This window comes from Chenopodium album, chromosome 3 (assembly GCF_948465745.1).
Source record: "Chenopodium album chromosome 3, dcCheAlbu1.1, whole genome shotgun sequence".
Classification (NCBI taxonomy): Eukaryota; Viridiplantae; Streptophyta; class Magnoliopsida; order Caryophyllales; family Amaranthaceae; genus Chenopodium; species Chenopodium album.
This window is the reverse complement of record NC_137836.1, coordinates 75,844,001-75,916,089: the sequence shown is the minus strand read 5'-3', so window position 1 is coordinate 75,916,089 and position 72,089 is coordinate 75,844,001. Positions and strand designations below refer to the sequence as shown.

The following is a 72,089-nucleotide window of genomic DNA, read 5'->3' as shown; positions in this document are numbered from 1 at the left end:
ACTTACTCTGCTTCTTCATAAGGGTAGTCATGGGTCTAGCTATCTTCGAAAAATCCTTAACAAACCTTCTATAATACCCAGCTAATCCCAAGAAACTACGAACATCAGTCACATTCTTAGGTGTTGGCCACTCACTTACTGCCTTAATCTTCGCAGGATCCACAGATACACCCTCTTTCGAAATGTAATGCCCCAAAAATGCAACCTTCTCCAACCAAAAATCACACTTAGAAAACTTAGCATACAACTTGTTCTTTCTAAGAGTTTCAAGGGTAGTTCTCAAGTGCTCAGCATGTTCTTCCTCATTTTTCGAATACACCAAAATGTCATCAATGAATACAACCACAAACTTATCCAAATACTCATGAAACACTCGGTTCATCAAGTCCATGAATATGGCTGGTGCATTGGTTAACCCAAAAGGCATGACAGTAAACTCATAATGCCCATATCGAGTTCTAAAGGCTGTTTTGGGAATGTCTTTATCTGCAACCTTCAGCTGATGATACCCCGACCTCAAATCAATCTTCGAAAACACACTTGCCCCCTTTAGCTGGTCAAACAAGTCATCTATCCTAGGTAAAGGGTACTTATTCTTCACAGTCACATTATTCAGCTCTCTGTAATCAATACATAGCCTCAAGCTTCCATCCTTCTTTTTCACAAATAACACAGGTGCTCCCCAAGGTGATGCACTAGGCCTAATGAACCCCTTGTCTAACAACTCCTGTAATTGAGCCTTTAGCTCACTCATCTCAGCTGGTGCCATCCTATAAGGTGCTTTTGAGATAGGTGCAGCTCCTGGGACTAAATCAATGGTAAACTCAAGTTCCCTCTTAGGTGGAATTCTGAAATCTCTTCTGGAAAAACATCTAAAAACTCATTCACAATGGGTACATCCTCCATCCGCCTACTCTCACTCATACTCAAATCTTGGACACAGCAAAAGTACAATGGACATCCCTTACTCACTAGCTTCTTGACTTTCAAAGCAGAAATGATCCCAAAACCCTTAGGCTTCCCTAAACGTCTATATGACACCGTCTTGCCCAAAGGATCTCTCAACTGCACCCTCTGCATCTCACAATCTATCTTGGCCTTGTATGAGCTCAGCCAATCCATCCCCAGAATTACATCCAAATCCCCTAGATTAAACTCAATAAGGTTCGAAGGGAAGATAGCTTCTCCTATTTTCAAAGGCAAGCCTTTGAATACTCTATTACAATGGACAAGTTTGCCAGTAGGCAGACTAACCGACACATCAACATGACTGGACTCAGTTAAGTTTAATTTGCGCACAACAGAAGTAGAAATGAAAGAGTAAGCTGCTCCAGAGTCAAACAAGGTGTTGACAGAGGCAGAATGAATAGAAAAAGTACCAGTAACTACATCTGAGGACCTCTCAGCTTCTCCCTTGCTCATCACAGTCAAGCGTCCGGGAGTGTTGTTTCTTGCCTGGTAACCATTGTTGTTGTTGCCTGAGTTGTTGCTGTTGTTGCCAGATCTGTTGTTGTTGTTGCCTCCATTGCCGAACTTCCCATTCTGACCATTTCCAAACTTCCCATTCTGACCGTTTCCCCTGTTCCCCTGGTTGTTGAAGTTGTTAGGCCTCTGTTGAGTGTTCCCACCATTCCCACCATTTCCCTGTTGTTTCTGTTTGGTGTAACACTCATATTCCCTGTGCCCCTTCTTGTTACAGAACCGACAAGTCACTAAATTCCCATCACAATCTCTCCCAGGGTGGTTTCTCCTACACCTCTTACAATGGTAGGTTCTCTCTCCATTGCTAACAGTAGAAGAGTTGCTAGCAGTTTGGTCACCTCTATCAAATGAGTTCCCATTCCTAGGCCTCTTATAGCTACTTTGGTGCTCTGGTCTCCCAAAGTCCTTCCTCTTTTCCCCGGCCTTGGCAGTCTCTCCCACACTCTTAGAATTTAGGTGGTACATGTGGGCAGCTCTTTCATATACCTTGTCTAGGGTTTTAAATACCTTCCCCGCTAGGTCTTTTTGCAGTTGGTTAGTTAACCCTTGCTCAAACCTCTGAGCCTTCAGCTCCTCAGTGGGTACTACTTCAGGGGCAAACCTAGCAAGTGCCATAAACTTGTTATAATACTCAGAGATTGTCATCTGCCCCATTTCCAGGTTTATGAACTCTTGGGCTTTTTGTTTCTTTAGGAAAGGAGGGTAGAATTTGTCTCTCAAAGCGGTTTTGAATACCTCCCACCCAAAGTTAGGTTTGGCTTTCACTAGCTCACAGTTATCTCTCCACCAAATGTCAGCTTCATCCTTAAGATACATGGCTGCTTGATCCACCTTCAAATTATCAGGGCAGTTCAGTGCCACAAACAATTTGTCAAACTCACGTATCCAGTTCTCTAAGAAGGTGGGGTCAGCACCTCCCTTGAACACTGGGGGTCTCACTTGTGCTAGCTTCTTGAACATTTCTGCCTGGGGGTCAAGTTGATCCCCTCGGTTTTGGTTCAGATTCTCTGCCAACATTCGGATGGCTTCAGCAAGGGCGGCGTTATTGGCCATTGTAGTTTTACGCCTGTAAATATAGGGACATCATACTCTAGTTCAAATACCATACGCATATACTCACAGAATCATCATAATAAATATCACGTATATTGGTTCAAAAGGGCACCTTGCTTTGCACCCCTTTGTCCCAAGTAGAATCATACAAATATAAACACAATTCACACCCAAATTCAAGTAAAGTTAAGAAAAATAATCCCCATACCACGTCACTCTTACTAGCTTGATAATAACCAAAGGAAATATCTTAAAATCTTTATTTAACTAACTTTAACTTTCTTTGGCTCACAAATATTAGTAAAATGAAACTTCTAATATAAAATAATGACTTTATTATAACTTAAATAAAAGTATGAATCCCAAAGAACAATAACTCTATAGCTTTAGCTACTTATTCAAATTAATCATCTAAAGCATACTATAATGAAGTTCTAATAACTATTATTAATGGCAAGTTGCCTTATTCATGCTAACTATACTCTAAAAAAAAAAATATCTCAAGGTATCACATTGTTGTTCCTATTCTTCTTTTCATCATAGTTATTGATATCAAAGTCGGGATCCTTTTCATCATCTGAATCTTCAATAGTTATGTACTTGTGAAGCGGATTAGGATTCCTAGTAGCTCTTTTTCCCGCATTTGGATCTTCCAGTGGTGGTTGTAGCCATTCAAGGTCATCCTCATCTGGAAAGTCAATAAGGGTATAGTCCTTGAACATTCTGTCATAAGTGTTAATCTTATGCTTCTTATTCTTCGCAGTTTTAAACTCATGTAAATATTGGTAGTCTTCCTCATCAGGATTATCTAGCGTCATAGTCCTTTCGTACCTCTCTAAGGTATCTTCACTTCGCACATCATTCTCATCCTCAGACATAACAATAGGGTTGTTCCTAGTAGCATTATTCGTGCTTCCAGACGTGCTTACTGAATCACTCATCTCCTTTCTACGTCATCCCAACGCAACCAACATACAAAAGCATAACACAAGCACATCACAAAAAAAACATCAATTAAGACATTAATTACTAAATGTTAGATAAATAAGGAAAATGACACTCCAAATGACAATAAAATGTAAAGGTATGTATGGAATATGCATGCATTCCCTTCTTAAGTCTACCCAAAGCTCACCAAGTAGACAAAATAAACTTCAAAATCATTTTAGATAAAACATTTCAAACATACCAAGTTTCGAAAAATCACTTTAGCCTTTGAACTTAAATCCTCAATGTTAGTTAGTTAGTTAGGCGCCTAAGACATGTTAAGCTAATTGGCTTTTAGTGGTAATTAAATCTAAACCTAAGCTCCCAGATACCACTTTGTAACACCCCAATAATTCTCTCTTTAAACCTGTGAGAAACCTGTAAATAACCTGTACAAATCCAAGAGAATTACTGGAGTGCTACCGCCACGTGTTCAAACGTTAAGGCTATTACAAAAGTTAGCAGCGGAAAACCAAAACAGTTTAAATAAACCTCAAAGCAAAGTATTACAAGTTGGAACCTTTAAGGCCCTTATTCAAAACCCAAAAGCATAAGTAAGTAATTAAAATTCAGTGTTAAAACAAACTTAAACCAAAAGAAATGGTGTCAAGTGGAAACGAGTTAAATAAAATCAAACTTGCAAGAAATGCGAAAATAAGCAACCAACTCTCTACTCAAGATCCCACAACCCTGATGAATGCTGCATGTGAGAGAACCTGTGGTTATTCTGCTCCCCAATATTACAAGTGTAAAAATTGGATCGTCACAGGGTCATTTGAAGGCGAAGGCCATGACCAAGAAGGACACACACAAAAGCACGCAATCAGCAAAGCTGAGTACATACAAGCTGCAAGTAAAATAAGGAAATACTTAACATGCTACTAATAAACAATCATACGCATAAGTAGATCACAAACTCAACACACGACTCGATTATTTAATTTATTAAGACTCCACTAGCTAATAGTAGCTAACTCATTTCAATTTATTCATTGGATTTAGCAACAGACAAGGTTGTCCAACCCATGTCCCATTTGGAACATCAATAAAGAAAAACCCCATGCCTCCTTTCGGAAACATCAATAAACATCCAACGACCACGGGCGCGACTCCGTGACCGTAGTTAGTATGAGATCTCACCTAACTCCTAGTTTTATAAAAAAAAAGTATTTGAAATAAGAGACTCGTAGATCAGACGGCCTCGAGAAAAGTACACGGCTAATACCCCATGTACCCCAACCCCTGATTGTCATTACTCCAGAAGTGCACCAATCCAGAGTTTTATTGCTCATCCATCTTGCACTTTACGTGATTTACAGGTTTAGACTTGGTGATGACTCACATGCATAACAATTCAATCAATCCAATGTCAATTCAATCAAGTAAAACAACTTTTCAATTTCAATTCTTGATTTATTAGTGGCAAGCAACATTTATTATTCATTCCTTTACTACCTCGGTGTATAAACACCTTGAGTGCATAAGGCACCCCAAACTTACTCATCCTATTTCATTAAATCATGAATGAGTAATGATTGAATCATTTCACCAATCACATACCTTTGCCTCTAAGCACACCTTGCATAATTAGTACATAACCAATAATTGCAATAATAAATAATGCACATCAAATGAAATTCACAATGTATAACCATACAATTTAACCCAGTCATCCCTAGACATGGTACTAAGTTCTCGATCCATCCTTAAACATGCACCTAAAAGCAAGGTTTTGTAACTTGTACGTACCTTGAGTAAACGATTCGATTGGCCACTTTAAAGACTAAAAATCGCCTTCTACAAAGTCCTCTCCTAAACCAAATAATAAGGAATAAATCAATACCAAAGCAATTAAAATTACAGCAATACTAAAGTATTTAAAAACCCCTCAAACCATTAAGATAAAGTCCTTAAATTAATCCAATTAGCCAAAATTAATAGTACAACATCCCAACTACAAGTTTAGGTGTTAAAATCATGAAAATATAGTGTTTAATAATAAATTACAGCAACTTTAGAGTGGTAAAATAAATCTGAAAATTTGGTTTAAGCATATGAAATAATCCCATAAGCATAATTATTTGAAATAGTCATTATGTAGCAAATTAGTGTGTTAAAAACCCAAGAATATATCAATTCAATGCAATTAGAGGCTTCAAAATAAAAAACATAAAATCTGAAAATTATTTTTAAGGTTAGAATATAAAGTTCAAAGCTTTTTCAATCACAAAATACTCACAATAATTATTTTATAGGTTTAGAAGCATAAAAACATGAAATTAACACTACTTGTTCATAAAAATTGAAACTTTAATAAATCTGAAAATTTATATACAACCAAAATAATCATACTTTGACATACTTTGAACATAGAAAAATTAAGTAACTTGTTTAGTACGTTAATAAGCCTTTAAACATGAAAAATCAACACTTTAATACCCTAAATTCATACATAACCAAATCTGAAAATTTATATAATAATTTAAACGTACAAAAACCCATAAATTTATAATCTTTTATAATCTAAACATACTATCAAACTATAATAATAAGAATTCATAAACAAAATTTAATAAAGATCAAAACTTTAATTAAATAAAACAAGAATAAGAGAAGGAGAAATAAGGGAAGGAGAAGGGAAGAAGGCAACTGTTGGCTGGGCTGCTGGTGGTCGGCAGCAGGCAGGCGGCGGCGGCAGTGGCGGCAGTCCGGTGGTGCTGCTGGCGGCAGCACTGTAGCAGCAGGTAAGAGTTTTTTTTTTTTTTTTTTTTCTTCTTCTCTTCGTGAAAGGCAGTAGGAAGTAGGAGAGTGTTTCTTTTTTTTTTTTTACGTGAGATTTGAGGGAGGAGAGCTATAAGGGTTTTTATTTTGGGCTTTTTAATCTCCTAATTAAATTAGGATTGGTATTCCTAAATAGGCTAGGATTATTAATAAATATAAAAAAAAACACTACTTTATTTTAAAAAAAACTTCCATAAAATAATTTATTTAATAAAATTACCATAAATATAATTATAAGAGTAACATATAATTAAATTATAATTAAATTATAATTTGGGGGATTACAACACCGCGTAGTCATATTAAAATTTGTGAAATGCTAAAGGTCACAATATATGACAATTTAAAAAAATACTCTTGTAATTTTATGTGGATGTGTTAAGTAATTAAAGATGATAAAGTGGTGGTCATAATATTGGCCGAAGGCCCGAAGCCTATAACATAAAGGCTAATCCGAAGACGTACATTTAACATGACAACATAGGTTTTTCATATATCAATGAAAAGTATAGTAAAAGTAAGCTTATAAATAGTACAAAAGTCAAACTATTGCAATTGTAATTACTAGTATTATGAAAGATAAGAAGTAAGTTAATAGAAACCCTAGCCTCTCTTTCCTCTCTTCTCTCTCAAAAACCCTAGCCTCCATTATTAAATATTGGAGGGGCTTTAATTCCATCGATTTTTATCGGTGGAAAGCCCCAATCGTATGTTTTTGTATGCTTTTTCTATTGTTTTAGATTTACAATAACTCTTCCTCTTTTAGGAGGAATTTTTCTTCCTCGAAAGAAAGGGTTTTTCTTCTTTTTTAGGAGGATTTGACTCCTTTAAAAGACCGGGTTTTTCTTCTCTCTTTTGAGGGAGGATTTGTTTTTTTATTTCATGGATTCCTATAGAGTTGTTTCATGGGTAAAAATTTGTGCGGGATCAAAAAAGAGGTTATTATTTCGATTACAATCTAGCGAATCAGACGAAAAATTTCTGCACGGCTACAACAGATCAATAGACCCCCTCGCCGATGAAGGCTTTAAATCACAACGATATAAAAGAGGGTATAAAGAATGTACGATTTGCAACAACGATCGTAGCTTTGCTTTTGGAATGTTTTTATTTGATTTAATTATTATGTATTTATTAGATCTAAATCTCTTTGTAGATGTCGTATGACTTTATTTATGAATCAATTTTATAAAAAAAAAAAAAAAAAAAAAAAAAAAAAAAAAAAAAAAAAAAAGTAAGTTACTAACCATAGACCATTGAGTTGGGCTTTGGGTCAAAAAGAAGGCTACACTTGGGCCGAGATTTAGAGGCCGTGACAAACTGTAGTATATTAAATCACCCTTTAATTATGCTGTTGAACTTTTATCTTGACTTGAGTTGGAGTGTGAATAATGCTTGGTGAATATCGACTATATTTCATACCTAAAAAATGAAAATGCTAAGAATCATGAAGAACAATTAGTCTAAGGTGCACCCTTATGCACCTTAAATAGGTGTAACAACGTAGCCCAAAAGCCTAATTACACACAACCCAATTAAAAAAAAAGCCTAAAAACTAAAAAACACGGAAACTGCAATACACCCACCCACACCCAATACATCCACCCACACCCAATAAATATAACGTCATTTTCAAACTCAAAAATCTTTTTCTTCTATATGATTTTCTCTCTCCTCTTTTTCACTTTCTCTCTCCTCTATTTCATTCTTTCACTAAAAAATTGCAAAAACTTCAATGGACATTAGGAAAGAGATGCAAAATCAAAAGGATCCTTCCCAAAAAGGCAATTTTATATAAATTTCACTTAATTTTGTTTGAATTTATATGATTATCACTTAATTTTGTTTGAATATTGTTCGAAATTTATTATTGGAATTGTCAAATTAATTAGTGAAATCAAACGGATATTTTATGTTCACATTTCGATATGCATATGTTTATATTTTGAATTCTTATGTTCATATTTTGAATCCGTTTGTAAACTTTTTGAAATGCTTATATTCACTTTCTAAATTCATATGTTCATATTTTTTTATGTATGTGTTCACCTTATGTAATGCTTAATTATGTACATACGCATTAAAAAATGAACCAATGCATATGCTCATATTTTGAATCCATATGTTCATATTTTTAATACTTATGAATTATGATGCATATGTTTCATAATCATATTATTTTTATTTCTTCAATTTTTTATGTTCATAATAAAATGCCTTAAATTCATAATAATATTTTATATGTTCATAATGTAAATATTCATAGTAAATATTTGTTGTTTTCATTAAGTCTATTTATGCATATCTTCTCTCTCTTAAATGCATATGATCATATTTTTTAAGCATATGTTCACCTTTTAATTTGTTATATTCACTTTAAGGAAACCAATGCTTACGTTCATATTTTGAATTGTTATGTTTATTTTCTGAAATGCATATGTTCATATGTTTTATGCTTATGTTCACTTTCTAAAAAGCTAATGTTCACATTTAAGGGAACATATGCATATGTTCATATTTTGCATGATTATGTTCATTGATTAAAAAAAATGCAGAAAATCAAATGAAATTCATACACAAATGAAATTGATCGAAGCCAAAAAAAAAAAAAAAAAAAAAAAATTCAATTCATATGAATTCAAAAAATCAAATAAACAACCAATTCCATATTGTAAGTAACATATTCAATCGTTAAATCGAAAAAACGAGAAAAATAGGAAAAAAAAAAGAGGAAAAAGGAAATAAAGAAGGAAAGAGAAAAAATAGAGTATAATTTGTGAATTCAAAAATCAAATAAACTACTTTCATGTTGTAAGAAACAAATTCAATAAAAAAAGTGTAAAAAAGGGGGAAAATTAAAAAAAAAACAGAGGAGAGAGAAAATAAAAAATGAAGGAGAAAAATAAAAGAGAAGAAACCTAATGTTCACTTTCTGAAAAGCTAATGTTCATATTGTGCTGTTGTTACACCTATTTCTAGGTGCATGTAGGGGTGAAAGTTCGGTGTTCGGTTTGGTTTTTGGCCCAAACCGAAACCGAACCACCTTAATTCGGTTTTTTGATTTTAGAAACCACACCGCACCACTTTACTTTAGAAACCGAACCAAACCGAACCATATTTATTTCGGTTTCAGAATAAAAACCAAACCAAACCGATTTTTTTGGGCCTCTTTTATTTGGGCCAATAATCTGCAAATTGGGCCTCTTTTATTTGGGCCAATAATCTGCAAATTGGGCCTCATTAATCAACACACTAAGTCGCTATTCTCACTAACACAGCAAGCAGTGCAAATTAACAAAATAACAGCAAACAAATTTAGTCCAATTCATACAAAGTACAAACCAATCCAAATCAAACAAACTTAAGTTTTCAGTTTAAACAACAAACTAACAAAGTATCAAATCAAACCAATCAATCCATACAAACTTAAATTAAACAAGTTTTAACAGAACTACTTAAGTTAAACATAACATGATCAACATTCAACAACATTACAGCCAGCAGAACAGCAGAACAATAGCAGCAGCCAGTAGAACAGATCGATCCAGCAGGCAGCAAAGCAGTAGCAACAAAACAGCAGAACAGTAGCAACAGAACAACAAAATAGTAGCAGCAGCCAGCAAAACATCAAAGCAGTAGCAGCAGAACAGCAACACAGTAGGCCAGTAGCAGCAGATCAACACAGCAGTGGCAGCAGATCAACACAGCAGTAGCAGCACAGAGCAGTTACTCAAGTATTTCGACCACTTCATCAATTTTAGCATCACCAATTGCCATATTCTTCATTTCTATCATAATTCAATAAAATTCACAAGATAAGAAACCAAAATAAATATATATACATAATGAAAAATAATTAACTTTGATTAAATGTTCTTATATTTTACCTTCTTCAAGATGCTCAACTTCCTCTAAACACTCTTCAATACTTGGGAATGGTGCAGCACGTAACCAATTTTGAGCACATACCAAACCTTCCACAACTCGAGGAGTTAATGAACTCCTAAACTGATCTAGAACTCTGCCTCCAGTGCTGAAAGCACTCTCGGAAGCTACTGTCGACACAGGGACGGCAAGAACATCTCGTGCAATTTTAGCAACAGTAGGAAACCTTGAACTATTGAACTTCCACTAGCTCAAAATGTCAAAATCATCCACATCTTCAGCCGTATCCTCCTCCAAATATTTGTCTAATTCTATTTTTGCATCTCCATCTCTCTCACATTTGTGTTTCTTATACTTATTCTTCAAGACCTCTATCTTCTTATGTTTGGGAGACATTGGAATTTTTTCATCACTACTTGAAGCCGTTTCCACCTTATTCCCATCACCATTTGAAGAAACACAATAATCCTCATATAAAGCATTCATAACTTCTTTCACATTTTTAACCAACTTAGATGCAACAATAGAATCATAGATTTCATTTATCATCCATTCAACATAATCAAGTTTATAACGAGGATCAAGGACAACGGCAATAAAAATCAAGAGGTTTATTTTTTCTGGATCACCCCAATACTTTTCATATTTATCTTTCATTCTACAAGCCATAAGACACATATCCGGATCATCACTTGACACCAAATCATTCAAAAGTATACTAACACTCACCAATTCATGAAAAAACAGATTCGAAGTGACATATAAAGAGCCAGAGATATGCATGGTCAAATCATAAAAAGCTTGCAGAAATTCAGAAAATCTTCTCACATTGTTCCAGTCATCGGCATCAGGGTTGCCCTTACCATCCCTCTCACTCAAATCAAGTAAATAGTGAGGGTCTTCCTCAGAATACCTCTCAAAAGCATCCTCAAGTTCAATAGCAGCAGATAACATCAAATAGGTGGAGTTCCACCTAGTGGGCACATCGAGGCACAATCCCTTTTTAGTGTTGATTTTTTCATCTACAACACATTTTTTAAACCTTTGCAACCTAGCAGGAGATTGTTTTATAAACCTAACAGCATGCCTTACACGTTGAATAGACTCATTAACAGTTTTCAACCCATCAGAAACAACCAAGTTGACAATGTGTGCAACACAACGCATGTGAATGAAACGACCCTTAAGAACCCCAGTTTTCCATCCATTCATTTTCCTTCTCAAATACCCAATTGCAGTATCATTTGAGCTAGCATTATCAACAGTTATACACATGACTTTTTCAAGCCCCCAATCAAGCAAACATTTTTCAATTTCTTTGCCAATATCATCACCCTTGTGACTAGAAATAGGACAAAAATTCAGAATTCTTTTGTGTAATTTCCAGTCATTATCAATGAAGTGGACAGTCAAGCACATGTAATTGATTTGTTGTATAGAGGTCCAAGTATCAGTGGTTAAAGAAACTCTTGAATTACATTTCTTTAATTGATTTTTCAGCTTTCTTTTCTCAGTTAAATAAGTTTCAAAACAATCTTTTGCTACTGTAATTTGAGAAGGAACATTAAATTTAGGTTCCATTACACCACAAAAGTGTCTAAAACCTACACCTTCAACAAACTTAAATGGAAGTTCATCAACAATTACCATATACGACAAAGCTTTTCTAATACAACCAGCATCAAATTTGTGGTATGTCAACCCACTAGTACCACCAGCAGCACTTGTTACTTTAGCACTTTTGAATGAAAGCAAACTTTGTTTTGAATCTTTAGGGGTGTTATAGGGATACTTACGACAACGGTTAATATGAGCCCATAACACACTAGTGCCGTTTTTCTTTGCCCCGCACTTGTAGCTCATCCCACAATACTTGCAAGTTGCCTGCCTTCTAGAAGGTAAGTCTTCTTTCACAAAATGCTCCCAAACTTCAGACCGCTCTTTCATCCTCTTCCTTTTTACACCTTCTTCTTTTTTGTTACAGTCAGATTGGTCAGTCTCAGGTTCGAGTTCAGGGTGGTCATTGACACCCACATTGGTTGCCATTGGCCTAGGAGTCTAGGACATAAAAAACAGCAACATAAGAGCAGAAAGTTAATAAAGGAAGAGGATGAACATGCAATAGCAATCTAGCAGTCTAGCAGAGTAATAGCAAAGCAGAGTAATAGCAAAGCAATAGCACAACAACAGAGTAATAGGCTAATAGCAAAGCAGTAGCACTGTAGCAGTCTAGCAGAACAGCAGAAAGTTAATTCCCACAAATTGAACATGCAGTAGCAGACTAGCAGAGAAATTAAACAAACTAAAATTCCCACAAATTAATTCCCACAAATTAGTACAAACTAAAATTCCCACAAATTAGCACAAACTAAAATCGCAATTCACAAATTAAAATCGCAGTAGCAAGTAAAATCGCAAGTTAAAATCGCAAATTAAAATCGCAATTCACAATTGAACATGCAGTAGCAACGATTAGTAGAAGACAGGAGAGACTAGAGAGCAAGTAAGTAGAGCAACGATTAGCACTTTAGCAGAGCCTTAATTAGTAGAGCAACGATTAAAATCGCAAATTGAATTCGCAAATTGCATACCTTAATTAGTAGGAGAAGACAGGAGAGAGAGAAGCAGGTGGACCGTTGACGGTGGTCGCCTGGTGCCCTGGTGTACTGGACGGTGGTCGGAGACTCAGAAGAGAGGAGAGGGGACGAAAGAGTGGAGAAAGGCTGAGAGGATTAGAGGAATTAGGGTTTTTTATTTTTCATTATATAGGGTATTTAGTTTTGGGCCAGGAAGGGGTTTTGTAGGATTGGGCTTATAATTCGGTTTGGTTCGGTTTTGTTCGGTTTTTCAATTTCCCGAACCGAAACCGAACCGAAAACCGAATTTTTTTTATTTTTGATACCGAAATCGAACCACCCTCCCAAAAAATCGAACCACATTCCTTATTCGGTTCGGTTTTTCGGTTCGGTTCGGTTTTACACCGATTCACTTTCACCCCTAGGTGCATGAGTGTGCACCTAAGAATATGTACATGAAGAAATTAGTAAAACGCAATAATATTAAACAGACGATGAAGATCTAAACAAGCAAGCCCAAAACAACTACGGAGTAATTAGCTTTTAAATAGTAAGCAAATTACAGCCCAATACTATCAAAGCTAATGATCATTTTGTAGTCATTTTGTAGTGGACTTTGCCATCTACTCATGAATGAAGTTTGTTTTCATAGGAAAATTTAGGGGGAACTTAAAAAACAGTAAAACACTCGTAAGGACAAAACTCTTACAAAAACTGCTAGAGGATTAACTCAACCAAAGGCTTAATCTGATAGTTGAGGCCCAATATTGATTTATATTCTGTATCGCGACCCTCACACATAAGAGGTCATTGGGCTTGAAATGTGGATGTAGCATGGGCCCTATCATTTCTGGTGTGAAATATTCCACTTGAAAGTGGGTTGATGAAATTTGAACTTGTGACCTTTGAGTCACAATAATTTTGAATTCTGATACTATATTAATGGACCATATAATATGTTATTACTCTATAATAAACTTTAGTTGAAGCCTAATAATATGTTTATATACTCCATCAAAAACCATATAATCTTTTGTTATTCTACTAGGTTAACTGTGCGATGCACGGTTTAAATAATTAAAAACTTACTTGTATGTGTGTAATATAAATATTTTAAGCAAAACATAATAAATCGTGATCGATCCCTTTAGTTAGATTAATTAAGATAAAAAATATTCTAATTGCCTTCATAGTTATAATAGAATTTGTAAAATAGCATTCGTTTTTGATTCATTATAAAAAATTTGAAGAATTGATATAGAGGGAAAAAAATCCAAACTCTTCTATCACTAATAAATTGTATAATTAGTCATTTTTAGTCATAAAGTCTTTTAAAAAAATGTATAATTAATCAATAATTTTCAAATATTAGCTTTAATTTGAAAAGGAAAAAAAAGAGGAAGAGAGAGAGAGAGAGAGAGATGTCACAAATAGTTTAGGAGGGAAATTTTTTTATAAGAAGGTGACACATATACAATGGTGATGTCAGCGGTAATTACTTTAGTATTAGTTAGTTATAGATTATAGATACTCGTATTAACCTTCGATATATATACACTATTTTAGAGGGTGAGCTATAATTTAATTGGTTAAAACTTTCCTCCAATCGTCTACCCTTATAGCAATATAAACACTAAAAAAATACATCAAAGCATAGAATTGTGTATAACCGGTTTACAATAATGTTGTATATCCGACTATTTTTACTCACTAATACGAAGTATATATCAATGTATATTTTTAATATTTTATATTTACTCATTTATAACTTTATTCATATCGGGCAACATTTATGTTTTTCCAAGTGCTGAATATTATTATTCATTGTTCCCTACTAGATAATTTAGATGTCTCACAAGTCACAACTTCATAAGTCATAAGTCATAAGTCATAACACTCATAAGTCACTGTTACTCGTAACATGCATAATAAGATGGGAAATCACATTGCGTATAATATAAAATGGAGTTGAATGCCCGGCAGTCCGGCGTCACATGGGTTATTTTGAATCATTTTTGTTCGTCAACTTCATTTCACATTCTTAAGTTATGGAATAATAATTCTTCAAAAAAAAAAAATAAAATTATGGAATAATAACATACTTTCTGAATAATTAGGCATGTGATGATTTTCATTGGATGGATCAGAGGTTTTTCAGTGCGGCAAGCCACATGGTGCGGCAGGGTTACTTGTATTTTAGGGTTACTTGTATTTTGGGGTTACTTGTATGGGTTACTTGTAGGGTGTTACTTGTATTATGAGGTTACTTGTATCGTGGGGTTACTTGTATGTGTTACTTGTATTATGAGTAACTTCAGACCAAAATCCCATACCAAACCAGTAACACCCTATAAGTATCCCCTGATTAAAACCAATAACAGCCATACAAGTAACCAGTAACACCTACAAGTCACCCCTGACAAAACCAGTAACACCCTACAAGTCACCCCTGACAAAACCAGTAACACCTACAAGTCACCCCTGACAAAACCAGTAACACCTACAAGTCACCCCTGACAAAACAAGTAACACCCTACAAGTAACCCTTGACCAAAGCCAGTAACACCCATACAAGTAACCCCATAATACAAGTAAAATCCCATACCAAACCAGTAACACTTACAAGTCACCCCTGACAAAACCAGTAACACCCTACAAGTAACCCTTGACCAAAACCAGTAACACCCATACAAGTAACCCCATAATACAAGTAACATCTACAAGTAACTCCTAACAAAACCAGTAACACCTTACAAGTAACCCCTGCCGCACCATGTGGCCAGTCGTATACAAAAATTTGTATGGATATATAGTTTTGAAGGTTATATGTTTCTAGAAAAATTATGATCGATTTACTTTATATTATTTCATTGTTTATGCTCTTATTAGGTGTGAATCTCTTCATTTGATTTTTGCTAAATTAAAATTATTTATACTGTAGACAATATTTCATATAAACTTTGTATGTTATTAAATAAGGTGATTGCTTTTCTCTATCTTATATATATGTTCTATTTTTCACAACATCTAGCTAGGGATGTCAATGGGGCGGGGCGGGGCGGATGTTGGCCTTCCCATCCCCATCCCCACCTATCATTTTCATCCCCATCCCCATCCCCATCCCCGCGGCGGGTCTAATATTCATCCCCATCCCCGCCCCGGCGGGTACAACTCCAAAACCATCCCCGCCCCACCCCCCACTTGGATATCCATCCCCGCCTAATCCCCACCAAATACCCGCCTAATCCCCACCCAAGACCCACCAAATTTCCGTGTCTCAAATACACAATCCTACATAATTAATACGGATTATAATATTAAAAAAAATATTCTTAATATTACACACATTTTTGTTTATAACATAAGTGTAGTACAAAATATTATAATTAATATTTATTTCACGTAATTATTTTTATAAAATAATATAAAAGTATATGTGGGTATGAGGTGGGGATGGGGCGGGTACGAAGTGGGGCGGGTGGGGCGGGTACAACTTAAAATCCACCCCCGCCCCATCACCCATGGCGGGTATCGTTTTCATCCCCATCCCCGCCCCACCACCCACCAAACCAAGACCCATCCCCGCCCCACTGGGGCGGGGATGGGGCGGGTCTCCTACTTGACCCGCCCCACTGACATCCCTACATCTAGCATGAACAAGCTGATTAAAATTTCATTTTTTTTTTTTGGTGAAGTGATTAAAATTTCATAAATGAATGTAAGTTAGTTGATTAAAAAAGTTTTAAGGGTGGTATTCAATATACTATAATAAATACTAGTACTACGTATATGAATTTAAGACATAGTAGCTGTGACAAATAGTATGTGTAATAATAAAATTGTAAGGCACGTACAAAAAAAAATGTCAATTTTCAAGTATATATCCAAATTGAACTTGTCAATTTTTGAACAAATTTTCCTGGTCACAAATTCACAATATAATTCTTTTTGAAAGCAATTCGAAATATAATTGTCGTATTAGAATTGGTTGATGATAATTTTTTTTTGAAAGCAATTCAAACAACGAAATTGGCATTAATTTTGGCAATAACTGGCGGAAGTGTTTTATTTTATTTTATTTTATTTTATTTTATAAGGTCTTGTACAATTACTCGCTCAAATAATTAAGGCACAATTCTTTCAAAAAAAGAAAAATAATTTTTTTTTTTAAAGCACAATAACTCACTAGAACTCCGTATTGTTGACGAATGAAGACTTGAAGGTATTGTCAACATTGTCGTCCGTGACTAATACACTGAAACATATTGCAGAAATTCTTAGTATGACGTACCAACTACTCCGTATGTATAAAATTTTTCATTGAGTTAATGAATTGTTGATCACAATTCTCATCATGCAAAAATAGGGCAAAATATCTAAGTTAAATATGAATATTTTATACGGAGTATTAGAAAAATGTTTATGTATTTTGTGTAACGGTATCAATGTGTCATCGATACTTTAAAATTATACTCGTATTTGTTAGACATAATCAACCGTTCGTCATTAAACATCTCTTACTAGGTATAAAAACTTGATTGATTGAGTTTTGTTTAGACACTAAAATATTACAATGAATGCATCGTTCACTTTCGTGTGTTTTGTGTGCGGCTGACCACATCATGCATGTAGCAGCTTGTAAAATAGCAAAGTAACACCTGTAACACTAATTACCAAGTTCCCCTGTAATCATGACCGAATAATTAACCTCTATAACACTAATTACTAAGTTCCCCTGTAATCATGACCGAATAATTAACCTCTATAACACTAATTACTAAGTTCCCCTGTAATCATGACCGAATAATTAACCTCTATAACACTAATCAAGTAATCCCTATAACACTGATGAAATAACTCCTGTAACACTAACCAAGTAATCCCTATAAAAATTGGCCAGCCACATGAAGTAACCTTCATAACTTCATGATGATGACCGTCGCATATTAAAGTTGGTGTTTTTCCTTTATGGGAGACCAACATGTAGATTTTTTTTTTGACTAGAACATGTAGAATTTTATAAGCCTTAATATAATTCCCCCCTGTATATACTTTTTTTTTGTTAGGGAAATTCCCTGTATAAACTTAATTGACTGCTGACTTATGAAATCATTAATTAAGTAGTAATTGGTGCAAGCTTAGCTAATTATGTTCAATACTTCATGCTAACATGTGCTTATAACTATATTTGTCTAACTGCTAATCAATATCTAGCTTATTAACCTTCACACCAACTAATTAATTCACGTTAATATATACGCCGACTTTTTATAACTTATAAGTTTATTTTCATAAATCACAAGTCTTAGAGCAACTCCAATGACAAGCTAATTGTCAAATTAGCTTGTCATACCACATAAGCTTTTAAGCTAATTGTCATTTTAGCTCCAATGGCTAGCTAATATCTTACTATTAAAATGGACCAAACCTCCTTAATTTTTGTTGTTAAATTTCATTTTATTTATTCTAATTTGTTATATTTTAGAAGTTTTTTCCCAAGCAAATTAGCTTGACACTAGCTAATTGCATTTTCTAGCTCCAATGGTTAATCGAGTAGTTAGGGATTAATATGTTGCAAGCAAGTCCCTAGCTAAGTAGCTAGTACAACCATTGGAGTTTCTCCTTGATTAATGCATTAAATGAAGAAGATTTGGTGAGTTTACTACAGGAAAATATAAGGTAGTAAGGGTTGTGAAATTATGCAAGACAAAATTATGTGAAATTGTGAATTACAAGTACTTCGTGATATTTTGTTTGACTTGTCTTGTCTAAACTTATTTTATTATAACCTTATGAAATTACGGAAACAATTTAAATTCATTTAATTAGTAACAATTTATTTATGTATGCAATAGTCTTTAAAAATCTACTTCAATTTGTATGTTTTTAAACTGTATGAAATAATTATGTGCAAGGGCTTGGGAAAAAATGACAATTTATAACTTATTTAGATGAAGAAGGTACTTTATGTTTGCTATGAAAAAGCAACCATGTTCTATGTTTTAGTTTACTAAGAGATTGGAACATTCATCAGCATTTTGTGGACCTCTCATGTGGAACAATCTCATCTACTAAAATTCATAGAACTTGTTCTAATAATTTATGCCGAAGACTTAGTCATTAGTGTACGTTCATGCATCAATCATCTAAATATCATTATTTCAGATCTAATCACAAACTCTTTTTTTTTTTTTTTTTTTTTTTTTTTTTTGAGGGGTCTAATCACATACTTAATTAAGTACACACAAAGGCAAATATTCAATTATTTTCCCTTACTTCAAGATTTAAAAAGACTAAAATCCAACATCTCAATTTACCCTTGCACCAAAAACAATTCACCCTATATATTCATCATTCGTATTATGAAAAAAAAAAAAAAAAATTATATTTTTGCATTATTCACAATATCTTTTTCTCCTCTAGAAATTGGGGAATTAAAAAAAATCCGTCTTTTATACTTCTTTTAGCAACTAACAAGAGAAGAAATGTCCTAAATTTCCCTTCAATGACAAATATAGTTATATTGGTAATGACACAATAGATACATTGTTTCTTGATAGAATTATTAAAAAATTAGCCGGACTCTTTTCCTTCTTGATTTATTGGTAACATATCAAATATGGAACAAAAAGATCAAAAGTTTCTGTAAAGAAGATAAAGAACTACTTAAAAAAACATGATATGGAGTACATTCTAATTTGTATAGTATACCCAAATTTTAATTGTGAAAAGACAAATGAGGAAATAGACAACAAAGTTTTATTAAACAACCATGGAAACTACAATAGCCCCCAAGGCCAAAACTCCTGAAACCAGTCTCTCCCCTGCACCCGTCCCCGGTGGCGGAGCCGAATCACCGAAACTTGAACCCGATGGCGAACCGGCAGGAGATCCTCCAGGAGCTCCAGCACCAGTCAAGCTAAGCTTCAACACGGCATTACGATTGGCCGGCTCCATTGCATGCTTTCCTATGCCATCTTTCATCATAGGTCCGACCTGCCACACCGTGTTGACCGTTGACTCACCCTTGGGTATGACCCACGTGCCGAACACGGTGATCTTGCCGGAAGTCTCCTCGGCAGAGAGGGAGCTAACGTTGTAAGAAATAGGTCCCTTCTTGATGTCATGATAATCACGTAGGTCATATGTGTCTACGGTTACTGAGTCCTTTCCCTTGTGAGCTACGAGTACTTGGGCACCTTTCATGCCCGGGGCCGTAGGGTTCAAGCCCCATCCAACCCAACCATCGGGTTGCGGGGGCGAGGCCGTGAAGGCCATGGAGAGGGAGGACTTGGAGGTGTCATAAGTCCAATGTAGGACTGCATCTAGGGTGGGGAGATCATTGCAATTTTCAAAGGTAACGTTGGAGGAGAGTTTAAGGGATTTACATGTGGTTTGAGAGAATGCAGGGTGGATGAAGAGAGAGAATAGAGAAAGTGAGAAAATAATGTAGATTGAGGAAGACATTTTGTGATAGAATTGCAAGGAAAAACTAGGATAGTTTTTGGGGGTTTATATAGAAGAAAAGAATGTTAGGTACAGTTTATTTCATATGATTTTTATTACTATACAAGAAGATTGACTCTGAATAAAATAAGGAAATCATGGAATTTTACTTAATTTAGAGATTTTGTGAATTATTACAAGGATGGTCCGTTAATTTTGGGCTTAATTAACAAACAGAATAGTAATAAAAACGATTTGTATTACCTTATATATTATTGCCTTATTGGATAACCAAGTATACATTGGTGTCAAACGTGTAAATCTTTTATTTCAATGGCTAAAGTTGATTTGTAGCTAAAGAAAGCAAAATGATTCATGCAAAAATTTTATTCTCTTTATAGTGTTTTATGTATAATACGGAGTAATAAATTACATAATTATTTGTTCAAAAAAAAAAAAAATACTAATAATTATATACATTATTTGAGATTTTTCTTTTAGTACCCCACATGTGCTAACACTTCCTTCCATTATTCCTTGTTCCTTCCTAGAATCCTAGTTGAAAATTAAAAAATGTCACAATGTCCTACAAAAAAGCTACACTTTGCTTGTTTTTCTCTCGAAAGATACTCCGTCCCTCATACTACATACTTCGTATAACATTAAGGCAGAGAGAACCACAAAGGCCAAATATTGTAGATGACATTTGATCCTAAATCTAGAAGAGTACCACGGAATGACATAAAATTTGCAATAATAGTTATGATTCACAAATCACAATACATAACTTCGTAATAATTTATCAACTGATCATTGCCTTCAAAAGACATCAACCAAATTCAAACCATAAATTATATACTTAACTATGCTTTAATTTCTCTTTCCACCCTTACTATGAAGGCAATCTTTTTTAAGCTTTTTTTCAGTTTTTTGGATATTGCTTTACTGCTAAATTAGGGTGGCCGTCTTTATGTATGTTACCAGTATAGCCGGTTTAATACGAAGTATGTATTATAGAATTGCCATATCTCTAACAAAACCCAAATACATTATTGTATCTACACGAATCCATCGCTAAGGTAAAAAAAAAATAAAATTACAGCAACGAAAAAAAAGGTTAATTTAATGAAATCAAAACACATTCAGCCACAAAAGGCTTGATATATTTCTGATATGTTGCAATTGATCAATATATCTTGATATATTTCTGATATATCAATCATTCAGCAACAAAAGGCTTGATATATTCAATCATTCTTGATATATTTCTAAATATGTTGCAATTGATCAATATATCTTGAAGATTTATTCATCCAACAACATTACAATCAGTCATTCTTGATACATTGATACTGGTCAATATCCTGATGATTACAATCCAGTTATTCCTGATATGTTGTGATTAATCTACATCTCGAAGATTATACGAGTAAATTCCCACTAGATGGCCACATCAAAACATATTCAGCCACAAAAGGCTTTAGTCTTCCCAACTTATAGCTAAAATAAACCACTTACTGGACGTCTGGACAACCATATCAGACTCAATAAAATGGTGTGTTCAGGAATGGAAAACACTAAACAATGTACTACAACCAGTGAATTAAGTCAATATTCATAAATGTGGAAGTATGAAAGCGCCAACCCTTGCAGTAACCATCTCACTTTACCAAAAACATGGGAAAATTCACTTTTCAGTCTTCACTAATTAAGTACATGGCTACTGTAACAATTCTTAGAAGCTGAAGTTAGCCAAATATTTATACTTTTCTTCAGGCACTACTAAATCTTGGACCAGTAATTACACAGAGCTGATAGGGCAAAGGGGCTCGAATTATAATTTTGGGTGGGAAAAACCAAGCCGTGACTCACATGAACATGTTCCGCAGGCAAAAATTGAAAAATAAAAGTGCCTCATCTTGCCAAGCATACCTGCTGGTACTTTCAAGCTGGGAGAAATGATTCCAAGATCAACTTTGTTTGAGAAGGGTGGAGTATGTCAACAATCATATACATGTATTTCCACTGATTGTCTTCCTTGTCTTTGAACATCTCACAATAGACTTTTCCATTCCCACTAGGACCACGAATATAAAAATTCACCTGTATCAAGAACATAGCAATAAAGTTGATCGAATTAGTGTTTCTTCTAATTCAAAAAAGCCCGCATTAATTTTTATTTTGTTACTTTGTTATTCTTTGGGGGAAGGGAAAAAGTAAGACAGAGGGGTTGAATGAGTTTACAAGAAGTAACTAACGTGTATCATGCATGACCATCAGAAAATCACAAAACAAATAACTAGCATTCCCTCCCGCTGGAAGTATCTACTCTTCTTCAAAAACATGCATGCAAAGATAGTGCATAAGTGAACATGGTCAAAAGACACGACAAGCACTTGTTAATCCACAGATCTTTTTACAGTGTACAATCTATGCAAAAACAGCGTGATATTGCAATCTACGCTCATAGTGCATGTGAAATGTAACAATTGTAACCCTAACCATAATAAAATTTTAAAAATTCCCAAGTGTAACCATGAGGTTGAATAGTCTGACTCTAAATGCTACAATGCTATTCCGCTACAAAGTAGAATTTTGAATGAAGAAAAATTATCAATCCTACAACATATACCGTATTGTTCATGAAACTTTAAATTAATTTGAGCTTCCTTTTATAATAACTGAAACTCGCTAAATCTCTATACAAGCATCAGAAGTTCCCTCAAAATTTCATTTACTCCAACATATTCAGAAAGAATTCACATAGAAATAATCAAGATTGAACATTATATAGATATTTACTTTCTTGAAAAATGGGATGAATATAGAAGTAATCTTTTTTATTTTATTTTTTTTTCTTTCCTGAAAACTGGGATGGAAACTGTTTTCTTTAACTTTAAAAATGATACTCTTTGTCAAAAAAAAAAAAATGATACTCCCACCGTCCTGAATTAGCAGCAACGCTTTGGACAGCACACGATTTTTGGCACTTTAACTGACTGTATGATATTGCATGGTAGCTGACAATAAAGATTTTTTTTTTATTTAAATAGTTAGTGAGAAAATGATTCATTAGTTCTTGAGGGTGTGAGTGAGGAGTTTCTTGTTTAATGCTATTATAGAAATTAAGCGGTCTCAACGTAAGACAAAAATAATAAGAAATGGAGAGTTCATGCCTTAAATAGAAGTATTGCAAGTAATTTGGGATGATTTTACAAAGAGAGTGACGCAAGTAATTTAAGATGGATGGGGTATTTAGAAAAGATGAGAATAAGCAGTCTTCTTGTCCTTCACATTAGACTCAAACACATTATAGAGTAACATTAGTAAATAGAAGTGTAAAATGTGGGGGGCCTTCAAAGGTGGCTTCTGCTGCAAACTCTTACAAAGGCAAAAACTAGGACAATAATCCAGTAATCATTAGAAAGATGAACAGCAGAAGCCAGTGGGAGACATCAAAACCAGAAAATAAAACCCAAGTATTACAAGTTGATAACTGATGGCTTATTTTTGCAAAAGGTACTGCAAAACCCGTACCTGATTTCTTACAGCCTTACAGGAGAGGGGTCCAACTCTATACAGACAAAATCCTTCACCTAAATTTAACATCTGAAACTACATATTCCTTGATTGAAAGAAAGTTTTCTACTCATACTGTATAAGTTGCAAATGTGGGAAAGAATTGGCCTAGAGTGGTACATACTAAGATAGCATAGAGGTCCTCTGGGAGTCAGCAAAGAAAAACACACTTAATTGAACAATGCTCATATTTACAGCATCTATCGATGCCTCTTCTGTCCACAACATACCATGCAGATATATTAATCTCATAACTAAGACAGCATTACTGGTGAAATAACATATTACAATTAATTTATTTATGCAGCTCCTAATTGCCGATCATCAAGTCACTTCCTCACATAACCTCTTTGACTTGCAAGAGAGAATTAATGCCCCACCCCCACCTCCAAATAATGAAATAAGAGAAGCTGGTTAAAGCAAATACTTGCACCGACATGAATAGAAGTCACACAACAGAAAAACGGAAGCAATGTTATTGTTATAAAGTATAAAATTACCTCAATATGTTCCACCCCATGTTCATCAGTCCATACTCTATGTGGAATCCTTTGGCGAGCAGCACGATTCCTGCTCTCCTGGCCATATCCTTTAACAGGTGATCCAATCCTCACTCTGACCTGAAATAGGCAACTTTTAACTTATTTTAGCATGTCTCAGAAAGTATAAGCATCTTGTAGAGAATAACAATTAAAGTTTTAAGCTAAAAAGTCTTTATAATCGTTGAAAGGCAAGTAACCGTACAATAAAAAGAAAGGTTATGACACAATTATTCTATTAGTGCATTTGCTTTGGTCATGGGTTGGGTTGTGATTCCCACAATAAAGCTACCAAAAAAGAAGGAAAACTCTAACCTTTGTTTTGCTAATGCTAATTGACACAAAACTTCTCAGGAAAGCAAAGCTCGTAAAATTAAAATTAGAGCCTCAAATAGAGTAAAACAAACCAATTAAGACATCTCTTGGAGTGCTTGTATCAGCTATCAAGAGTCAAGACTCTAAGACAATCATATGGTCATGCTACAGGAATATTACACCTTACTCAAATAATGGCTGTGGATGAGGGAGAGGCATTGAACATCCTTTCTCCACTTTCCATTTACCTAACTAGATCAACTTTTAAAAGACTAAAACAGCAAGCAATAGATAAACAACTTTATTCTTTCTTCAATATTGCAACAATTGAATTTTAAATTAGTTGACAAACTTCCTTTGATCAACTCTGATATTTACAACAGGAAAAAGCTAGTCATGTGGGATATTTTAAGAATTGTCTTGATGTATACTTCCCAAATGCTTTTTAATTTTGTAACAATTGAAGATATTGATGCCTTGATGATTAAAGTTGTATGTTGGGTGCATAAAGCTCCAAATGTTGCATATTGCAATATTAAAGGAATAGATGATATCTTGCAAGATAGGTACATGCATACCAGAAAAAAATTTGTAAAATAGAAATTAATATCTAACCTGACTATCATTCTGAATCCTATCCAATGCCTTGTTAAATACTTTGTACCTATAACAGATCATAAACTCATAAACAAAATGACAGAAAATGTATTTACTAATTTAAAATTAGTAGGAAGTGCAAGAGTGTATACTCTTTTGGTTCAAATATTAATTCTTTAAAGACACCATATGCGGCAACAGCAGCTATTCCAAGGCCTGCAAGAATCACGATGCTGTAGGATGCACCCTCCGTAAATGTGACAGGTTTTTCTGGGATATGATAAGTAGGGGAATCAAAAGGATCTTCTACTGTGGATATATCTTTCTTTCCCTGTTGATGATAATATACAAAACACAAGAATTAAAATACAAAACTACTCTCTCAGCTGAACAGATGTATCAGGCAGAGTAGGATTTCTAGTTGATCATTATACATCATGAGTAAACACTTAATACCAAAAAGTCAAATAAGCTGATTGATAGTTCCATGCACATAAATATACAACACCTGATACTAACAGATATTAAACCTGCAACCAATTCAATTTGCATAAAGGATTAATATATTTTTCCCTCATTCTTTAGTAATCACAACAATTATACTTATGCACTATTTATATAGTTCATAAGACATTTTTTTAATTAATATATAGAATGAAAATGTTAACATGTGAAATGTTGTTGGATTAAACTCAACGTATAACTTTTAATACCAAATTAATTTTTATAAATAGATAGATACTTAATGGTATAAATGTTCAAAGTAGTGTGTTGGCCCACGTGAAAGTCAAATTGTTGTGAATATTAACAAACAGAAGAAGTTATAAGTCTCAAAAAATAATTAAGCACAGCTCTTTTTCAGAGCCTACATTGCAATTCTGCAACAGATATGTTTAAATTAAAGTTTTTAAGAGCACTAGAAATCTTACATGCCTTCCCCATACCTGCATCTGAATGTTCTAGAATATAAAAGAAAACAGATACGTTCTCATCAACAGCAAAATACCAAATCTTTTCCAAGCCTCACACTTTCTGACCTTGATTCCCAGAAATTCTTTGTAGTTTGTAGCATAATCTCAACCACTATAGTGATTAGTGTCCTCAAAGCACAGCAGTTCACATCAGTGTAGCTAGTATTTGGCATCATACCTTGAGGTACTATGATGACACAAAATGACGAGACCCAACCCAAAAACATACAGTATAGGTTGGCCATCAAAAGGGACACAAGTTAGACTTACCTTCTCCCCCTTTTACTACAAGCCCTAAGAACCTCATTGGCCATCCATCAAACTCCAACTACATAATCCAGTTCCTTCAGATCTAGGGTTCTAGTAGACCTAAGAAATTGCACCCATCAATTAACCAAAGCTAAGAAAAAGATTTACGGTTTACAGTCCTTGAGGAGGGATGAGGCATGTTGAAGATTTAAGGTTTACCTGTCTAGTTGCCTTATTGGTTTCTAAGAAAGATGCTGCACATCAAACTTTCATAGAGAAACAAGAACACATTGGCAGCATAATAAAGGGTAAGACAAAAAAAGAAAGAAAATGGGAGGCAGGTCAAATATCAAAACACCAGAATTTTTAATATTTTATAAGTTTGTATAGGAAGAGATTCATGAAGATTTTTTCCAATTTTAAAACCTCTACACTTCCACAATACTCCACATAATATTTTACATGTTTATATTACTACTATTAAGCCTATTACTAACAAAAAGTATCTGAAGGATTCTGGACATGTGGAAGCACCCTTTACTTACATTGCGAGATTGAGCAATGTCCAAATCCTTTGTATCAATATCTCAGTCCATTTTCCTATTCTCTTATTCTGTTAAATTTTCCAAGTCAGAATGTCGGATATAGGTACTATTTAATTTTGTTCACATATTAAGGTAACCATCGTTACTCTTTTTGACATAATGAAAACTTCGTCGAAAAAGCATTTAGGGTTGTTTGGTAGAGAAGGTTTGGATAGAAAAGAATGGAAGGCAATGGAAATAAGTGGATTTCCCATGTTGCATTTCAAATTGTATATGGTAGATAGTAGGAGATGGAAGGAATAAAAGCTTCAAATTTTTCACTATCCTAAGGAGAAATTAAAAACATGTCAACCTTATATTCCCCTCCCTTCTGCTTCATTTGTTTTACTTACAAACCAACAAACATTCAAATCCTTTCAATCCCTTCTATTAAGAGCAAACATAAGTAACTACAGGAACTTTGGCTTGCATGATTGCTAATGCATAACTTCAGTAATTAACATCTTTGATTATCAATAGGTGAGTATTATTTTTAATACTACCTCCGTTAACTATTATTTGCAACAAAGGAATATTTTATATCTCACAAATAATACCCCTTTGTTGCAAATAATAGTTAACGGAGGTAGTAATTAATATTTTGAAAATAAAAGGATACAATATGACTATGTCCATTTGTATAAATCACCATAGATTGAAAAAAGAGTAGAAAATGTGAATAGTGCAAAAGTCAAATATCGCATCTAAAAATAAACATAGGAAGTACCAAACAAGCTTTTAAACAATAATTAAATCACATGTCCATGGCCTGTGTTTTTACCCTCTAAGTTAACACTTCTAACAATGTCAGAAAATCTTCAATTTAAGAATATTCCAGGTCAAGTGCAATAACATTACCCCAGTTGCCAAGTATAAGTATAAGCGTTTGAATTTTTACAGTGATACGTCAAACCATTAATTTATACTTATATCAATAGCCAGAGTGGTTTGATTATGTTTGCATATAATATGTGATAGAATTTGAGAAAATCTTGCTTGCACTAAAAATAGAATTATATAGACACAGACATACAAAATAATCAAGAGAAATTCAAATGTTCACCCCCAAGATTAAGGGTATTTACACAATAATACACACCTCTGTTTGTTTCTGTCGAGATGACTCTGAAGCAGATGCAAAGGATCTGTAGATGGACGAAGTTGCTTGAAACATTCTGCGGTTTTCACAGAGCTGGTTGGTAATTCCAGTGTTCAATGAAGCCAACGAGTATGCCTGACCTAACATGACATTTCAACATAGATTATCAGAGGCTCAGAGTAATCAGACAGAAAGTGTATCTGAATAACAACGAAAATTCTCAATCCCACATATCACGATCAGATTCACTATAAACTCAAAGGCAGTAATCTTTTTTTTTTTTTTTAATTTTTTTTAGAAAGGCAGTAATCATGTAATAAACAACATTCTACTCACTTCATGAATCATAATTTATATTAAAACTCTCTTAACAGCAATCCCTCAATTTTTCATCACATTGAGACAGCAGGATTTGAAGGAAAAAAGCATGCACTTTAAGGTCTTTAACACATATGGTTGTATCATGAAAAGATTTCAATTTGAAGCTATAAGAATTGAAACTAATAGCTCATATAAAATTCATATTGAGTATTCAAGTATACTCAGAATGCTGGAAGGTATAACCTAGAGAGGAAAGAACACTTATGAAGTCCTTATCTCCTACTATGATCTCAGTTCCTCTAACCCAAGAATAGCAGGAAAGAATGACTATTAAGAAATTGAACTAATAGACAGAAAATCCTCATTCGCTATAGTGTGAATGTGATGTAAAAACATATAAAGCATGAACCCTACCTAAGATACTCATACTGACAACTCCTAGAGAAATATAAGGGAATGCGCTTTGCTGAGAACCCCAAATCACAGCAAAACAATAAAATGAAAAGGAAAATAGATAATTAGAGAATTCCGTGTGACAGAGAGTCAAAGAGACAAAGGAATATTTACCTTGTTAACACTGCAATTTAAAATAAATTCATATTGAAATCCTAGGGTTCAGAGAACCTGTAGAGCTTGCCCTTATAATTTAAATCTTACCAGATATCCTTTTTTTTTTTTTTTTTTTGGCAGGCTGTCCTTTTGAGAATACCATTAAAATTGAACCAATGAGGTTACCCATTCCACAACAATTGCACAAATGTTGACTAAATTAAATCTTGATTAATGATGCCACTTTGCGAAAAATAAGTAGAAGATATAGACATATTTAAACCAAAATAATAGTGGGAAAGAAATAACATAAGATTAATATAACAACTTTATAGCCAATATGGACAACTAATATAATTTGTTGTAAATGTCATATAATGAGGAAAAAGAAATGAATTTGTACTTTTACAAGAACATCTAATGTCTATAGTAGTAAACTTACACTCCAAAAAACACTTTGCTTTTTTCATATATGTTTTAATGTAAAGTAACTTGTGTTACTTAGGGCTTATTTTGATTTACTGAATTGAGCTGAATTATTAATGTTAAGATTCGGTATTTTTTTTGTCTCCTAGACCCATGACAAAAACATTTATGAATCCATAGCCAACTCTTGACCTTGCAACTAGTCCATTTACGCCAATGTACACATCAATATTTAAAAATAGGATGATGGGTATCGGTGGTAAAAAAATTACACCTTTAAGTTAAATAGGCATCAAATATTTCAAATATATAACGATAAATTTGAGAAAACAAACATTCAAACATCATATTATAGTTTCTACCCAACCCCCTCCCCCCCCCCCCCCCCCCCCAAAAAAAAAAAGGAGAAAAAAGATAATTAGATCCTATTCCATTTTTTCACAAACCTTTCATGTTAGCTGCAGTTTCTTCATTAATTGCAGAATTGGACCCAAAATACCTATTAAAAGAGACACACATCGTTAGATGTCTTCAGGCTATCCCACAGTGTAGCATCAACTAGAAAGTGGAAACAAACGGCAGTTTATGACAATGGTTCAGAAATTTATACGATTCAACTCCACAACATATATTCTATTGCAAACTTTAATAAGAAATCGAATTGTTTTTACTCAGTATAAGAAGATGACCAATAGCGAGGCTTCATTACATAGTTCAAAATCATACAAAAAGGTTCTTACAGAAAGATAAATCCATCCCAAACCAGATCATGACTCGTGATCCTACGAACAAAAACACAAAATATGCAATGTTTGGGAAAGGTTAGAATCCAAATGAAGAGTTCGGAGGGCTGGAGAGGATTTGGTTGAAGATTTAAAAAGTTCAAAGACTTGTAGAAAATCAAGTAAATTCCAAAGTATGAAAATTAGATGAGTTGCTGAAGGTTTGGCCAGTTATTATTTGAAACACAAAATTCGCGACTAACTGATAACAGTGATAAGTAATGATATCCTCTTCATTGCTCATTGATAGACTAATGCTGACATCCATAACAAGACCAATGAACCTAATTAGTCCATTTAGGGGCACTACACTAGTTTCAATTTAGCTTCCTAAATTCGAAGTTTCATATCATAACGCAATCAAGAAATCAAACATAAGAATTTCCAAGTATCATCAATTGAAAGAAAAATTAGAACAGAAAGTAAATAAATTGGATTGAAGATCACGCCAATTGTAATGATCAAAGTTGAGCCTAAAACCCTAACAATTTCTCAACACAAATTAATTCCTAACTCATACTAAATCCATTGACACCTAAAATTCTTCATACATAAAAAAAAAAAAAAAAAAAATCCAAATATTCCGCCATATATAAGAAATTAATCAGAAGAAGAAAGAAGAACAAACCTAAAGGGTTGAGTTGCGCGCGAGAAGGTCGGGAGAAGCGGAGTGCGGCGAATTGGTGATGATGATGAGGAAGAGAAGATGCGGTTGAGGGAGGAGAGAGAATCGGAGTGTCGTCGAAGTGAAGAAAGAGACCTTGTTAACCTTGACGCCATTGTTATGGCTTTGATTGTTGAAGAGAGAGAAAGAGAGAAGAAATTTGGAGGTTGAAGATGAATGAGGGTTTTTGTTGGGGGGTTTACATGAGAAATTTTGATGACTGAGAAAGAGAGAATCAGAGAATCTGGGTCTGGTACTCTGGTTTCGTTTAGGTCCGCTTCAAAAGTCCGGCCCATGTAGAACCCAACCCAAACTCAAACCGATACCTGACTCGAATCATATCCGCATGCAACCCCAATTGATTCGAACCCAAACCGAGTGTTAGCTAACCCGAAATTGATCTGACCTGAATGACTCGTTTGCAATACTCCTCCAACCTTTTTTGCCTCGGTTTATATATACGGAGTATGGGTCAAAATTTTTAAAACTTTGACTATGAATTCTCGTTAATTTCTTTATTTTAATTTAACTATTTTGATTTATTAAATTAAAATTATGATATTGAAAATTGCTGCAATTCATGATATAGTATTTGAAAAAAAAAAAAAAAACTCGCTTGGTTTTATTTACTTTAATTATTTTTGTTGCTTTGATTAATAGTACGGAGTATCATGTTAGGATTTTTTTTTATTATTGTTAGTATCATGCTAGGTTGCTTCCAACATTTATTTTGTTAGATGCTCTTCATGAGACATATGATTTTTATTAATTTACTTGTTTAGTCACAGTATTGTTTATTAATCAAGACTGATATTGGGAAATCACGCATAATACAATGTGTTAGGATTCAGGAATCCATTATTAATGTGGAAATAACCTAAATTTCGAAATCTATTATTAATGTGGAAATAATAAAAGACTAAAATACCCTTATTTAATTATAACTCAATATCCCATTTCAACTAAAACGTAAAATTCAACTTAAAAAAAAATTCTCCATTTCTACGATTCTACCTCTGCTAATCCCATGAGATTTTGCTGATCCCACAATTATTTGCTAGTCCCACAAAATTTACACTTATCTTCCTTCCTAGCTAAGGTAATCTGCACGTTAATTATCACACCATTTATCAAGCAAGTATCTAATGCCTATCAAAAATGAATTGTAGGTCGATGTGTTTGTAGAGTCTGATGAGTTTAGGTCCCTTCTTGTGCCTCTTCAAGAAGTAGCCAAGAAATTTAAGTCGAAGGTATCATTCATTTTCTCTGTCTCTTAAATTTAAACATTTAAGTTGATTTATTGAGCTTTGTTGGTGCAGATAATGTTCATATATGTGGACATAACTGAGGAGAAACTAGCAAAATGTATCCGGACTCTGCTTGGACTAGAAGATTCTCAGAAAATTATTGTAAGTTTCATGTTGTTTCGTTCGTTGTAATATATTCTCAAGTTAGATTCATATTGCCTTGCCTATTGTTTACCTGATTATGTAATTCTTACTTGAGCATAATTGGCCTTTGTTACTTATAGGTTGCTGCTTTTGATAGTAAGATTAGCACAAAGTATATGTTGGAATCAGAATTTACTACGAGGAAACTAGACGTAAGTATAATCATTGTTTACTATAATTATTTACTCCGCAAATAATTTGGGTAGATTAGCATATAATTTCTTTTCTGGCATGATGTAGGATTTTTGCTCTGTACTATTGGATGGGACTGTTCCAACGTATTATAAGTCACAGACTATACCTGATAGGCTGATAATGTGAGATTTTCCACATCTTTTTTATTTTGGTTATTTCAGCTCTTTACATGTTGTTACCTTATTTCAGCATCTCGATCTAGATCCTGACCTGACCCGCCTAATAACCAAGTCTAGTTGTTAGTAATTATTTATTTTTATATTTAAAGCTTCATCAATAGATCTTTTTAAGTTGAAAGTTTTCTAGAGATGCTTTAATGGTGAATCTTTCTTTTAAAATCCCCTAATTCATAAGAAAACAACTTCTTATCTATTAGCTGCTTTATTTACAAGTTGTGGTTGATAAATGATAATTACAGGAAAACGCTAGCATCCACTTTGTAGTGGGAAAGACATTTGATGATCCAGTTCTGAGTAGTTTCAAGAATGTTTTTCTTGAGGTTAGTTCTCCTACCGTCTGTGCCCCTGCGATTTTACGTCCTTCCTTTTGTTTCTTCTCTTTTTCCTCTCCTTTTTCTTTATGCGTTCAGTGTTGTGTGTCACATGGAGTTTCTCATAATTTTGATGTTTTCTGTAGCACAAACTAACACGTTTACAAACTCCGCTTCTGGTGATAAGGACACCCTTATACATCACTACCTATTATTTTAATAAGCTCAACTAACTTTCCTAGAACTCCATGTGAAAGTCATAACATTTCATTTATTTAAACACGTTTCATTAAGCTATTATCATACTATTTGTCATTCTATTAAAATTAAATATAAATTACGATTTCAATCATGACATTGACCGAGCGTAAAAAACTAATTTGATGATAAAACATGCAAACTTCAAATCCGTAATACAAAATCTAATCCTAACCGGCGTGCGCCTGGCGTCCGAACTAGTCACCTAAAAAGCATGTTTGACAATTATTTCTTCATTCTCGTCAGTTATGTCCTTCAACTCCTTTCCATTCAACAAAATAGTCTACATATTGAAATACGAATGTGCTCATCGTTACAGGCTTACAACTTACATATATTTGAAGTTTCATATTGCAGTAAACTGAATCATATAAAGCATACAATACACCTTATTAATTATTTGATACAGTATTTCAGTCATCTCATAAGATACATTAGGAATTTAGGACCGAGTCTTCATTGGAATAAAGTACAACAAAAGGGGTGCTGAACAGCTAAACCAAGTGCAGCTTAACTTGAGTCATGCCAGAGCTTGTACCACCATGATCTTCGTAATGGAGTCTTGTATACTTCCAACAATCCAACCAACTTTCAGCACCATTGAACCACGATTACCCTTCAGTTGAACTTAAATTTCCTCTTCTTCGTCGTCTTTGTCTTGTACGTTGATTTAGGATACCACAACGCACTTCCCAAATCATTCTTGAATAAGCTACCAAATTAAAGTGGTTTAGCTTGTGATTAGCATTACTATGTAAGCTTTCCCCACCTTCTAGGAAGGATTGAAAAGCTTCACTGATCGTATGCTTCAGGCTGACCCAAATACCCAATTAATTGCTCAAAATTTACAATGTACCAACAAGGCCTCAAATTACCACTTACAACATTTACACCAAACTGGCAAGTTGTTTTCAGATTTCAGAATCAGATTCAGATTTTCATATTCGTATTCGTAGCTGCAAAAAAAAAAAAAAAAAAAAAAAAAAATAAAGTTAGTACAAATGGAATTCTTTGTGCAGAAAACAGCTCACGACTAATAGTTTGTTACTTTGTTAAGAAGTATTTAACAAGTAAACCCCCCCCCCCCCCCTTTTTTTTTCTAGTACACTTATTAAATTTGGTAGTTTTATTGAAGTGTTACATTTTATGTTTTTTTAAAAAAAAAAAAAATAATATCTCTTTCCTTTTGAGTCTCCGCCAACCGTGATTACTATTTTTTTAATTATTTATTTCCTCGCAGATATTATATATATATATACACACACTACCATACTTACCTCTTATTATTATTAAATAACCTAAAATTTTGTGTCGGCTAGAGTATAACACTTAAAAAAAACAAAGAGAAAAATTACAAATAATACTCCCCTGTTTTTTTGAGGTGAAATGTTTCTCTTGGACACATATGCTAAAGCAAAACTTTGATTAATAATATTTTTAATTATTCACAAGTAAAATTATACCAATTGAATATTACTAAATTAATTATTGAGATAAATTTCAACAAGTATCAAAGAGATTTTATTTTTATTTAATCTAATGTATAAACTAGTAATTTTAGTGAAAGTAAATCTGGATGAAAACTGCAAAAAGTAAAAACATTTCACTTTCAAAAAATACCAAGAGAGTATAGCGTTGATAAACTTACACATCAAACTTAACATTGGGGATATGTTGGATAAGGTGGCAATCTTGGCCATTCGGCTTCTCATATCTTTCTTTCAATTTTGGACAGTAACGTATGTCCAGTGTCTGTAAAGAGGTAAGGCCTAGTAATGATTGTGGAAGTGACGTCATTTCTTCACAACCATAAATTCTCAGCTTACGCAGCAAGGAGAGGTTACCCATCTCTTGTGGGAGTTGTTTCAAATTGCGCATACCTCCAATATGAAGGTTCTGAAGTGTGGTTAGGCAAGCAATGCTTTGAAAGAGCTCTTCTTCCCGTTCTGAAAGTTGTGTCAAATTCTTGAGATCGAAAATTGTAAGTTCCTTAATGACCGAGAGATTTCCCAGTGATACTTTTTTCAAGCTTTGGCAGCCTCTAATTTCAAGGTACTGAATGGAGTCTGAAGATTCTATCGTCAAACTTGCCAGTTTTTCCCAGGAGGATATCCTTAATGTCTGTAGATTAGATAACCTGCTACTGATTGACAGAGAAGCTAGTTCAGTGTCAATCCCAGAAATGAATTTAATATCCAGCGACACTAATGAGGTTAAAAGAGTTGATGAAGATGATGATGCATCCTCATCATCAATTGACGTCAGATTGGATTCAAGTAACTTCCAATTGATCCCTTTAGTATATAAATGCACTAGCTTTGGTGCTAGAGACATTGACATCAACTTGGGGCAGGCATGTATATTCATCCTCTGAAGACGAGGAAACAAGAAGTGCCTTGGCTCACCGCCATCACCGTTTGATGGTCTTGTCCACCCCTTTAGAGACCTCAATTTAAAAATTCTCATATGTTCTAAGGATGGGAAGTAGACATTGTGGGCTCCGGAACCACACTTTCCACTTCCATCTGCATCTCCACCACAGACCCAGTCTTCATCTTCGACATACTCCAAGCCATCAATTTCTCCTAGAGTAAGATATTTGAGATGACTCAACTGGCTCAACTGAGGGAGAACTTTGCACTCTTCGCATTTATTTATACAAATGGAAACAAGATTAGAAAGTCCATCCAACCATCTACGCGGCATCTCAACTCCTTTGTAGCTATCAACTCTGATACATCTAACCATTGGAGAGCATGGAGGCAATGAATATGTACCATAGTTTTTCCCAACTATAATATAATCTAAATCTATCAAAGATGTCATTTTCCCAAATCCTGATGGAAATTCGGTCAAACTTGTCTCATAAATTGCCAAGTGCCTCAGGTTGTCTAATTCACAAAAATCTCTTGGCAACTCTTTCAGATCAAAGCATGATTCAAGGTTCAACGTTTGCAGGTTTTGTAATCTTGTTATGCCATCAGGAAGACATTTAATAAGGCGATTTCTTGCAAGATTAAGGTATCTTAGATGTCTCAACTTCCCTATAGAATTTGGCACCACATAGATTTTCATATTCTTTAAATCTAAGGCACGCAAAGACTGAAATTTCAAAATCACCCTTTCAAGAGATGATGCTTTTAGTTCACCATAAAGATCGCATCCTAATAGTAATGACCGTATCTTCCTAGCAGAAAACAATGTTGATCGAGCTTTGAATTCCAATTGACCGTCTTCTGACCTTTTTATTTCAACACTCACGTGCATCAATTCATCACTAGAAGAGATCTGGTCTAAAGGCTCAACCAGTTTTTTAATCTCTTTACCAGCTATTCCTTCAGCCAAGTCATGCACTAAATCGTGCATTTTGCAGTATTTGACATTCCCTTCATCATCTTCTTCCGGATCTTGAAATAAATTCTTCTCTAACAATTCCATAAAGTATTGATCTCCAATGTCTGTGCTTGATTGATCAAAATATCCTTGCGCCATCCACAATCTAATCAATTCATCCTTTATGTAACTGTAGTCCTTTGGGAACAACGAACAATATGCAAAACATTGCTTTAATGCTGGTGGCAAGTAGTCATAACTCAACTTCAACACTTGCATGATGTTATCGTCTTCCATTCCCTTTGCCTTTGAGAGTCGAGCATTTCTAATTCGTCGCCAGCCTTCTTCCCTATTTTCAGTGAAACAAAGGCTTCCAACAACCCTAATTGCAAGGGGAACCTTTCCGCAGCTATCAACAATTTCCTTCCCCAACTGAGTGAGACTATGATTGCTCTCTTCTTGCCCCAATTTAAATGCATATTTTTTGAAAAGACTCCAGGACTCTTTATCAGTTAGAAGTCCTAAGTTGTAAGTTTCTGTTGAACCAACTGCATTTGCAACTTTAGCAGAGCGTGTTGTTGCAATAACTTTACTCCCATCTGCACCACACTCGAGCAACCTTAGAAGATCTAACCAATTATTCCGTTTTTCATCCCATATGTCGTCTAAGACAAGAAGAAATTTCTTATCTTTTAACGATGCTTGGATGCTCGATTCAATTTGATCTACTGTGAGTTGTTCTCTGTTATCCTTAAAACCCAAGGACTGGCAAACTGTTCTCAGAACTTGGTTCTGATTATTAACCTCAGGTACACAACCCCAAGCAGCAAGATCAAAATGTTTCCGAACATTCTCATCGTTATAAACGAGTTGAGCAAGAGTAGTTTTACCAAGACCCCCAAACCCCACGATTGAGATTACAGAAACCCTTTTCCCATCATCATCAAAAAGCATTTCAGTAATAATCTTTTTGTCATTTTCTCTACCAATAACATCATCCTCACTCACATGAGATCCTCTTTCCCTATCATAGCGAGCCCTTAGTGGTTGTGGTTCATCGCCATGATAAACGTTCAATTTTAAGTTAGCAATGCCAATATCTGATTTGATTTTATCAAGCTGCTGAAGAATAGACTTGATTTGTCGAGATATTTTCCAATTAAAACGAAGTTTGCCAGACCTTGAGAAAGAAACCCAAACCTGCTTGTTGACATCTATCCGTTGTTTCTGGCGGTCAACAGTGAGAACATCATCAAACATATCCTCGGCTTGGTAAAGCACAATCCTCAGCCTCCGAAGCCACTCTCTGATGGCGTCACTGCGCTTTTCCTCTTGGTTCCTCTCAGCATCGCGAACTCGAGCTTGGATCATCCTGAAGGTTTCCTCTAGCTTTCTCAAATCGTCTCGTGCACCCCACCATGATGCAGCCTCTTTTACAGCTGCTTTGCCCAGATTTGTCAAGGCGTTTACCAATAAGCTGGAAATAACTCCCTCTGCCATTTTTTCCAACACCCTTGTTGTTTTTAATCTCTCCTTCTTTGAGTTGTGAATTATGAATGAATAAACTTTATGTGGATGCTTATTAGTCAATTGTTAATAGGCAGTGTGAAAGCAACAACCAGTAAATGAATTATTGTCTTGTGTTTGAATTTTCAAACTATCAATGAATTAGGAAATATTACTACATTATTTTTTTAGGAATAATGCATGGTTCACAAGCATTTGTAGTTATTAGACATGAATATATCTTGGATAAGATTTTTCTTTGAAGCAATAATATGAGGTTAAAGATGTCGATCATGCTCCTTAGGAGTTAGGACGTATTTTTGTTAACTTATACAGTAATATGCAAGTATTTCCTACCTACTTGTATTTAACTCACTACCAAACAAGCCACAAGGTAATGATCTTATTTTTATCAATTTTCAACTTCTCATTCCTTATCCAAACCTCATTCCCCAAAATTGTACTCTGTATTTTCATACATGAAACGCCCCCTTAGGAAACTGATATTCTCACTTTCCTTTGTTTTTTTTTTAGTAAAATTTACTCAATGGTGTAATTTTGCTGTCTTAAGGGTGGAAGTTTTTTCTTTTAAATATTAGAGTACAAAGAAAGTCATATTTTCTCCCCTTCTATTTCGTATTTAAAATTAGTGAATGAAAAATTGGTAAAAAAAAATTCGAACATTAGGCCATTTGCTTTAAATAATTCTCTTTTTTTTTTTTTTTTTTTTTTTTTTTTTTTTTTTTTGACGGGAACCGAGCACTCAAGCTTTATTATTGAGATATTATCGTATATTAGGAGATTTGATAGAATATTTCCTTATATTTATCTTTTATATTTTAGTTAATTCCTGATATCTTTGTAACTCTATATATTCCCAATGTTTTTCAATGAGAAGGCAAGCAATTCTATTCCAATTATTTTCTATTCTTCTCTATTTTATCATGGTATCAAGAGCAGGTTAATTTTTTTTTTTTCCCCTTCAAAATCACAACCATGGCCGGTGGTGAGACATCACCTTCGTCCCCTTTACCTATAATTGTGGGTAATGCAAATATTCATGAAAATCATCTATATCGTCAATTTGATGATACTTGTTGGATTATAGATACCGGAGCTACTCATCATGTTACCGGCAATAAATCTTGGTTATTTGACACTCGTTATATTGAATGTCCCGTTGGATTGCCGAATGGTGAAAGTGTTTTTGCTACTTTGGAAGGATCGGTCAAATTATCCGATCAAATAACTATCTCTGGAGTCCTTTTTGTGCCACATCTTAATTGCAATTTACTTTCCGTTACACAACTCAGTGATCAATTAAATGTTGTTGTTCAATTTAACTCATATATGTGTGCTATACAGGACCGACTGAAGCAGCTGATTGGAACGGGAATTAGGCGAGATGGACTATATTATTTCTTTGGCAAGTCGAATATGGTGCAACGGGTGTCTGTGGTTGAAGCAATGTCAGATTTGGAGCTTTGGCATAGAAGAATGGGGCATCCTTCGGAGAAAATAGTTAAGTTACTTCCGCACATTAGCAATAAAAGTAGTTTAAATAAAGGTTGTGAAGTATGTTTTCGTGCTAAGCATCCTAGAGACAAATTTCCCTTGAGTGAAAATAAAACATCTAGAATTTTTGAGAAAGTGCATTGTGATTTATGGGGTCCATATCGACATGTTTCTTCGTGTGGGGCTCGTTATTTTTTAACTATTGTTGATGATTATTCAAGAGCTGTGTGGATTTATTTGTTGATTGATAAAACCGAAGTTTTTCAGATGTTTATGGCGTTTGTTGCTATGGTTGAAAGGCAATTTAATCAGACAATTAAAATTGTTCAGAGTGATAATGGAACCGAATTTAATTGCTTGATTGATTTTTTTATTGCTACTGGAATTATTTTCCAAACTTCTTGTGTGGGAACCCCTCAACAGAATGGGAGAGTTGAACGAAAACATAAACACATTCTTAATGTTGGGAGAGCCTTGAGATTTCAAGCAAAATTGCCTATTTATTTTTGGGGTGAATGTGTTTTGGCCGCCGCTCACTTAATAAACCGAACTCCAACCCCTATTCTTCAAAACAAAACCCCATTCGAAATTCTCTTTAATAAAACCCCTTCCTTTGATGCTATTCGTACCTTTGGATGCTTGTGTTTTGCTCATAATCAAAAGACTAAGGGGGATAAGTTTGCTAGTCGGAGTCGAAAGTGTGTATTTTTGGGGTATCCGTTTGGGAAGAAGGGATGGAGGTTATTTGATCTTGAAACTAAAGAGTTCTTTGTGTCTCGTGATGTCAAATTTGTGGAAGAAATTTTTCCGTTTGGTTGTCCGGATGACATTAATATTGATGTGAGTATGCATGATATGTCGGTTGATGTTCATAGCGATTTTTCGGAAATTTTTGAGGATGTCGAAGCCTATGCATACAATGAGGCAGCCCACTCCGCAACCCCCTTGCGGCAAAATGTTGCTGGCCACAGGGGGGCCGCGGAGTCCACTGCCCAGCACAATGAACAGCAGCAGCAAGCTACTGCCGTGGCTACCCAACAGCAGCAGCAAGCCACTGCCGAGGCTGCTCAACAGCAGCAGCAAGCTGCTACTGCCGAGGCTCAACAGCAGCAGCAAGCTGCTACTGCCGAGGCTGCAGCACAGCAGTAAGCTGCCACTGCCGAGGCTGCAGCACAGCAGCAAGCTGCCACTGCCGAGGTTGCCCAGCAGCAGCACCATGCTGCGTCACAGCAGCAGCAGCTTGCTGGGGCACCGCAGCACACTCCAGCCACACAGCAGCCAGCCACTAGCAGTATACCCGTAGCCCAACAGCCCGATATGGGTCGCGGTTTTCGAGAAAAATACCGGTCTGTTAAGCTTCGTGATTTTGTCACTCACTCGGTCTTTGCCAATAGTCCATCTCCGTCTTCCAATCAGTCTTCAGGTACTCCTTATCCTTTAGCACACTATATACATTGTGACAAATTTTCTGTGAATTATCGGAAGTTTATTTCAGCCGTTGTTCAAACTAAAGATCCGACAACTTTCAAAGAAGCTATGCAATATGAAGGATGGCGTAAGTCAATGAATGAAGAAATTCGAGCTTTAGAGAACAATGGTACTTGGACTTTGGAGCCTCTTCCCCCGGGTAAAAAGGCTCTAGGAAGTCAATGGGTCTATAAAACCAAGTTTCTTGCTAATGGTGAAGTTGAGCGTCTAAAATCTCGTTTGGTGGTATATGGGAACCATCAGAAAGAAGGTGTAGATTATGATGAGACATTTGCTCCGGTTGCTAAGATGACCACGGTTCGTACTGTTCTTGCTATTGCGGCCGCCAAGAATTGGGAAATTCACCAAATGGACGTTCATAATGCGTTTCTTCATGGTGACTTGGATGAAGAAGTTTACATGAAATTACCACCCGGTTTTCAGAGTTCGGATCCTTCTTTGGTTTGCAGATTGAAAAAGTCTCTCTATGGTTTGAAGCAAGCACCTCGTTGTTGGTTTGCTAAACTCACCAAAGCCTTAAAACAGTATGGTTTCAAACAATCTTACTCTGATTATTCTTTATTCACTCATACTACTCGTGATACTCAGATTACAGTTTTAGTGTATGTTGATGATTTGATTATTTCTGGGAACGATTCCGCTGCATTGACTATTTTTAAGGCCTACTTATGTGACTGTTTCAAGATGAAGGATCTAGGTCCTTTGAAATATTTTTTGGGGATTGAAGTGGCTCGTAGCTCTGCAGGTTTATTCTTGTGTCAGCGAAAATATACTCTGGATATTATTTCTGAGACAGGCTTGTTAGGAGCAAAGCCTAGTGGTTTTCCCATGGAGCAAAATCACAAATTGGGATTGGCCACCGGCGAATTTCTTTCTGATCCAGAGTCCTATAGACGGCTTGTTGGTCGATTGATTTATCTTACTGTCACACGCCCTGACTTGGCATATTCAGTTCATATTTTGACTCAGTTTATGCAGCAACCTCGTAGTGAACACTGGGATGCTGCAATGAGGGTAGTTCGATACTTGAAAGGGACTCCTGGACAGGGTATTTTATTAAGCTCTGATTGTGATTTAACTCTGCAGGGTTGGTGTGATTCAGATTGGGCTGCTTGTCCTCTTACTCGACGTTCTTTATCTGGTTGGCTAGTTTTTCTTGGAAAATCTCCTATTTCATGGAAAACTAAGAAGCAACCAACAGTTTCTTTCTCTTCTTCGGAGGCCGAGTATAGGTCCATGTCTTCGTGTTCTAAAGAGCTAAAATGGGTGAAGGCTTTGTTATTGAGTCTTGGTGTGCAACATCCAAAGGCAATTAAGTTATTTTGTGATAATGAGGCAGCTCTGCACATTGCAAAGAATCCGGTTTTTCATGAACGTACAAAGCACATTGAGATCGATTGTCACTTTGTTCGTGATGCTATTACTGAGGGATGGCTATCTACTTCTCATGTTTTGACATCTTCACAGCTTGCTGACATTTTTACAAAGGCACTTGGGAAAGCACAATTTGATTATCTTCTCTCCAAGTTGGGCATTTTTGATCCCCATGCTCCAACTTGAGGGGGGGTATTGAGATATTATCGTATATTAGGAGATTTGATAGAATATTTCCTTATATTTATCTTTTATATTTTAGTTAATTCCTGATATCTTTGTAACTCTATATATTCCCAATGTTTTTCAATGAGAAGGCAAGCAATTCTATTCCAATTATTTTCTATTCTTCTCTATTTTATCATTTATTAATCAAAAGAAGGGCTAAAGTCAGCCATTACAACCTCATAAACACTTTGAGGAACCTCTTCCATCCACACTCTAAGTGAATCGAAAGAAGAACAAAGCTTGGCAAGGGCATGAGCAACACGGTTGCCATTTCTTCTAACTAAGGAAAAATCACAATAAGAACAACTACTAGATAATTGAAGTATATCATTCACAATCGATCCGAAAGCAGTAGGAGGAGTGCAGCCCTTGATTAAGTAACTATGGAGCTTAAGACAATCAGTTTCCATACTTACATTCCTAAAACCCGAGTCGATAGCAATACTTAAGGCATGTCTTATAGCGAGAGCTTCAGCAATATCAACATCATAATTGCCATTTAGGGGCAAACACATTGAGGCCACTACATCACCTACAGCATCTCTCATAACCGCCCCCAATCCTACACCATTCGGTTTGAAAATTGCTGCATCTGTGTTGACTTTAACCACTCCAAGAGCAGGAGGTTTCCATCGATCATTCAATTGCAAGCAAGACTTACTCTCAATAGAAGTGTTTTGAGCCAAAGCATACTCCCCTGCCATGCTTACTGCTTTGTGTATAACCTCCGTCACATCCCTTCTCTTCCCCTCAAAAACCCACGCATTTCTTCGGATCCAAATTCCCCATAATAAACATAAAAACAGGTTCCACCATTCCCCATCCTTATTCCTCCTTCGAACCGAGTTACACCATTCCCAGAAAGAATTCCCCTTGTACCTCTCAACCTCTAGCCTTAAGGGTGAGAGATACCATATGCGTTTAGCATCTACACATTGGGTTAGCATATGCAATACACTCTCAGACTCAACTCCACAAAGAGGACATATAGGGTCAATTTGCATACCTCTATGTATCAGACTTTGGCGGGCTGCCACAGCTCCCTTAACAGCTCTCCACGCAAAGTGTTTCACTTTCGGAGGGACCTCAGCGTGCCATATAGCATTCCACTCAAAATTACAGTTCAAACTCGAAGTAGAAGCTTTGCTATGTTTTTGCTCCACCGTGATCAGGTTATAAGCACTTCTGACTGAGTATTGCCCATCCTTAGTGTGCTGCCACACCCATGAATCCAACCTATCGTATAGAGGGATAGGGATGTTGCAAATTTCTGCAATTTCCACCTGAGAGAAGAGTGTATTTAAGGCCTCCAAATTCCAGGATCTGTCCACCCATAAATCACGCACAACTGTAAGTCCATCATCATTCCCACCATGAATCGTTGCAACCTTAAAACCAGGCAGATTCGGCACCCAAGGGTCGTGCCAAATGCTAATGGTAGAGCCATTACCGACTGCCTTTCTAGCTCCCTTCACCAACACATTTCTAGCTCCCAAAATCGACCTCCATGTGTAGCTTGCATTTGGGCACACTTTTGCATCAAATAATGTTGTGTGAGGAAAGTACTTCCTTTTTAAAACTCTTGCCGCAAGAGACTCCGGATTTGAAATAATACGCCAAGCTTGTTTTGCCAAAAGAGCACTATTAAAGTTTCTCATATTTCTAAATCCAAGCCCTCCATCCTTCTTAGATGTGTACAACTTCTCCCACGCCACCCAACACAGCTTCCTTTCTTCACCTTTTTGCCCCCAAAAGAAATGTCGATACAGCCTTTCAATTTCATTGAGGATACTAGCCGGAAGCGCAAAACATTGCATTGCATACGTTGGAATCGCTTGAGCAATTGATTTAATTAGAATCTCTTTACCCGCTTGAGACAAAAAAGTTTCTTTCCACCCTTTGAGTTTTTTCCAAACACGATCCTGAATATTTTGGAACACTTGTTTCTTCGATCCACCAATGTAGGTTGGCAAACCAAGATACTTGTCATGTCCTTCGACTGCCTTAAAAGATAACTTCATCTGAAGCATAGTTTTCCGTTCTTGTTCAATGTTTCGGCTGAAAGACACCTCTGATTTGTCCATATTCAGTTTATGTCCCGATGCTAACTCATAGGTAGAGAGAATATGTAATACATTCTCAATTTCCTCCTCCGTCGCTCTCACAAAGAGAAGGCTATCATCCACAAAAAATAAATGAGAAATAGGTTGAACCTGTCTCCCAATTTTAACACCATGGATGAGTTTCTTGCTTTCCGCATCACAAAGAAGAGCCGACAAACCTTCTGCACACATAATAAACAGAAAAGGAGATAGGGGATCACCTTGTCTAAGACCCCTGCTAGGCTTGAATCTTCTTGATGGTTGCCCATTTACTAAGACATCAAACTCTGCAGAGCTAACACAGTTCATAATTAATCTAACCAAGTTGCCCGGCAAACCCAATTTTAACATCATTTTCTCCAGAAAAACCCACTCTACTCTATCATAGGCCTTACTCATATCAAGTTTTAGCCCTAGAAAACCTTTCTTCCCTGTTTTCTTCTTTCTGAGGTAGTGGAAACATTCATATGCCACCAAAACATTATCAGTGATCAATCTCCCAGGAACAAATCCACTCTGCGACTCGTGTATAATAAAAGGTAAAACTAACTTAAGACGATTAGCTAGTACTTTGGTGACAATTTTATAAATTACATTGCAAAGACTAATAGGTCTATAATCAACAGGAGACTCACACTTTTTTTTTTCGGAATTAGAACAATGTGAGTCTGATTAATAGAACCTGTGTCACCATTATTATTCAAAATATTTAGCACTTTATCAACTACATCCACCCCCACAATGTCCCAAAATTTTTGAAAAAATATGGCGGACATACCATCGGGCCCTGGAGCCTTTGTTGGATGCATCTGGAATAAAGCAGTTCGCACCTCCTCAGCAGTGAAGACGACATTTAGAGCGCTACATTGTCTGTCACTGACCAGTGGGGTCACTTTCTCGATCACAGGGTCGGTCTCAATGTGGCGGTTCCCCGCAAAGAGCTCCGTAAAATATTGAACAAAAATCTCTGTAATTTGTTCTTCCTCTTCAAAAACATTCCCTGCTTCATCTTTTATTTTCTTGATGCTATTTCTCTCGAACCTCTGCTTTGCCTTTGTATGGAAAAAAGAAGTATTTTTATCGCCATGTTTCAACCAATCTTGCCTACTTCTTTGTTTCCAATACATTTCCTCTCTCCTCTCCAATTCATCCATTATGTCATCAATTGCCCTCATTTGAGCAATAACTTCCTCGGATTGTTCTTCCTTCATAAGTCTCTCCATCTTCGATCTACAATCCTGTAATTCCTTCACAAAGTCCCCGAATTTCTCCCTACTCCATCATACGTTATTGATAAAATTATCCTGATTTTAATAACCATTCGTTTTTAACTGGCTCAAGTGACTTATAATTTTTTTTTTACGAGGACTTATAATTTTTTGACGAGGACTTAAATTTTTTTACAATTGTAAACAAGAAGTTGACAATTTTATTAGTAGGTTATTAGTCACTTGGGCCTATTAAAGAAATGCATACTAAAGTTTAGATTATTTAAAAATGACATATAATTGGATTATTTAAATGATTGATTAAAGTTGGATTATTATAAAATCTGAAGTTAAATGATTGAATTTTAGTGGGACAACTGATCAGAACTTGAGAAGTGCCAGACATAGCAAAATGGAGACTATCATAGCTAGAGATGACAATGGATCGGAGGTGGGTCGGGTGATGCTTCATCCGCCTCCATCCACCAACGATCCATCCATCACCCGACTCATCCATCACCTAATTTTTTTTCATCCACATCCGATCCATCCGTCATCCATAGATGAATCGGGTGGATCGGGTGATAATTCGGGTGAAATAAATATATAAATAAAACTTTTCATTTTCATAATTAAAATCAAGATTTGAAAAAAAAATGATCAATTTTATTAAAACTTTGATACATCTTTCTAATACTTGTTCCTTTTTTACTAAATTAAAACAAATGTCAATTCCTAACACTATAATAGACATTAAATTATTAAAAGAAGTATTTATTTTTATTTTTTTTTATATAAATTTAACGGGTGGATGGATGGATCGGGTGATGGATCGGGTGATGGGTTGGATGTATCATCATCCGTATCTGACCCGATCCGTCACTCGATTCATCCATCATCCATCCGTCATCCGCTTAAGTTCGGGTTTTCATCCATATATTTGGATCGGGTGGATGGTTATCCATCGGGTTTGGATGATATTGTCACCCCTAATCATAGTCAGTGTGTGGTTTGTGGTTCCTACAGGTGGAAAGAACATATTATACAAGTGTTTATTTTAAGAAAAACAATGTAAATTAAGATCATACAGATGTAAAAAGAACGCACTATTAAAATGTAATAAACATATGCCTAAAGTAAAAAAAAAAAAAAAAAAAAATTATTTACACCAAAAAAGAGTGAAAAGAACATATGTACATTTTTTTTTTATTGTTTGTGTGATATAGTTTTACTTGTGATGTAATAATGTTCATTGCTTATGGTGTAATGTTCTTTGAATTTTGTCTTTAAATTATGGTGGGTACATATAAATAATGTACATTATATAATATTTTCATGTTCTTTATTAATAGGAAAATTTGACAATTACCACCTACAATTGTTACTATTTTAGCAATTACCACCTACAATTTTATATTTTAATTTTACCACTTACTATTTTTTAAAACATCAAAACTTTTCACCTACTTGGCTCTCAACTCAAAAGTGAATCATATGGGGCCCATCAACTACCTTTTCCATCCCTTTCTTTCTTTCTCACTCGATTTCTCATTCCCTTGTATTGTAATCATCTCAAAATTGGAGAAAAACTTCAATTCGTGAAATAATTAACATGTAATTTAATTTGAGATCCCCCCCCCCCAATTTTAAGAGGAGTACAATATAGGGGAATGAGAAATTGAGAGAAAAAAAAAAGAAGAAAAGAGGAAAATAAGGTGAGAAGGTAGTTAGTAGGTCCACATAACAACACAGTTGAGTTCAGAGCCAAGTAGGCGGGAAGTTTTAATGTTTTAAAAAATAGTATATGGTAAAATTCAAAAAAAAAAAAATTGTAGGTGGTAATTGCTAAAACAGCAACAATTGCAGGTGGTAATTGTAAAATTCCTTATAAATATTACAGATGTTCTTTAGATATAAAAAAAAAAACATAAAATTGGATGTTCTTTACAAAACAAATATATATTCTTTACAAAATAGTTGTTTGTTTTTGGACTTCAACCATTAGCTTAAACTTAAAAAAAAAACGAGGATACTAAGTTATGAGATAATTGGAATTTGTAACTTTTGTGAATAAAAATTATCAGGAATAATCTCAATTTTGCTGATTTGCTTAAAATAATGTCAATTATCAATTATTGTTTAATAATCCCAACTTTATAACTTGGTCTATTTAAATGCTTTCAACCAGTCATCTAACTTGTTATTATAAGTGTGTCAGCCTACAATCGATTGGTTTATATATATAAGAAAAAAAATCAAAAGAATAAAAAAAATTTGGGTTTTTCTATATAGTGCCCCTGAGGTATTGACTTTTCCAAGCTGTACCCACCCATTTTCAAAATTCTACGCTGTACCCCTAAGGTACTTTTAGTGTCTAAGATGTAACCCTACCCTAATCCCTCTGTTATCTTAAGTTAACTTTCCGTTAACTTCAAAATAAATAATTAAAAACAAAAAAACAAAAAAAAACCCAACCACCTCTCTCTCCTCCCTCACAAGTCACAATTACCCACCAGCCACCACTACACCTCTAGCCGCACCGCTGCACTTTCGATAATCTAGTCGCACCGCCGCACTCCCACAGCCTCTCTCTCCTCGACCGCCCACTTCCTGCTGGAATACCAGCCACCCCAATCCCCTCCGGCACCGGAAAACCCACAACCTTCACTACTAGAAAATAGTTCATCTACAACGAGTTTTCCAGTTGCAAATGAGCTTAATCTGGTCGTAAAAGGGATTTTACGACGAGAAACGCGTATGGTCGACAGTCGTCGCTATAGGCTTGGTCGCGAAAAGTTGACGACTGGTTTTGAAGGCTCGTCGTAATTAAGTTTTTTGCGACGAGGTACAAAACTTGTCGTTATTGTACACATTCACGACCAGATTACTTGTCGTAATTATTGTTTCCGATAATGTTATGCTAATTAATTACGACAACTAAATTTTATAATTACGACCAGATTTCTTGTCGTTATTGTACACATTCACGACCAAATTACTTGTCGTAATTAATGTTTATGATAATGTAATGTTAATTACTTACGACAAATAAATATTATAATTACGACCAGATTTCTTGTCGTCATTTTCCTCATAGACAACAATTGTACACATTCACGACTAGATTACTTGTCGCGATTGTTTTTTCTGATTATTTAATGTTAATTACTTACCACGAATAATTTTATAATTACGACCAAATTTCTTATCATCATTTTTTTATGTATAAATTTTAAATATAATTTCTACACAAATAATATACTCATCAAAATAGTTATAAAGTTGCAATTTAGCACACCCTTATAATAACTCCAAACTTGCTCATTGATATCATATATAGTTTAACACAATGTCAATTACAAATATTCAAAAGTAAGGATACACATTCTTTAATCGTCCAAAATAGCAAAAATCATCATATATACGATGTGCTTAGAATATTTCCAATAAACTAAAGTTAGAATATATCAAAAGTATTGATCTAACTAAAATTAGTGGATTCGATCAATCACCAAAATAGAAGCTTCCATGAGCATGTTGAGCTTTGTCGAGTCTTCAAAAGTTGTTCCAATAATATCTACTATATATCCCTGCAATCCATTGAAACACAGGTAATATTTAGGATAGACAATCAAACATATTAGAACCACCTCCAAGCAACCAACATAAAATAACAACCAACATAAAATAGCAGCAGCTAAAAGAAAACTACAAAGCTTGCCCAATGACAGCAAAATTAGGAAGCAAGCAATACAGATCGTGTACTACATAAAAGTAATGAACCACCTCATGCTAGAACAAGAGTATCATAGACAAACAACAAATGAGCTATCCTAAAAAGCCCCTGACTTAATCAGCATATTATATATTAGCATATCATATATTAAACTTTATACTCAAAGTGCGCACAACATAAACAAAGTTGATGCAATTTTTTATATTAGTACCATTTATCACTTGAGGTTTCAAGTTAAAAAAGAAAATCATCAATAGATAAGTATAGACAAAAAGGATAAAAAAAATATATATATATATATGTTTAAAAGTCATCTTACCTTAGTTTCAATTAGCATTAGGATTAGCTTGATCACCACCACTACTAGCTTGTTGCATATACATTGACATGAACATATTGAGTTTTTTGCTAAATCGTCCATCTTTTTGTTGTTGGCCTCACGCTCCTCTTAATGAGTTTTTTCCATTTCATCCATTCTCTTTTGAAGATCATTATTCTCTTTCTGTTTCTCGTGGAGACTTGCTGTGAGATCTGCTCTAGTAGGTAAAGGGCCTCGTACATCCTTAGGTCTTACACCAAAGCCAAAACAAACTACAGTACCACGATCTTGTGGCCCAAAGCATTTTTCAACAACGTCAAAGTGTGAGAGTGATGGATTTTCTGTTTCCACACTTACTATCTCATCCTACAGAAATTTTTAGAAAAAAATCATTATACTAGTTCCACACATATATAATGATGTTAGTTTTTTTTAAAACTACAAAGATGACATACATATTTTGCAATTTCAGGCTCTTTTAAGTTCATTGACTTCCCTGATCTAGTCTTCTTGAAAATAGCAGAAATAGGAGGTGGATCCTTTCCTTCTTTTCCACCCTTCAAAGTTAATCAGATCGTCACAATATTATTATTATCCAGTAGTACAAAATTTAAGGCTATAAGTAGAAGTTAATCTTACCATTTCTTCCCAAATAATTTGTCTGAAAGGTGTACTACCAGTGTGATGAGGCATGGTAAGTTTTTCTCGGTTGCTGGAATTTCTTGAGCTAACTTTTTGTAATACATAACAGAAAATTAAAAATAAATAGCATTGTCACTTTTATAAAGATTGGCTAAATATTATCAAACTTACTATAAAAGAAGGACTTGAAAAATGCTCTTTCACAAGCCACTCCCAGTCTTCTGGAGTTAAATCATTAGGTGTTTGCTTCAAAGCATGTTCAAGACCACCTTTCTTAATTATTGACTCTTGCATCAATATGCCTCTCCAATTTTGCCACAATCTCTTCATATGATCAATAGTTGATCTACGATCTAATTCAAATCCTTTACCAGCAAATTTGTTCTACACAATTATATGAATTAATTCAATCCTAGTTTAAAAAAAAAGTATTAATGGAACAGAATATACTACATATAAATCATAAACTAGTACTTTACCAGAACTGACAGCCACAAATGCTCCTTCGTAGCATTATCTATCTCATCCCATGAATGCACTCTAACAGGACATATTGTGCGATCTCGAACAAGTTTTCCCATGTGTCGTGACAAATCTTTATGGTTTTCACCAACTGGACCACTCATATAAAAGTCAACCTCCAACTTTTCACCTTCTTTTAAATTTGCTACTTTCTTGCACTTGTTTACACCCCTTGGCTTTGAATCAGGTCTTCGATTTCTCTTCCTTGTTGCTGAGTTACATACTTATCATTAAAATTTTTTTGATCAAACAATTATAATGCAATAACATTATACAAATTGTAGGATAAAAGTTAATAAAATACCTTCCTCTTGGTTTGGTGAAGACTCTTGATTGCAAAGAATTCTGATCGATAAAGTCACTAAGGGCAGCATTATTAATACATCTCTGCATCATATCTTCATTATCGACATCCAAATTCAATGCTTCAATGAGATTTTCACGGTCATTGCCGTCATTCATCTCCTCATCTCTAGGTGTTCCATTGGTATTTTGATTCACAACCCTCCTATTTTTAGAGGCATTTGGAGCTTGATGATCTTTACTCGTGATTTCAGAAGGTGTCTTGCTCAACATTCCAAGAAGAAAAGATGCTTTTAACCTTGAACCACGTGATGAACCAAGTTGTCCAGGTGCAAGATATGTAGGCTTCTTCCCAATTGGTGCCATTTCCCTACAAAAGATAACTTTCATCGTACAATGCAAAAAATTAATGGGTTAGTTTTAATAAAATAGCATAAAAATCTGGTGTGAAATTGAACAGAAAAGAAAATAAAGACAAAAAAAAAATTAACAGTAACACAAAAAACAGCAATGTCAAAAGGAAATACAATACAAAATAAATAAAATTAACTAATATAAGAACTCAACCACATTAAAACACAAGTAACTAGTTTTTTTATTAGTTTCTTTTTCGTTTTTTTGTCAAAGTAGAAGCATCAACGATCTCAGGTTCCACATCAATCCTATCTTCAATGTTTATTCCATTATGTGTGTATTCTGATTCATGTGTAACAAAATTCAGCACAAAAGATTCCCCTTCCTGATATGCAGCATCATCATCATCAGATACTTGTTCCCCCATTGACATGTCATAAGTAGCTCGAGGTTTGGTCTTAACTGCAACTCGCCAACTACCTTTGTTTACAACATCGGCTGCATAAAATGCTTGTGATACTTGACTTGCTAACACAAAGGGTTCATTTGTTTTCAAGAATCGTTGGCTATTAACACTAACATACCCAAATTTATCCACATTAATGCCTCTTCTAGAATCTAGCACATCAAACCAATCACAGCGAAAAAAGACTATATAATTGCCTCCCAAATACTCCAATTTGATCACTTCTGTCAACACACCATAGAAGACCAAGTTTTCGTGGCCATCACCTGTATCACCTAATACCACTACTCCACTATTTTGTGTTGCTAAAGATTTATCACGCTGAACTGTATAAAACCTAAACCCATTAGCAACATATCCACTATAAGATTTAACATATTGAATAGGACCACGAGATAAGGACAAAAGCTCATCCCCATAAGGACAATTATTGTTTTCTTCATGTAACTTCTCAACCTGAAACATACAAAAAAAATATATATGATAAACATCATAAAAGTTACATATAAAAGGGCAAAAAATATTTAATTCTGTTGGTACAGACACATACTTTTTTTTCTGAACCATACTACAAAGTTTGCACCTTGCTCTTGTGCAAATAGTTCAACACCCTCATTTGATATTATATCAGCATATTCCCTACATTGCAAATTGATCGAGTTATTAAGAAATTACACAAATTCAACAAGTTAATAATTTTAATTTGATACACTTACCGTAAGAATTGTTCAACTTCGCTACAATTTTTCAAGGCATAGATGTGTGCTTGTTGCCTTTCTTCCACATCAAAATTGTTATTCTTTGCGGCTCCTAATGATCTTCCCGAGTGAGAAAATATAGAAATCTTTTTCAAGCTTTTGTTTTCAGCATCATGGTTTCTCTCAAGACGATTAAACCTTGTTTCAACATCATTTAAGTACCTTGACCATAAGGTCATACACTCATCCACCAGATCACCCTCTGCTATTGAACCCTCAGGACGGGCTTTGTTACGCACATATAACTTCAGTGTATGAAGATATTGATCTCCAGGGTACATCCAACGAAATTGTACAGGCCCACCAAGAATTACCTCATCTACTAAGTGAACACTTAAATGCAGCATTACATCAAAACAAGAAGGTGGCATCCATGCTTCTAACTTAGAAAGAATCAGAGGAATTTGGGATTTAATTTTTTCAAGGTGCTCAACTTGTACAGATTTTGCACACAAGACACTGAAAAACTGACATAACTCAATTAAAGGCTTAGATACATCTTTTACCAAAAGGCCACGTATTACAAGAGGAAGTACACTTTGTAACAAAACATGACAATCATGACTCTTTAATCCTGTAATCTTACACTCTTTCACATTCACACAACGAGAAATATTAGCAGCAAACCCATCTGGAACTTTCAGGTCTTTTAAAAATTTACACAATATCTCTTTTTGACTCTTAGTTAATGTATAAGGTGCATGAGGCAATTCAGTTTTATCACCCTTAGATATAGGATGAAGTTTTTCCATAATACCCAATGCCTCCATATCAAGACGAGAGTTAGTTGTATCTTTTGTTTTCCCTTTGATATTCATTATGGTTCCCAAAATAATATCACAAATGTTCTTTTCAATATGCATTACATCTAAATTGTGTCGCAACAAAAGTGTTTTCCAGTAAGGTAACTGAAAAAAAATACTTTTTTTGTTCCAATTATCCCCTCTAGTTTTGTGACATACTTTAGTTTTCTTAGTAGGATCCTTAGAAAAACAAACACCTTCAAGATCTCCTACTTGCTCAAGCACTTCGTTCCCGGACAATGGCTTAGGTGGCTCTCCTTTTTCCTTTTTCCCAAAAACATCTTTCTTCCTTCTCCACGGGTGATTAACAGGAAGAAAATGTCGATGACGCATATAGACATGCTTAGAACAATTTTTCAACCTCAAAGAAGTATTTTTTTTGTGACAACAAGGACAAGCCAATTTTCCCTTTGTACTCCATCCAGATAATATTCCATAAGCAGGAAAATCGTTAATAGTAGAAAGTAAAGATGCATGTAATTTGAAGTTTTCACCTTTGGATGCATCATAGGTTTCAACACCCACTTCCCATAACTCTTTCAACTCTTCTATCAAAGGTTGTAAATAGACATCAATTGCATCCCCAGGACCTCTTGGACCAGGTATAAGCATTGACAACATCATATTAGATTGTTTCATACAAACCCAAGGAGGTAAATTATATGGGACTAGCATAACAGGCCAAATACTATATGAATTTGCAATATTAGAAAATGGTTTGAATCCATCACTAATTAACCCTAACCTGACATTACGAGGTTCTGAAGAAAAGGTTGCATGTTGTTCATTAAAATGTTGCCATGCTTTACCATCAGCAGGGTGATTAATCACACCAATTTCAATATGTCTGTCATGATACCATCTCATATCAGAGGCTGTCTTAGAACACATGAACAAACGTTGAAGTCTAGGCTTTAGTGGGAAATAACGAAGTACCTTCTGGGGTATTCTCTTACCTTTTTTGTTGGTTCTAGTTTCTCCACTATGCTTACCTTGCTTCCACCTAGCAGCCTTACATACTTTACAACATTCTAATTGTTCATCATCTTTCCAAAAGAGCATACAGTCATTAACACATGCATCTATCTTTTGATAAGAGAGACCTAAATCTTTAACAGTCTTTTCAGCATCATAAAAACAATCAGGAAGGGATGACTCTTTTGGTAGTAGCTGAGTTTTCAAAAATTGCAGCAACATAGTAAATGACTCATTACTCCATCTACCAAGAGTTTTAATGTGAAGCAGATTAACAATTGCAGACAATCTGGATGAGTTTGAGCCTTCATACAATGGTTTTTGAAAATCATCAAACAATCTATAAAATCTCATTGCATCATTATTTGGATTTTCAGGTATACAAGTAGGTGAATCCATATACATATCATTTTCAGGAATATCACAATTAGGAAAAATATCCCTAAGCATTGTTTGTATCTCTGCTTCGTTATCACTTTCTAATAACTCATCACCATGATTTCTTGTTGGTGATTCAAAGAAATTCTCACCCACCCTCTCCCCGTGATGATACCAAAATGTATAACTTTGGATGATGCCAAAGGTTAGCAAATGATCTCTAACCATATTTTGAGAACCAAATGATGAATTTTTGCATTTTACACAAGGACATTTAATCTTCTCTTTTTCACCTGTCCTCTCAAATGCATATTTAATAAAATTTTCAACTCCAGTTTCATATTCATTATTCAAACGATCATCTCCTGCTAGTTTCATCCATAGTTTACAAGGTGCCATAATATGAAATTACAAATTTACATCACCCTTAAAGATTTTTTTACCATGATTTGTTGAAGACAACATATAAGCATATAGTACAATAAAGTATAGTTAATCCTAGGTACCAATAGCTATTTAACTTAGCAATTTAATTATAATTTTAATATGTAACAATCAAAGGAATGGACTTAAAAGGAAAATGGTCAAACAAGAAAGATCCAATATCATCCATAGCTATACTATGTGCACCTTATAAACAATATAGTTAAATAAACCAACAAATTGAGAATTACTATAAATTTTTCACCAATTAATTAGCATATAAGACAAAAATACCAATCACAAGAACCAAGAGCAAAAAGTTTAGTGTCATACGATTAATGTGGGGCAAACATATGAAACATTAACAACATATATTCAATAATAAACAAAAAGAATTACTATAAGTTAATCACTTTATTTTCAATCTATTCTTTATGATTAAATCGAAAGACCCACTATATGGGATCACTCATACTTTGTATAAAAGTATGTGGCTTACATATAAATTACATAAAAATAAAGAAGCAGAACAACTATCTTACTTTACTACATAATCATTTACAAAGAAGACAAGAAAAAGTTAAGCTCTAAAGACATTCATCCAATTTTGCCTATTCTGAAGGTATGTAGATGCATATTCTTGTTAAAAAAAACTCAATTTTTCTTAAAGACGTCATATCACATATACTCTGCTCCTACTAATATTTTACTCTTTGTTCTTCCCACTACAAAACATAATTGGTTAAATTAAGGCCAAACTATTTAACAAATGAAGTAATCTTTTGGATTCCTCAAACTATTATTTAATTAACTTTCACTTTCTTTTCTAAAATTCCCACTATAAAAACCCCATTCTTCCATCTCTACTGATAATTTCTAGAACAAAACCCAAAACAACGACAAATTTGCTAACCCTGTACCACCTAAAAAAAGCAGTTAAACCCATAGAAAAAATTATACCTTAGAAATGAAAACAGAAAAATGAATAGAAAATTAAACCCATATAAAGATGATTAAACGAAAATAAAATTGAAAAGATTAGGCTTACCTCAACAGGTTTTCCCCCCACAATCACAGTTCAACACTTAGCAACTTGGAACAAATCGAACAATTGAGCGAATTATATCCAAATTTTAGGCCTTTGGAGTATGAATCTACTAAAATACTAATCAAATTTAAGATTAGTGAGGAAAATCCAAGCTCAACAAGTAGAATCACTTTTGACAATTATCAAACTTGGAAAGAGAAAATGAAAAAGTGACGGTGAATCGGTGAAGAAATGACAAAGGAAACAAAGGGTTTATTTCCTGACTTTTCTTTTTCATTTTCAACTTTAATTTATTTTTATTTTTAATTGAAGTTGTATTGTCATTTCAAGCATTTTTTTAAAAAATAAAGTTTATTTGATAAACACAACCACTAACTAGTCGTAAATAAATTTCATATGGACGTAATTGTTATTGCAAACCCGGGAAGAATCCCGCCTTACTTTTGGCGAAATTTTGGTATTTTTGACGACGAGAATATTGACAAAGTACAACGAGATTCGTAACTGGTTGTAAATAACTATACTATTCGCGACCACTTAATAAACTCGATGTTGATACTGATTTATTGCGACAAAAAACGCGTATGGTCGTGAATTTTGGTCGTAAATAGACCTTTTTCTAGTAGTGCTTACTCCCAACTGCTCCCTGCACTGCACCGCACCAAAACAAACCAGCCGCATGAACCAGCAAACGCCACCGACCAGCTTCTCCTCTCACCTCGGAATACCAACCACCCCAATCCCCTCCCACACCACCGCAGCAGTCCCGCACCACCTCAACAATTAAACGACACCAAACCGTAACTTTTCCCCCAATTTGATTTTAATTGTTAAATTTTCAATTTTGGTTCAGTTAGATCGAGATTAAATACACAAAACTTGTTTTAATTGATTTTTACAATGAAAATCTGCGCGAATATAGTTTAATTGGTCGAGATTGTTTGAATTACGCCTAAAATTTTTTGAAAAATGGTCGAAAATCTGGAAAGAGAAGGAAGGAGGGAGGAGGATGATGCGGTGGTGGGTCGAGGAGAGAGGGGCGAGCCACTATGGTGCGGTGGTGCAGCTGGAGGTGCGGCGGTGGTGCGGTGGTGGTGCGGCTGGAGGTGCGGTGGTGGTACTTGTGATGGAGGAGAGAGAGGTGTTTGGGTGTTTTTGGGTTTTTTTTTTTAAATTTATTTATTTTGAAGTTAATGAAAAGTTAACTTAAGTTAACGGAAGGATTAGGGTAGGGTTACAGCGTAAACACTAAAGGTACCTTAGGGGTACAGCGTAGAATTTTGAAAATGGGTGGGCACAGCTTGGAAAAGTCAATACCTCAGGAGCACTATATAGAAAAACTCAAAACAATTTCTAAAAAAACCGAACCCAGCCTCAGCAAGCAACATCCCCTGCCACCTCGTGGCAGCCCTTGCCATCCCTACCCTTCCCCTCATTGAATCCGACCACCCCCTCGTTTCCCTATTTCGGCCATAATTTGATTGATTGGATTGGATTGGATTTTGAGGACGAACCTAAAATCCAAAACCCAAAAATCAGAAGGGTTAGTGGGTGGTCGGAATTCGAGAAAGGAGGGGAAAGAGGAAGGGTTTTGAGGTGTTTGGAGAAGGAATGGGAAGGATGGTTGACAAGGGTGGGGAGGCTGGAAAAGGAAGTGTGAACGGGGAGGGTAGGTGTTCGGAAATAGGGGGCTTGAATTTATGGAGGGAAAGGGAAGAATAAGGAGAAAAAAGGGGAAAAATTAGTTTAAAAAAAATTGAAAAATACTTTGTGGATAAATGAAAACACGACACGTGGCTGGTGGCATGATGTCTAAGGTCAAGCGATTTGTTTGGCCAAAAAAAAAAAAAATACTACCTCTTTTTCTTTTTAGTTGAGACGTATTTCTTTTTAGGAAGTTTTTTTTTTAGGTGACACGTTTCCTTTTAGAGTAAATTTTTTACCTTGCATTTACAAGATAACTCATTTGCTTTTTCATTCTCTGTCACTCTCTCTCCTCTCCTTAATATATGTGCCTAAATTAAACGTGTCAAGTAAATAGAAACGGAGGAAGTATAAAATAAGAACCCTCCTCAAAACTTGGATTATTCATGAATAATCCAATATTTGGATTAATAGATTTGAATGGCCAAATGATTGGATCATTTAAATCAATTTTTCCTTTTTTCTATACTACGTGCTTATTAAATTCTATACTACGAATATGATAAGTGAGTTCTGTAATCACTTTTAAGAGCCAATAAACATATATTTTCATATAGTTTACTATACATTAGTTGCATATTAGGTCATACTTTTATTCAATATAATTATATAAACATATATTTAATACTTGTATAGTTTAGTATACATTAGTTGTCATACTTTTATTTGCATTTATCCACTTCTTGGTTAAAGGTTTTATCTTTGATTCTTTGCTTGTTTTGTTTCGAAATTAAAGGTTTATGTTTCCTTCACCAAATTTCTGGTTTCAAGCGATTTATTGTGTGGATAATTAGATAGGAGGACCCCGCCAATTCCACAGTGAATCTAACTTAGATTTCATCCTATATTGATCATTTATGAGAAGTGCTGGAAGCATCCCAACAAGGGAGCAATAATTAGTTAGTTGGAAGCCCATTTTGTTGCGAAATAACTCAAATAAGTAGAAGAAAATAAAGCAGAGAAGTATTGCGGACTGCGGAGTATTTATTTGGTTTGTCTAACGTGTGTTCATGGTCAAGACACACATTAAGCTACGAAAATAATTACTCCATAGTTTATCTACTGTATTTTCTTTAATTTTTTTTTTTTTTTTTGCCATGATTTATAAAAAAATTTGATTAGAGTAGGTGAACGGACCACTTTATCAAAATAATATTAACTCCAAAAATTAGAGAAAGCTTAGGTACAAGATTATTATGATTAATTTATCCCTTTATATTTGTTATTTTTTTCTCAAAGTGCACGCAAAAAGGTGTGCTATTTTTTTTTTTTGAAAGGTTTGCTATATTTAAAATAAGAAAAATGTATTTTTTTTGAATTTAGGGCTATCAGCCATACTGGTTTTAATTTAGGGTTGCAATTTTTTGGGTTGAGTAATTGCATACTTCTTAGTTGACACATTTCATATTTAATATCTCTAAATATTAATACAAAAAAATTATATGGAGTAGAAAAAATAGAAAGAAAAAAAAAAGAAATTCAAAAGTTACTATTATGAAAATTTACATTGAGACGATTTTTACAAAATTTCAAATGATTATATTTTATTATACTATATACATCTAGTCGTGACTGGATTCATATTGTAAAATATTTTCATGATCCAATTCAATTCCTAATCACAGATTTTTTTTTTTATTTTTTTTATTATTATTATTAATTTTTTGACACCGAAATAAAAGATCTTGTTGAGTTGTTCATTACAAAAACTGGAACAAAACATCACAGATCAACTAGTTAATTCAGTATGTATGACAGTCTGTGCTACAACTTGTACTTGCTTGTGTCCTTTTCATGCATTTACCCATGAGATCTTATTAGAAGAAGACTTTAATACGGATAGGGGTTTGTTAAAGTGAACCCATATTTACTTAGTAACACCTGCATTAATAAGTAAATTGATTGTTTACTTCAATTAAGGGGTGTGTTCTTTTCTTGACAAAAATAAGTTATGATCGTAGTATAAGTTAAATTTTGGGCTGGGACCAGGCTTCATGTTTCTATCTTTAGCCCATATTCAGCCATGATCCTTTATTAAATATACAACTTTCCTCCGTTTCATAATAATCGTAACACTTTGATCGACACACATGCTAATGCATAACTTTGACCATATATATTTATTATTATATATTACGGAGTATTAGGAAATATAAAAAAAATTAACATAATGAAAATATTTTACATGGCAACCTTGCGTTTTTTATATATTGATTAAAAAAAAAATATAGTTAAAGTAAACAAATAAATAGTGTAAAAGTCAAAAAGTTGAGATTATTACGAAATAAATGGAGTACGCATAAGGAAATATATAACATATATTGCACCCAAGTAAAAGTAATTTAAGTATGTAAGAATCTACATCATACCTGTATAAATTCACATAACAAATATGATAACACGTACGGAGTAGCATTTTTTTCATGAATTGAACAATTTGATCATATATATTCATATATTGAGAAGAAAATTTTACAAGAAATAATACATACTTGTATAATCTATAGAATCTTGAAATTTTTGCTATATCACATATAACACTGGTGTAACAAAAATGGACCACAACACTTATAAATTGAACATATAATTTTGCATCACTTGTGCTTGAACTAATTTTGAGAACGACGAATGATCTTTACCTTAAATCCATGCTTCATACGAAGAGTTATAGAGAGATCGAGGACAAGAGGTTGTCCTTCGTCGACAGGTTTTATATCATAGTGCCGGATGATGTAGGCAGCTACAATCTTCATTTGCGTGAAAACCATCTGCTTTCCCATGCAAGTCCTTGGCCCTGCGCCAAACACCGCAAACTTGTACGATGGCTCATGTTTAATCACCCCTCCTTCTGTTATCCATCTTTCGGGTTTGAACTCGTTGCAATCATCTCCCCATATCGATTTCATCCTTCCCATGGAATGCATGTTGAAGATGATTTCAGTACTTGGATTCACTCGATGACCACTAGGAAGGACGTCGGGCTCAATTGATGACTTGTGATTGAATACTAACGCAGGGTAGAGTCTTAGTGTTTCACATATTGTAGCATGAAGATATGTTAGTTGGCTACTAAGCTCTTTGAAATTGCTTAGAAACCTATCATAGTTATTGTTCACTTGTATCATCATCGCGTCTAGTTCTATTCTAATCTTGTGAGTAACTTGAGGGTTTTTTGAGAGAAGGTAAAAAAACAGGTTTAGTTCAGTACTTGTTGTCTCTCCCCCAGCCAAGAAAAAATTTGAAATTGTATCCCTTAAAAATTTATCATTATTATCATGGCTCTTTAACTTTATAGCATTTTGTTCAGCATCCATAAATAAGGTCAATAGATCTACTCTACTTACCTGGTCTATTTCATTATCCTTTGGCTTAGATGTTCCTTTCCTCCTTTCTTCTCTCTTCTTATTTATGCACTTGTAAACAAAGTCATCAAGGATTTTCCACGCTTGCTTGTGCCTCTTCTCTCCTCCTATATTCAACCACCTTTGGAATTTCCATATACATGTTGGCAATACGTGACGAGTGAAAATAGTGTGTTCGAGGTTAGCCACAGCCTTTAAGAGTGGAAATTCAGGCAAAACAATTGAAAGAGACCACGGATCGTGGTCCATCATAATCGTACACATTATATCATACATAAACCTTAAGAATACATCTTGTAGGTCAATCTCAATATCGTGCTTAGAAACATGGTCAAAGAATGGGATTAGTCCATTCTCGACTTTTTTCCGTGTTATATTGATCAAAGAGTGGAGGAATTGAGGATGATGAAGAAAAGAATGAGCCACATTTCGATGGTAACTCCATATATCCGAATCCGAATTAAGGATCCCATCGCCAAGGACATCAAAGATTTCGTAAAATTTGGAACCCTTAACAAAAGATCCAAATTTCTTGCTATATATGTGGTTAATGTTAGCAGGATCAACGGTAGCTAGAATGTTCATATTAGCAAACCAAGGGCCTTTAATATGAAAGGTCATGTTAGAATTTTCGAAAAGTTCAACAGAAAAGTCATGAATATTATGCAAATTTTTGAGGAGTGCAGGAAGCATCCCAACTAGGGGCCAATTAGTTGGGAGCCCATTTTTGTTGCGAAAAACATAGCAAAAGATTACAAATAAAGAAAGGAAAAGTGTATTGATTAACAAGTAATACTCCATTAAGAATGTTAGTGAATTGATAGGAGTATATATGTTGGTTTATTTGAGAGTTTGGTTGTTGATTGTACGTGACAATATATGTGCTATTTATAGTAAGGTGTAGAATATAATGGTCTAGAATATACTGGTGTATTTTAGGCCCACAGAAAATCAATTGGAATAAGTGGATTGTATTCTCCATTTCTCCATAATAAGTAGTATACCAATAAAAAGCGAAAATAAATGAAAATGATAATCGAGTGTAATAATGTACTTGTAGACTTGTAGTTTGTCTTTATAATCTTATATCTATTGTATCTATCTTTCAATATATGGACGGAAAAGTAGATGTGAGCATGGTGACTAGAAATACAAAGTAGCTCGAATTCTAGAAGCCTTTATATTCTATCTATCTCAAAGTAATTGGCACGGTTAAATTTTACACCGCAGTGATGCACAAGTTTGACCTTAATTATATAAAATCAATTATTAGGGAAAAAAAATATATAAAAAGTTTATATTATGAGACTTTATATTAATATCTTCTGGTATATAACAACATATTTCAGATAAATTTTATTTTTAAGTTTAGACTATAGCAAAAATAATGGGAAACGGGACTTGTAAGGGGGGACTTATAGATTCCGCTAATTTTTTATAATAATAGTCCCCCCTTATAAAATCTATATAGGAGGTTCAACTATAGTACTATACCATGATCCATGGTTGGTTCAAATTTCTTGGCATTCTCCAATCAGCCGATTAACATTTGTCATGAATAATTCAGGACAAAGACATGTTTTGCATATGAAAAGCATGTTCTTAGACAATGAAGTAAAATAATCTTGATCTAGCTAGGGTACTAATACTATGATTGCTTAATAATAATACTTCATGACTGTTTACAGTTTAGCACTTCCTAATAATTGGTATTAGCTATGTTGACACAATAAATATTAGGTCCAGTGTGAATTTCCCTATTATTTGTAATTGGTAATGTCACCCTGCCCACATTCAGACTATATTGGGATAAGCATTATGATTAACGAAAAGTAAAATCTATGTAGAATGGTCAATAACTACGGTACGGCCCATGGTGGATTTACTTAAATTACTCCCTTTGTCGTCCCTTAATTTTTTGCTCCATAGGAATAATGATTATTGGTTGGGAAGAGTTTATGAGATAGAAAAGTAGTGAGATCGACCTAAAGTAATTAGTGTGACTTGTAAAAGTAAATTTGAGGTCTCACATAACCATATATGGTATGGGATGGGCCGGTGACCCGAGGGGGAGACTTAAAGGGTAGGATCATAAAGTGGGGAAAATTAAACATTTAGGGACAAAGAGAGTAATCGACATTATATATTCAATCAGTTGATCAACTTTCGTCATGAATAATTTAGGAACAATGACTTGTTTAGCATGAAAAGTATGTTCTAAGAACAATGGATTAATATTATTTCGATTTGGGGTACTAATGATTACTTAATAATAATACTTCATGACTGTTTAACACTCTATAATAATTGGTATGCATTATTAGGAATTAGGACTTTAATTAGGAGTACAATGCAATATGCATATTATAAAACAATTGCATGATTAGGAATCACATCCCATCACTTGAAAACTAAGACTAAGCCAAAGGATAGAGTTTTGGGATTAATCTTATACTCAGGGCCTGTTCCGTTTGACTGAACTCAGCTGAACTGAACTGAACTGAACTGAACTGAACTGAACTGAACCGAGCTGAACTGAACTGAACTGAACTGAACTGAACTGAACTGAACTGAACTGAGCTGAACTGAACTGAACTGAACTGAACTGAACTGAACTTATTAATTAGTGATTTTTAACTACGGATTAGTGATCTTTTATTATTTATTGATATTTATTACTATACATATGTGTATATACAAATGTACATATTAAAATATTTACGAAAAATATACTATATAATTATAATTATAAAATGTATGGAAAATATATTATAAAATGTATGGAAAATATATTAAAAACTTGAAACCTCTAAACATTTTAAACACATATACTATTTAATTCAAAAATAAAATAGTATTAGGACAAAAGAACACAAAACACTTACATGTATCTAACCCATTTAAACAAATTTTAAATAAAATAATATATATATAAAAATAAAAATTAAAAAAAAAAAAAAAAAAAAAAAAACCAACAAAACACCCTAACTAACCCACGATGCTCTAACCCCAAATAAAGAGAAAGAAAATTAGTTGTGTAGTACTCTAACTGACTATGAAAATTAGTTTAAGTTGTGTAGTACTCTAATTTTCTCAATGAGATTAACATTAGAAATATGTTTCAAAAAAATAGAACCATTTGAACAATGAATTGTATCAATATTATTATTGTTATTATCATTATTATTAATTATTGATAATTATTATTATTATTTATTGATTATTATTATTAGTATTATTAGTATTATTATTATTAATATTATTGTTAATATTATTATTATTATTATTATTATTATTATTATTATTATTATTATTATTATTATTATTATTATTATTATTATTATTATTATTATTATTATTATTATTATTATTATTATTTTTGATGTTGTTGTCGTTGAATAAGAGCTTAAAAGAATGAAATTTGGCTTTATATCATTAGCAATATCATTAGACATAAATTAAGAGCTGAGCTGAACTGAACTGAACTGAACTGAACTGAACTGAACTGAACTGAGCTGAACTGAACTGAACTGAACTGAACTGAACTGAACTGAACTGAACTGAACTGAACTGAGCTGAACTGAACTGAACTGAACTGAACTGAACTGAACTGAACTGAACTGAACTGAACTGAACTGAACTGAACTGAATTTCAACGGAACAGAACAGGCCCTCAATCACATAAAAATTCTTTGGGTTTTGAAGTGTAGATGCAATATATGTCTATATTATGAGATGAACTAATAATTATGGGGAAGTGATAAACGGGTCTGTGTCACACCCGCCACAGCTGTCCACTTTATACGATCAAGGAGATTCCACCTCAAAATCATATGGCAATAAGGGGAGTAACCCCTTAACCTTATAAAGTGGACACAACTTTTTTATTTCTTCAATGTGGATACACTTTTCAACACTTTCTACAATCTTCAATGTGGAACAACACACCACTCACATGTGGGTTTTCTCATTGGCTCAACACTCTCTCACACATGTGAGTTATCCATAATACTAGCCCAGATCACAACCCAATCCAACCTGGCTCTGATACCATGCTAAATTGAATAAACACAATAGCTTGATTCTCATTCATTACGGCCATAGCCAATATATAATACAAGTATACCCTAATTAGATAGAATTAGGAAACTAATCAAAGATACCCCAAATGTATAAGCATTACTTTTATTCCATTGCCGAAATGATAATATAAAGAACACTACTTGTATTTTTTTTTTTTTTACGGACACTACTTGTATATATTATAGCAAAAATACAAAAAAATTATACGGGGTAATTTCTTATATGTTATACTTTTTATAATTTTCATCTTTTTATTTATTTTAATAGTACTACGTATATGTCTTTTTTTTAAAAAATATTATTATTAATTTGTATGCTTTTTAAATTTTTGTGGTAATTTATTTATGCATATACAAATTCAAAGTACTTATAATAAAGAATGTACTGTAGGACTTTTTTTAGTAGCCTGGGTCCCCAAAAGGTTTAAAACGGCGTTGCACACATCCTTTTTTTTTTTTTTACGTCCTTTCCTTTAATCCTACCACCCAGACTTCCCAAATCCCTAAAACCACCCAAATCTCTAGAACATATCCTTATGATTGGTTGGAGATCTAGAGTGGAAAAGGTACTTCATCCGTCCCACAATATAGTTCTTGTTTATATTTTTTCACTGGATTTAAGAAATAAGAGGAAAAAGTGAATGACGTACATTAATGAAAGTGAAAAGTACAATTATATTCAAAACTTAGAAAGAGAAAATGGAAAAAAGTAGAAGACATGTATAAAATTCAAGGATAATTTAAGAAGTACAATGAATAAAGTTAAAAAAGTGAGGGCATAATGGTCTTTACATACTATCCAAAAATAGAGACAAGAACAACATTTTGGTTCTCCAAAATACGATAGCAGAAACTATATTATGGGTCGGAGGGAGTAATTGATTCCGAGGGTGGCGGAAGGGGTTTAGGGTGGTTTCAAGACATAATTAACTCTAAATACTAAGAGAGGTAATATTTGTTAGTCGCCAGGGGTATATGGTAAGTAATAAAAAAAAATCTCTAGGGTATATGATGATGACACCGATTTTTATATGCTCCCTCCGTTTCATATTACTCGCAACAATTTCCTAAAATGACCCTTTCACATTACTCGCAACAAAGTGATTTCTTTCCATTTTTGGTAAGTTTTTTTTGTATGATTTTACAAATTACCCTTACTTTTTTTTAAACACCCTAATTAAAAAAAAAAAGATTTTATATTATAAAACTCTAACATTAATTAACTTAAGAATTTCCACCCAAATCAATCCCCTTCCTTCTCATCAATCATCCTAGCCACCTTCATCATCCTTCATCTTCTTCGGTTCTTCCTCATCCCCATTATTTCTCTCTCTCTTCCTTCATCATCAAATTTCTTCATCTTCTTCCTCATCCCCATTAATTTTCTCTCTCCTCCTCCAACTCCATTCTCAAGGTTTTCCAGATCTTAAATTTTTGTGGGTTCGCGGGATCGGTGACTGCGCTAGCTTGGTGGTCTCGCGGGATCGGTGGGTTCGCTGGCTAGTGGTGTTGGTCGTGAATGTTTTCACTGGGTTGGTGGGTTCAAGGGTTCCTGGTTTTTTTTTGGGGTTTTGGGTTTGATTGTTGGTTATGGGTTTTGATTGAGGGTTCATGGGTTTGGTTTTGGTTTTGGGGTTTTGATTGTGCTAGGTACGGTGGGATGCTTCTGGGTATGGTGGGTTGCTCCGGCTAGGTGATGCTGGGTTCGTGCGTCGGTGGTGTTGGGTTCGTCGGTGGTGATGGTGGTGGGTGGTTTCGGTGATGGTGGTGGGTGGTTTCGGTGATGCTAGGTGGTGGTGGTGGCGGGTGGTTTCAGGTGATGTTGGGTGGTGCAGTGGTGGTGGTTGGTTTCGGTGATGCTGGGTGGTGGTGGTGGTGGTGGGTGTCGCTGCTGCTTGGTGGTGTCGGTGGTGGTGGATTATTTGATTTAATTAAGGTTGAATTTGTTTTTCCTTTTTTTTGTGGATTGGATTGGTAGTTAAGCATATATCCTTATTTTTTTAAATAATCATACTTTCAATCTTTTGCCTAAGAGTTCGCAATATTGTCCTTTGTTGCGAGTAATTCAAAACGGAGGGAGTATATCAATTACCACTTTATTTTTGTGGGCCCAATACATCAATTACCATCTTACCACCTTTATTCTAATATAATGAACTCTAACTTTTTAATTATTAAGACAATCATAATGTCTCTAATGTTAGTGGTCGACAATAAATTAGTATGAACCAGGTTTATTTATGAGTTTGTATCACGGTAATTTCTCTTCAATAATTGCTTAATTCTTTTTCCCGAACTACCCTTTTTGGATGTGCCTCCTTAAGATATTAAGTCAAGGTAATATTTTTTTCCTTTTTTTTTTTGGGTTTTATGTTTCACCACAAGTCCACAAGGATATGGGGGTTATATCGACTAATGTAGGCAACCACCATAATATTGATCTCCATATTACTCCCTTTGTCCCTTATTTTTTGTCCCATTTGACTTTATACGGTCCCCAATAGTTCAAAGGCTTATATCATCAATTTTACATGCATAAAAATTATAAAATTTTGATATTAATAAAATACACATTGAGACGATTCTAACAATATCCCACATAAATATATTATCACTTATAGATTATTGAAGTTTTATTAGTTTGACTCGTATATTTGTAATGGGGCAAAAATTAAGGAATGAAGAGAGTAATATTTACAGACCGCATTTAGACAAGTCCACAATTATTGAACACCGCCCGCATAAATATGGACTAGCAGTGGTGGATTTAAAATTTACCCGATGTGGTTTCGGTGTTGTTTAAACATTATAAGACTCCAAACTTTTTAAACTATCGACTCAAAATTCAAAACTCAAATACTTTATTTCCATTAGAGAGCAGTGATTTGTTTTGTCAAATTTCTAGTATTATATATACGGAGTAATACATCCGTAAGCATTTGATTTAACTTGTGCCTAATTTTATGCTGCCGTAGTTAGCAATTCATTTAAACGTGCGGCGGGGACATGTGATATGAGCTCCACAAAAATAGTGTGGTCACAAAATAGAGTATACACACCAACAATATGGTGACTATTAAAGGATGAGAGAAGAAGATGCATTCAAAAAGATCAACTAACAATACACTTTGATTTTTAAACTAAGGGGTCAAGGCCTCATTGGTCAACAAAAAATAGGTTGTGCAATTTGTGCTCTTAAATAATGGAGTTAAAGCTACGAAAGAGAAATGTAGAGTTTTTATCTAAGGAAAAAAAAAAAAAAAACAAAGGGGGCTAAATATTATTTGTACAATGACATAAGAAGATAAATTCTAGTAATAATCCTACATTTTGTACAAAAGTGAAATTAATAACTATTTATACAACATTTTACGAGAATATCTATAAATGTTGTACTCCGTACTTTATGGTATCAATTTACATTTATGTTAGAGATATGATATATTCTCTTACTAATATCTATAATTAATATAAATAAAGATAAATATATTATTCTTCTAATTGTATCAATACAAAAAATGTATCACACACATATATATATTCTGATATTGATGATATCATATCTCTAACAATTTACTATTTTAGTACCATTTCATACTTTCAAGTTTCACATGTACGTCCCAATATAAATTTCACACTTTACGATTATCTTTTTTGCCTATACCAAAAGTTATTATCTCATACACACTCTCTGTTGAAATATGCCTTGAATTTGGGTTTAGGAGCAGCGAGCTATAGCTCGAGAGGTAGCTCGGTAGTTTCAAAAGCATATGGAGTTGCGACGAAATTGGAGCTATAGCTCCTATGCGAGTGAGCTATAGCTCACGAAGACATATTGGTTCGACTAGGCCGAGCGATAGCTCGCGAAGGTCGAAGGTGAGATAGGGGCCGAGCGATAGCTCGCTCGACCATGAGCGATAGCTCGACTGGGGTCCGAGCGATAGCTCGCTCGATGGTGAGCGAGAGCTCTCCATTTGTGCACGGTGGAACCCACACGATTTATTAGGGTTTCATGGGCCGTTTTTATGCACTTATCTATCTTATTTGGGGAAGCTATATATATTCCTAGTTAGGGTTTATTCATAGCTTAGTCTAATATTGATAATTGACATTATCAATCTGTAATCTGGAATTTCCTCAAGATAAATAAAGCTTTTCTCTCGCCTGCCCGTGGACGTAGCCAACACATTGTTGGTGAACCACGTTATAAATCTGTTTGTGCTATTTAATTTGTTTTGCATTCATTAATTTGTTCTTTCTCACATCCGTTAAAACAATTGGTATCAAGAGCTTAGGTTCGATTTGAGTGGGAGAGATGTCTGGTATGAATGTGAAAATTGATAAATTCATGGGGAGGAATAGTTTTAGTTTATGGCAGATCAAGATGCGGGCGTTGTTGAAACAACCAGGGTTATGAGCACCATTGGCAAAGAAGTCATCTGATGGCGCTGAGACACCATCGACAAAGAAGTCACCGGGTCCAGATACCGCTGAGATGGCCATTCTGGAGGAGAAGGCATATTCAACGATCATGTTGTGTCTTGCAGGCGATATCATTACCGAGGTTGCGGAGGAGGAAACTGCATCAGGTCTGTGGTTGAAATTGGAGAGTTTGTACATGACAAAGTCTCTAACAAACAAGTTGCTATTGAAGCAACGTCTGTTCAGTCTGCGAATGAATGAAGGTACACCTCTTAGAGATCACCTAGATCAATTAAATACGATTTTTCTAGATTTGCGTAATATTGATGTTAAGGTTGATGATGAGGATGCTGCTTTAATTCTGTTAGTTTCTTTACCTTTGTCGTATGAGAATTTTGTGTAATCTTTTATTGTTGGTAAAGATACTATGTCCCTAGAAGAGGTTAGATCATCTCTTCATACTAGGGAATTACGCCATAAGGCATCTGGTAGTACAGGTACAGACAATCAAGCGCCTGGATTAATGGCCAGTGGTGGAAAAGGACATGGAAATTCCGGGAAGAAGAAGGCTAAGAAACCCGGAAATTCCAAAGGGGGTCCTAAGCAAACTGATGTCTGTAATTACTGTAAAGAGAAGTGGCATTGGAAGAGAGAATGTCCCAAGAAGAAACAACAGGATAAATCTGTATCTGATGCTTTAGCAGAAGAGGATTCAAATTCTGAGTATGACATTGCTTTAGTTGCGGGTGAACATACATATCACAATGATGTGTGGGTTCTTGATTCTGGGGCATCGTATCATATATGTCCACGTAGGGAGTGGTTTACTACCTATGAGTAGGTAGATGGAGGAAATATTTCAATGGCTAATAGTGCAGTGTGCAAGGCAATTGGGATTGGCTCTATCAAGATCCGGACACATGATGGTACATTTCACATATTGAACGATGTCAGACATGTTCCACAAATGACTAAGAATCTGATTTCACTTAGTGCACTAGACAATAAGGGTTTCAGTTTTAGGGGTAAAGGTGGAGTTCTGAATGTCTGCAAGGGTTCGGATGTGATTCTAAAGGGTGTTAAGCGTGGTACTTTGTATTTCCTACAGGGCTCCACTTTATCAGGTTCAGTTGTTGTTGCTTCATCTGAGGTTCAGAAGGATGATATGACAAAGTTATGGCACATAAGGCTTGGGCATATGAGTGAGAGAGGAATGCAAATCCTCTCCAAGGCTGATCTTCTAGGTGGCCATAAGGTCACAAACCTTGATTTCTGTGAGCATCGTGTCTTTGGGAAACTACATCACAGTAAGTTCCCCAAAGGCATTCATAGAACTAAAGGTATTCTTGATTATATCCACTCCGATTGTTGGGGCCCTTCACGTGTTGAGTCATTGGGAGGTCACAGGTATTTTGTATCATTCATTGATGATTTTTTAAGGATGACTTGGGTGATCATAATGAGGTTTAAAAGTGAAGCTTTCAAGAATTTCAAGCAGTGGAAGGCGTTAATGGAGAATCAAACTGGGAAGAAGATCAAGAAGCTTCGAACTGATAATGGTCTAGAATTTTGTTGGTCTGAGTTCGATGAGTTCTGCAAGAATGAGGGGATCGCTAGGCATCATACCGTCAGAGATACACCACAGCAAAATGGTGTAGCAGAACGAATGAATCATACACTTTTGGAGAGAGTTCGGTGCATGCTCTCTAATGCTGGATTGACCAGAAAGTTTTGGGCAGAAGTCGTTAGTACGCCATGT

At 34.7% G+C, this 72,089-nt stretch overlaps 5 protein-coding genes, 2 long non-coding RNA genes and 2 pseudogenes across 7 annotated transcripts; 1 reads left to right on the top strand and 8 right to left on the bottom strand.

The window, feature by feature from the left end:
* Positions 1-9,603: 9,603 nt before the first annotated feature.
* On the bottom strand, positions 9,604-12,956 carry LOC145617277 (zinc finger BED domain-containing protein RICESLEEPER 2-like). The gene is made up of 3 exons (XM_081671976.1): positions 12,780-12,956; positions 10,191-12,246; positions 9,604-10,091 (listed from the first exon to the last, which is right to left on the bottom strand). Exon 2 carries the CDS (start codon positions 12,232-12,234, stop codon positions 10,435-10,437), a length of 1,800 nt encoding a protein of 599 aa, XP_081528102.1. The 5' UTR covers positions 12,235-12,246; positions 12,780-12,956; the 3' UTR covers positions 9,604-10,091; positions 10,191-10,434.
* A 6,315-nt stretch (positions 12,957-19,271) lies between these two features.
* Positions 19,272-20,238, bottom strand: LOC145617268 (auxin-induced in root cultures protein 12 pseudogene; annotated as a pseudogene).
* Positions 20,239-21,809: 1,571 nt separating this feature from the next.
* On the bottom strand, positions 21,810-31,075 carry LOC145617261 (putative mitochondrial import inner membrane translocase subunit TIM21). Its single transcript, XM_081671962.1, has 7 exons — positions 30,850-31,075; positions 29,886-29,938; positions 28,144-28,283; positions 25,393-25,571; positions 25,259-25,307; positions 24,290-24,409; positions 21,810-22,313 (listed from the first exon to the last, which is right to left on the bottom strand). The coding sequence occupies exons 1-7, from the start codon at positions 30,999-31,001 to the stop codon at positions 22,155-22,157; spliced, it is 852 nt and encodes a 283-aa protein (XP_081528088.1). The 5' UTR covers positions 31,002-31,075; the 3' UTR covers positions 21,810-22,154.
* A 1,130-nt stretch (positions 31,076-32,205) lies between these two features.
* On the top strand, positions 32,206-32,654 carry LOC145617255 (uncharacterized). The gene is made up of 3 exons (XR_014107691.1): positions 32,206-32,294; positions 32,417-32,488; positions 32,577-32,654. It is a non-coding gene; the product is annotated as an uncharacterized LOC145617255 (long non-coding RNA).
* Positions 32,655-33,612: 958 nt separating this feature from the next.
* On the bottom strand, positions 33,613-38,274 carry LOC145624238 (putative disease resistance protein RGA1). Its single transcript, XM_081677245.1, has 2 exons — positions 34,928-38,274; positions 33,613-34,235 (listed from the first exon to the last, which is right to left on the bottom strand). The coding sequence occupies exons 1-2, from the start codon at positions 38,110-38,112 to the stop codon at positions 34,151-34,153; spliced, it is 3,270 nt and encodes a 1,089-aa protein (XP_081533371.1). The 5' UTR covers positions 38,113-38,274; the 3' UTR covers positions 33,613-34,150.
* Positions 38,275-49,339: 11,065 nt separating this feature from the next.
* On the bottom strand, positions 49,340-50,172 carry LOC145617251 (uncharacterized). The gene is made up of 2 exons (XR_014107690.1): positions 50,089-50,172; positions 49,340-49,623 (listed from the first exon to the last, which is right to left on the bottom strand). It is a non-coding gene; the product is annotated as an uncharacterized LOC145617251 (long non-coding RNA).
* Positions 50,173-50,572: 400 nt separating this feature from the next.
* LOC145625403 (uncharacterized) lies at positions 50,573-51,921 on the bottom strand. Its single transcript, XM_081678450.1, has 6 exons — positions 51,705-51,921; positions 51,557-51,613; positions 51,210-51,463; positions 50,902-51,114; positions 50,728-50,819; positions 50,573-50,645 (listed from the first exon to the last, which is right to left on the bottom strand). The coding sequence occupies exons 1-6, from the start codon at positions 51,919-51,921 to the stop codon at positions 50,573-50,575; spliced, it is 906 nt and encodes a 301-aa protein (XP_081534576.1).
* Positions 51,922-52,153: 232 nt separating this feature from the next.
* On the bottom strand, positions 52,154-55,688 carry LOC145625402 (uncharacterized). The gene is made up of 3 exons (XM_081678449.1): positions 53,092-55,688; positions 52,945-53,014; positions 52,154-52,831 (listed from the first exon to the last, which is right to left on the bottom strand). The coding sequence occupies exons 1-3, from the start codon at positions 55,686-55,688 to the stop codon at positions 52,154-52,156; spliced, it is 3,345 nt and encodes a 1,114-aa protein (XP_081534575.1).
* Positions 55,689-61,073: 5,385 nt separating this feature from the next.
* On the bottom strand, positions 61,074-62,669 carry LOC145625401 (alkane hydroxylase MAH1 pseudogene; annotated as a pseudogene).
* Positions 62,670-72,089: the final 9,420 nt, after the last annotated feature.

What these genes read in the sequence shown, in the direction of transcription:
- LOC145617277 (XM_081671976.1), bottom strand. Translation starts at nt 12,234, where the DNA reads ATGGCAACCAATGTGGGTGTCAATGACCACCCTGAACTCGAACCTGAG.
- LOC145617261 (XM_081671962.1), bottom strand. Translation starts at nt 31,001, where the DNA reads ATGGCGTCAAGGTTAACAAGGTCTCTTTCTTCACTTCGACGACACTCC. An exon ending in CTCGACAGAAACAAACAGAG is followed by an intron (nt 25,572 to 28,143) that starts GTGTGTATTATT and finishes TATCATCAACAG; the next exon opens with GGAAAGAAAGATATATCCAC. An exon ending in ATGGGGTGGAACATATTGAG is followed by an intron (nt 22,314 to 24,289) that starts GTAATTTTATAC and finishes TTCTTGATACAG; the next exon opens with GTGAATTTTTATATTCGTGG.
- LOC145624238 (XM_081677245.1), bottom strand. Translation starts at nt 38,112, where the DNA reads ATGGCAGAGGGAGTTATTTCCAGCTTATTGGTAAACGCCTTGACAAAT. An exon ending in CCCAATGTTAAGTTTGATGT is followed by an intron (nt 34,236 to 34,927) that starts GTAAGTTTATCA and finishes TTTTTTTTGCAG; the next exon opens with CTACGAATACGAATATGAAA.
- LOC145625403 (XM_081678450.1), bottom strand. Translation starts at nt 51,921, where the DNA reads ATGGCACCAATTGGGAAGAAGCCTACATATCTTGCACCTGGACAACTT. An exon ending in AGATGAGGAGATGAATGACG is followed by an intron (nt 51,614 to 51,704) that starts GCAATGACCGTG and finishes TGCTGCCCTTAG; the next exon opens with TGACTTTATCGATCAGAATT. An exon ending in TTTCAAGTCCTTCTTTTATA is followed by an intron (nt 50,820 to 50,901) that starts GTAAGTTTGATA and finishes TATTACAAAAAG; the next exon opens with TTAGCTCAAGAAATTCCAGC.
- LOC145625402 (XM_081678449.1), bottom strand. Translation starts at nt 55,688, where the DNA reads ATGGCACCTTGTAAACTATGGATGAAACTAGCAGGAGATGATCGTTTG. An exon ending in GAAGTTGAACAATTCTTACG is followed by an intron (nt 53,015 to 53,091) that starts GTAAGTGTATCA and finishes TTTGCAATGTAG; the next exon opens with GGAATATGCTGATATAATAT. An exon ending in AGCAAGGTGCAAACTTTGTA is followed by an intron (nt 52,832 to 52,944) that starts GTATGGTTCAGA and finishes TGTATGTTTCAG; the next exon opens with GTTGAGAAGTTACATGAAGA.